This window comes from Pan paniscus, chromosome 14 (assembly GCF_029289425.2).
Source record: "Pan paniscus chromosome 14, NHGRI_mPanPan1-v2.0_pri, whole genome shotgun sequence".
Taxonomy (NCBI): Eukaryota; Metazoa; Chordata; class Mammalia; order Primates; family Hominidae; genus Pan; species Pan paniscus.
In genome coordinates this window covers 105,193,770-105,265,858 of record NC_073263.2, presented here as the reverse complement: position 1 = coordinate 105,265,858, position 72,089 = coordinate 105,193,770, and positions in this window count along the sequence as shown.

Sequence of the window (72,089 nt, the reverse complement as noted above, 5' to 3'; positions counted from 1 at the left end):
CTAAGGAATAGCAGGATACTTGTTTTACCTTGCAAGATTTACTTACAGTTGTATGTCTTACAATGGCAATTATAACAAAAAGGTGGACTCGATGGGATAATATCCAGGAAGAGTTTGCTCTTCAGTCATTGCTATGGTTTGAAAATGTCTCTCAAACTTAATCCCCTATGTGACAGTGTTGGGAGGTGAGGCCTACAGAGATGATTAGGTCATCAGGCAAAGCCCCAGTGATGGATTAATGTCCTTACCGTGAATGAGTTAGTTATCAGCAGTGGGCTTGTTATAAAAGCTAGCTGGATTCCCTCTTCCCTTTGCAAACATGAACTCCTGCCCTTCCGCCTTCCACTGTGGAATGATGAAGCAAGGAGCCCTTCACGTGATGTCGGAACCCCCACCTTGGACTTCCCAGCCTCTAGAACTATAGGAAAAAAAAAGAAAGAAATGTATATTCTTTAAAAATTACCCTGTCTCTGGTGTTCTGTTATAGGAACACACGGCAGCCAACTCAGATAATTTTTAATATGAATGTCACATATTTTATTTTATTGAAACTATTTTCAGAATGTCTCCCTTAGATAAAAGTTAAAATAATCTAATGACAAGGCTCTTCAGTGATAGTTAGTCTGGTATCAGTGAATTTGCAAGTTGATATTCAAATCAAAGTGAAAAGTGCTGATGACTGTCACTGCTGCTGCTGTTACTGTATGTGTTGAAACTTGAGGGATGCAAGGTGAATATTTGTAGAAACAGGCAAATGTGACTCAGTTTTTTGATCCCATTCTGTCCTCCTGTATACAGGACATTTTAGGCATCAATTGTTTCTGCCATTGTTGTAGTTGCGTGAAAAAATGCAATTTTTTTCATACTCTGTGTATAATTGTAAGAAATGACACATAGTAGGTATTTGGTAATACCTCATATAAACTTCCTGCCTTCAATTTATTGTGGATCCTTCAGAAAATTAGGTTAACAATCTAGATTTGAGAAGGATGCAGATAAAAGCAAAGGTGGTACACAGACACATGATACCAGGACTTCTTGTTAATCTGTCTGTGTTGGTTAAATTAAGCTTGAAAATGCTATAAGCCTTGGAAATTGAGCTGCTCACTGGTTTGAAATCATTGCATATAAAATACTATAGAGGGTAATTTTAAAGAAGCATTTGCTTTGAAAAGAGAAGGAAAACCCTGGCTATGTAAAGTCGGAGTAGCAGGACAAATATTTTATAATAATTAGAGAAAATTGATGGAGGTAAAATGAATTGTTGCAAACTCAAGGTATAACCATCAGGATGGGAGACTACACAGAGAAAAGGAGTAGCCAATAAATAAATCCTCACTTCAGTGTGTTAGGCCAGAGAGATGTTGGCTAAGTTAGAAACACTAATGTTTATAGAAAAACTTTTGAATATCCTCATTTCTCATATCTTCTACTTGCTTTTCCTCCAGTTGTATGCAAGAATTGGAGAACTACACTGGAGTTCAGGAAGCTAAGATTATGGATTTTTTTGAGAAATCTGTCATCACACAGAAGAATAAGGAGAATTGTTATTTTAAAAGACTAAATCTAAAAATATAGAATGTAGGAATAAAATGACCAGAGAATGAAAACAGAAAGCTCATAGACAGTAACATTTGATGCTTTCAATTGTGAATATGTATTTGAATAATAAGAAATTATGCATCTGTCACTCATCTAAATTGAATAATTCTTTCACTCAGACACTTTATTTTTAAAAAATCCTGTTAAGAAAGACAATTATGTTCAAAATAATAGTTTGTTGTACATTGTTATGCAAACAGACAAGGTAGAGAAAGGCATGGAGTAGCATGAAAAGGTTGCTAGAAGCAGATTCACAACCTAAAATAAAAGGAAAGTTTCTGGAAATATATATTGAAGAAACTATTATTTAAATATAAATCTGTATATTTTAATGAAAGGGGTTGGACAACACATGACATTTTCAATGTAATTTCTTTTTACACAGTATTGTAGATATTTTTATATTTCAATGATTAAGTCATAATTTTGATAGCTCTGTAGTGTGTCATTGTATCCCATAATGAATTTAATCTCACTTTTTTTTTTTTTTTTGAGACAGAATCTCACTCTGTTGCCCAAGCTGGAGTGCAGTGGCAAGATCTCAGCTCACTGCAACCTCCACCTTCCAGGTTCAAACGATTCTCCTGCCTCAGCCTCCAGCGTAGTTGGGACTACAGGTGCCCACCACCACACCTGGCTAATTTTTGTATTTTTAGTAGAAACAGGGTTTCACTATATTGGCCAGGCTGGTCTCGAACTGCTGACATAAATTGTCCCCTTAATAATTACCTAGTGACTATTTTTGACTCTTATAAGAATTTTGGACTGAAAGATTATTTGGTTGGATATTAGGATAGCCATTCAGGCCCTCATCTGATGCCTATTTGCACAGAATATCTTCTTCTTTCATTTTCCACCTATTTTTGTCTTTGGATCTAAAGTGAATTTCTCGTTCACAGCATATAGATGGATCATGAATTTTTAGTTCATTCTGCCAATCTCTGCCTTTTGATTGCAGTTTAATCCATTTACATTTAAAGTAATTACAATTAAGATAGGACCTAATTCTACTATTCTTCTCTTTGTTTTCTGTATATCTCATACCTTTTCTCACTCCTCATATCCTCCATTACTGTTATGTATTACATTAAATTGACTTTTATAATTTACCATTGCAATTCCTCTTTCAATAGTTTTTGTGTATGTTTTTAATATTTTCAATTATTACCATGATTAAAATTAACATCTTAAATTTATAATTATCTAATTTGAATTGATACCAACTGAACTTCAATAGCATACAAAATTTAGTCTCCAATTTTTGTTCAAAACTGTCCCCCATCCCCCACATTCTTATGGTCACTATTATATCTTCAAACATTTTGTGATTTTTAATATAGATTTATAATTATTTTAAGCATTTTAAAAAATAATGTAGCAAATTAAAGTGGAGCATAAACTAAATATATATTAATGCTGGTTTTTATATTTGCATATGTATTTTTCCACACCAGACTTCTTTTTTTCTTTATAATGCTTTGGGAAACTGTCTAGTAGCCCTTAATTTCATCCTGAAAAACTGCCTTTAACATTTCTTTCAAGGAAGATCTACTGGCAATAATCTCCCTCAGCTTTGTATATCTAAAAATGTCTCCACTTCTCTTTCCTATTTGAAGAATAAGTTAGTTGGATATAAAATTTTCTGTTAACATTATTTTTCCTTTTATCACTTTAAAAATGTCATTCCACTGTTTTCTAGCCTCCTACTTTCGGATGACAAGCTGGCTATTAATCTAATGCAGGACTGCTTTTACATTATTTGTCTCTTCTCTATTGGCACTTTAAAGCATCTTTCCATTTTTGTCTTTCAAAAATTTAATTATGATATGTCTCAGAGTAAGTCTTTTTGTGTTTTTCCTTTTCAGAGTTTGTTGATATTTTTGGATTACAGATTCATGCTTGTTTTCACATTGTTGAAATTTTCAACTATTTATATTCTAATATTGGTCTGCCCTTTGCTTTTTTCACTCTTCTAGGACTCCTATTATATGTATTTAGTACACTTAATGTTCACAGGTCTCTTAAACCTTGCTTTTTTTTTTTCTTGAATCTTCCTTTTTGCTCCTCAGTCTCAGTAATTCCAACTGAACTTTCTTCTAATTCACTTATTCTTTCCTCTGCATGCTCAAAACTGGTATTGAAATCCTGGGGTACATTCTTCATTTCCATTATTGTACTATTTAGTTCCAAAATATCTGGTTCATTTTTCTGTATCTTTATTCATGTTCACTATTTGTTCATACCTCATTCTCCTAGTTCATTTAGCTATTTGTCCACAATTCCTTTTTGAACTTTATAAGAATATTTCAGAGTTGATTTAGTAAGTCCAAAATCTATGCTTCTTCAGGGCAGGGTTTGTTAATTTCTTCTGTGAGTAGGACACCGTGCAATGTTTCCTGCCTTGCTCCATAATATTTTGTTGATAATTGAACATTATGAATTTTATATTGTGGCCATTTTCTTCAGGGTTCATTTTTGCTGTTTGCTGTGGGTTGTCACTATTTAGTGACTTTTAAAATTTATTTCTGTTAAGTCTATATTTTTGGTATTATGTGGTCTCTGTAGTCTCTATTTCTTGAGATTTTGTTCAGTTGATATTTAGAAAGAGGTTTCTTTTTTTTTAAAAAAAGTGGGGAGCTAAAGAAGGAAACAAGGGAAAGGAGAAAAAAGAGAGAGAAATGAGAAATAAAAACAAAAATAAACTTCTATTCATTGCCTCTTGGCTTTTTTTCTGGGTCATTCCTTCAACACTTATCCAGGCCCCTTAAAACTCTAACTCAGCCTTCGTTTTCTATCTATGCTAAGCCTAGAGATCAGATAGAGGTGAAAGCTTTAGGTTCTCTCAGATCTTTTTGAGCCTACATTGTTCCCTGGGCATGTGTGTGGCTTTCTAAATTTCCCAGTGTATTTGGGCTGCTTTTGAATATCCTCATTTCTCATATCTTCTACTTGCTTTTCCTCTCAGGCCTTTAGTGCTTTATCATTACCTCACCTAAAATGTTTGACCTCAGGTAGCAGTGGGTTGTTCCTTTACCTTAAAATATGTTTAAAGAATACTGTTTTTATGCCCTGAGTTCCAAATGAGGCAAAACAAAGACAGGCTGCTTGTGCCAGTCATTCAGGCAACACTCAGAATGATCAGAGAGTGGAAGCACAATTTTTTCAGAGGAAGATCTGCTTTGCTCCCTGCTGACTCGGGGATTAAGGTCCGACACTGCAAATGTGGGATCCTGTCTTCAAAATTAATATGGAACTGGATGTGATGTGGTGAGGCAAAGGCATGGAAAATGTCATGATTTTCAATCAATTTTTGAGTTGTCTTTATTTGGATTCAGTGGTTTCCATGGTTGTTGAAAACTTTAGACTGTTTTCCAGAGTTCTGACCACTGAATTCTGACAGTTTTTGCTTCATTTTTAAAGTTCTTAAAGAGGGATGGGTTTTTGGAGCTACCTACTACACCATTTTCACTGCCATCACTCTTGTTATCCATTATTGGTTACAAAAATAATGTGTAAGTATAGATACATATATATAAAACATGTATTGGTATATTATATATGGCAGTAATGGATATAATCTATATTATATAGTACTAATACATATACTATAAAATATACACACATCTATATATTAAGTATATTTAATATATACATATATAAAATATATTAGTATATGATATATAGTAGTAATATATAATTATATAGCAGTAATAAATATACTACATAATATATATACCTACATCGATATATTAAGTATATTTAATGTATATATGTTATTGTGTATAGTCAACATGATATATTTGACAAAATTTTATACAGTACGTAATAAAATAATTTGAGATTTTGGAGACATACTTTCAATTGTGGATCTACAATTGCCATGACATTTATGGTAAAGTGACTTCCTATTGAAAGCAGAATTTTAGTCCATTCGTTCTTTAAAACGACAGTTATTTACTTTACCTCTACATTCTGCACGGCAAACATGATGTATGTCAGAGCACTTGCGTGATCAAATTTCAGTTTGTCACTGCAGGTTTATACCAGCCATTTTCAGCACCACTTACCCTGGGTTCCCAGCGAACAGTGTGCTTTTGCATGGCACCATTTTAAAAGTCCATTAATTATATTACCAAATATGGAAGACAGTTTCTTCCACAGATTGGCAAAACAGAGAAGTGTTACAGTTGCCTTTGAATTGCATGAGTCATGAAAATATGAAAACTAAGTAATTCATTCTGAATAAGCTAGTCTTAGTAGTAATGACTATTCATTTATAAAAAGTGGTGTGAAAAGCCTATGCAATTCATTTAAATCCTAAGTAAACTTAAAATAAAACTTCAGTTTATGTGAAACATTTTGAAATAAACTACGAAGTAATTTTCTACTTGAATCATCCCAGTGGTTTACTCTTCCATCTTATTGTTTTAAATTTTTACTGTATATATAAGCAGAGCAGTACCTAGCATGAAGAAATTACACAAGGAAAGCATATCTTGTGAAGTCATCTTTAAATCATGCCTTATTCAGAATTATGTTCCAAGAAACTAACACCGCAAAAATAAATATTAAATGCAGTTGCTTTAATATGACAACAAATTATGATAGTCTATTTAAATTCCATTATTAGAGCATTTTCAAAATGTGTCATAAATAATTGACCATTGTAAGAAGCAGCCAGTTGAAATTTTGCTCTATCAACAAAAGCATGTAGTATTTATATTAGTAGTATGATATCCACACATTTAATTATGAATAGGGCATATATGGAAGCCTTGGCCCATTGTACATATCAACAAATGAATCAATGAATTAAAAATATTTAAACAGAAAAAGAAAACACATAATCCTTATCAAATTACTTCATACTCATAAATAAAATGTTTCCTTTATGCTTTCTTTTTTCAAAATGTTGATTTTATAACACTATAAATTTTAAATTATTTAACATTGAATAATATATTAGATATTGCAAATCTCAAGTAGAATTAGACACATTTTATCTCAATTATATATACAGATGAAATTCAGTTGAGAAGTTAAATTCTCCAAAATAAAATATTGAGTATATAAGAACATAGATTTTCTGTTACATGACTATTCTATTGTATTCAGATAGAAGAAACAAAATATTGATGGAATAGCTATTCCATGCTAGTGTTAACTGTGTTCAATGACTTCCTTTAATTTAAAATACAGAAATTGTAAGGCATCATTGCCCTCATGTTGTTATTTTGTATGCCAACATTTATTAAGAGAATTTTCTGTGTCATCTAGTTAGTGATGAATATCTAAATATCTTCTATTTTATTAAGATGGACATCACACTCTTAAAGGAAAAAACCCCTGTTCTTTCCATTTTAACAAGATAGATGCCATGTATGAGCAAGTGGCATATTAATAAAATTTTAATGTCAGGAATTAAAGAAGCAAATGAGAATATAATAGATCAAAGTCCAATTTAACTAAGGAACAGTGAGTTGATAAATGGCTAGTTTACACTAGGTTCTCTAGATTTAATATATGTCACAAAATGTAATGTCATCAAAACTTACTAGTACTAAAGTTAAGGAAAATAAATAATGAGATACTATTGAAATATGTAAGAGTACTACTTTTTAGCTAACATACATTGAAGTATATAAAACAGAAGAGAGATGAAAAATGTCTCCCATAGTTTTGTATATCAGGAGGAAGAATTCATCACTGAAAACAGAATAAAATTTTACATTTCATTGTCTAAAATTTTGTCTATAAAACTCTTTTGTGTACTGCTTTTTGCTTTTGATTATATTATGCTTTTGTACTTACTAGGAGTTCATTCATTCACTCATTGCATAATATGCACATTTAATACTTGCTTTGGAAAGAACCATAGATGACTAGATAGTGTTCAATTTAACCAATGACAAAAATAAAAATAAAAAATATATAAATATTCATAGTAAAGACCAAAAATGAGATAGAATCTTTGAGCTCAAAGTTTTAAGAATCTTCAATACTTGCATCTCACATACTTTTCCCAGAACTTAAAGTATAATAACAAAAATTTCTTTTTCTCTTACCAACCTGTCAAAATTAGCCAAGCCCCATTCACACCGTAACTTCAAATGCAGTCCTTCAGATCATTTGGTTTATGATCCTCTTAGCACCTACCATTATCTTAGATAATCTTATGTATTTCTTCATTTACTTCTGCATTTTCCCTCTGGTCGCATTTGGAATATAAACTCTGTATAGTAGATAATCTTATTTTTCTCTTTTCTGTGTGTTTAACTCCAATAAAACTTCCCAAAGCAGCCAGGCACGTTGGCTCATGCCTATAATCCCAGCACTTTAGGAGGTTGAGGTAGGAGGATTGCTTGAGCCCAGGAATTTGAGACCAGCCTGGAGGACACAGTGAAACCTCATCTCACGACATAGATAGATGATAGATAGATAGATAGATAGATAGATAGATAGATAGATAGATAGATATGATATATATATCTGTATATATACATATATGATTATAGATATTTATTAAATAAGTAAATATGTATTTAATATTGAAAATTAGGAAGTTGTTTTATATATGCATGATATCACATATATATGACAGCAGATCTGCTGTATCTGCGGGCATCTGCTGTCTTTTATATATATATATAAAAAAAACTATCATATATATAACATGCATATGTTATATATATATGCTATCATATATATACAACAACTTCCTAATTTTCAACATTAAATGCATATTTACTTATTTAATAAATCTAATGAAAATATAAGATATGCTCACATACTATCACAATACAAGAGCTTATGTATTAGGTGCTACAAAGAAACGAGAAAGTGACAGCATCTTGCAATTTCAGAGCAAGGTTTGAAACATTTTCGCTTTACTAATACTATTCATGAATCCAGGGAGAGTTTAAATGCAGATGACTTTGACCTACAGCAGAGCAGAAGACAGTCTGCAGAAGCAAAGAAATGAAATAGGTTTGAGTGTACTGCTTTAAAAAGTGGGGAAGTATTTCAGGGTAACTTTTGTGAAGAAAGCAATATTAAGATAATAAAGATATGCCTACTAGGAGAGCTAAACAAAAGTGAGGGTTTAGCTGACACTGTATAGCGAGAGTTGCTGGTAAGCACGCTTTTGTTCATTTATTCAAAATGCATTGAACATCTCCTTTATTATGAACTGTCCTGTCCAATTGCTTCTTTCTTTTCCAGAGTTTTAAATCTATACCCAAATGGTCCTCATTATTTGCTAGACAGACACTCAAAAACTAAGAATATTAGACTTTATATTTGAACATAAATATGTAACAGGTGCTACATCATATCTTTGGAAAGGGTTCTGAAGCAATGAATGATTACTAAATAACTTTATATAGTGTATTTTTATAAGCATATCAAATTTTAGTGAGTTTATTCTTTAAAATGCTTTAGAGACTCTAAAGTAGAAACCCTTGTTAGAATAATTTAGCTTTACAGTTGTTTCTTTGAACATAAATGTATCTATCTGAAGGTTCCCATAAAACAAATTCATCAGTATTCTATCTTGCGATGTATATTTACCATTTTATGCACGAGATAAAGGAAAGCTTGCTCAGTCTGTCTTTGTTTCTTTCTCTCTGTGTGTCTTGGCGAGAGTCACATGCTGTAATAAATGGGTGGGGGGATGTTGTACATATCACTGGATTTGTATGCTACAAATAAGAGAAATGGGAAGACTTTTTTGCAGGAGAAATAGATAAAAGCATAAACATAATTTGGAAAGAAGAAATGACAAGACAGGAAGGCACAGGAGTACACTCTTTCGAAATGACTGAAAAAGGAAACGGTGGAAGGTGGCAATGTTTTTTCTGATGGGCTTAGATAATACTCAGGTATGAATATAGGTAGAGTTGGATTTCCTCTCTGAACCCAGATATACTGATGCCATGCCTTCTTTTCCTGGGACACGATTTACTAGCAAGTGAATGTTTTACAGTATTTTCCGTTACTAATTACACTGAGCTTGTTTTTGCAGACCTGGGGATTCTCTGAAAGTAATGCAGCAGCTGTCTTATACAACGTGGACCTTATTACCTCTGAGCACTTCCCATTACTCCTTCCCTTGTTCATATACCTTTCCAGAACACTGGCCTCCTTCTGTACCTAGCATATAAGAGGCGGCTTTCTATGGCCTCCTCCTCCCGCTGTCTTGAATACTCCCCTGCCAGATAGCCACAAGACTTACCTTCTTATCTGCGGCTTCCTGAAAAAGAAACAAATGAGGGAGTGGAAGTTTAAACAGAGGAAAATCCTAAACAATGGTATATTGCCAGGGTTGCCGCTAGGCCTTGCCTAGAGGTGTTCAGAAGGGGTCCAAGAACTGTCCGCCTAAGTCATTCACTGGAGGCTTCTGTCTCTGAGTGGATGAAGGCTTCTGCTATGATGGAGAAGGCCCTGGCACAGAAAGTCTGACTCACAGCTAGTGCTGCAGGTGAGACGCCATTAGCCAAGGTGCAATACCATCCTTGCAGACAAGTATCTGCTACAAAGGGGCTGAGGGATGCCAGAGGACTCTCTTCTCCTCCTGCACCCCTTCAGTTACGTGCTCACATCTAACTGCCCTGGATAAAATCCCCATAATCTCTGTATTCCCAGCTTCTTGCCCTGTGCCACCTCCCCCTGCTCTGTTTATCTTCCATAGTACTTATCACCATTTGCTACCTGTCAGCAGCCTACCACATTAGGGAGGCGGGGTGAGCCTTCCTGGGTACAGGCAATGAAGGATGCAACTATAGAAAAATTAAAGACACAATAAACTTGCTAAAATCTTCAACTTTTCATTTTCACCATGCACTCCCAATTCTAAACAAAGTCAATGACAAAACCTACATTTTCTCTGGGAGATTGACCACCTCCCCACCGCCTAGCCTCCTTGAGACTCTTATTTATTCAGTTAAATACTGTCTCACTCACTAAAATGTGCTTTCTATGAACGGATCATTTTTGCCTATTTTTCCAGTGATGTAACTTTAGGGCTTGAAAGGCACCTGATGTATACACATTTGTTGGCTGAGTGCATGAATATCCTGCCTCCCCTCCCCAGTCCCTGCCATCATCAGAGTTAGGCCTTGTGCTTCAGGACTGGGGCTCTCCCTTCCCTTCCGCTGGAGAGGAGCAAGTGGATGGGAGATTGGAAGTGTTTTATTGTATTTCAAATTTTAAAAAGAACAAAAAAGAAAGAAAGAGAAATTCTAGAGTTGCTAGGAAGAATTCCTAAAAAGAGAAAAACTCCTTGTTGGAAAGTCTAGGCCCAACTAATAATCTAGCCACATGTGTTAGCAACGAACAAGGGATAAAATAAGCTGCAGTGCACCCGATGGATAGGGGAGCAAAGGGATCCAGGTTCTTCAGAGAAGCAAAGAACTGAGCCCTCCTCAAAGTCACCCTTTGGACGGAGGTGTCCTGAGGACTCTCTCCTAATGCCCTCATCCTGGAGAGGTTTTATGAAGTTCTTCTATGGCCAGCATGACTCAGCAAGAAAGAGTCCAGTGGAGCCCAGCTTTGAATGCACTTGTGAGTCTTCACCAGACCCAGTGCCTGCTGTTACCTTCAGAAACCAGAAACCAGAAAACAGGTTCCTCCTTCTGTCTAGAACCTGTTAAGCCTAATACTCTTCTAGGATAAAATGAAGTTCAAGACCCACACAGGAAACTGATATTGAACCTCAAGCCAGCTTCAAAGTCAAACAGAATTAAACATTCAATTTTATGCTTAAAATAAAGGTGACAATTCTTGCTTGCCAAAATACTAGTACAGTTAGTAAAATTTACATTCTCATCCCTTCTTTTTGTCCTCCTATATTCTCTCCTGTCCCCCTCTTTTCTTCCTTCCTTCTATCCTTTCTCTCTCTTTTGCTTTCTCAAGAAATATTTTCAGAATACCTTCAATTTACTCTTTTCTCATTATTTTATTTATCCATTCATCTCACAGGCTGTGGAGAAAGAAAAAAGAAAACATAAATCACCTGACCAAGTCCACGCAATGATTAAATGTTAGAAGTTGAACTCAAACCCACGTTGCCTGCATTCAATTTCTCCAGTCTTTCTCCTGCAGTACTTTACTTCTGCTTTGTTCTTCCAACCCTTAAATCCTGTTAGTACACAGAATATTCTTATACTACTTACAAAAAGGTCTTTCTCCGGGGGAAAGCCATTTCAAAAAATGCTGTGGCCTGGGGAAGGACTCTAGATCCCAGCCCCCATCTGTGCCATCCACCTGGAACTCTGCAGAGAGTGACTGCCCACCTGAGCTCTATCTCTGCTCTTTTCTAGTGCCTCTCCCTTTCCTTCTTCTTCAAAGGTCCGTTGTGCTTATTCAAGGTGCAAGTTTCTCTAACCAAGGAAGACGTTTATACAGGTATTATTTTTAGCTAAATTGCCAAAGCAAACTCTAGGACTTCAAAAATCCTACTGATAAAGACAAACCAGTGCATCATCATTGCACAGGGATGTAGATAATCCTAAAAGGCCTCCGTTTTATGGAATGTGTGTAAGTGATTGGGCAGAATGCAGTGGTGCTTGGGTTTACCCAGGTAAACAGTGTGATCATGCTGAGCTTGTCTTTACCATCTTTCTCCTCCCAACTCTAGAGAAAAGTGATGCATTTGAATATTATGTGTATATAGAAAGTCACTTTGGTGAAAGAGAAGAAATAATAGGAAAGGGACAGTGCCAAGAGATATTCAGAGGCACTAGGAGCTGCCCATGGCTGCCATTTTATCATTCACCTCTGCTGTAAAGGAGCGACTCCAAATGATAATGTATTACAGGAAAAAAAAATCATTAAATTGCATTATTCAAAGAAATATATACTTACAGTACAGTTATAACCTTTTCTGAAATTATACTAGATTCAATTAAAACTTGATTGATCAGGTCTTAACATTTCTATTAAATAACCGAAGATTGTAAGAGGAACTAAAAAATTGTTTGGCCTAAATTTAGCTTATTAACCATCCCTCTAATCCACCCTCCCCCTACCCACAAGCCCTGCATTACCCTTCCCAGCCTCTGGAAACCTTCGTTCTACTTTCTATGTCCATGAGTTCAGTTGTTTTGATTTTATATTCCACAAATAAGTGAGGACATGCAATGTTTGTCTCTCTGTGCCTGGCTTATTTCACTTAACATAATGATCTCCAGTTCCATCCATGTTGTTGCAGATGACTGGATCCCATATTTTTTGATGGCTGAATATTACTCCATTGTGTATATGTGCACATTTTCTTTATAATAAATTGAAGAGTCTAATTGGATTGTTTGTAACTCAAAGGAAAAATGCTTGAGGGGACGGATATCCCATTCTCTATTATGTACTTATTTCACATTGCATGCCTGTATCAAAATATCTCTTGTACCCCATAAATATATACACTTATTATGTACCCACAAAAATTAAATAATAATAGTAAATAAAATAACATAAATAAATAAATTTAGCCTAACTCTTCCTTGCGTTGGTGGCCCAATCAAACTAACTGATTTTAAAACACAGTAAATAAACCACATATCCCTGGTGAGATAGTTTCAAAAACAATGAATGCAAAGAAATTATCAGCTCTTTCATTATTAATATTTTATCTTGAAATTATGAGATCATATATACATAAGTAAATAGATGAATATAAATAAATTGATATATATATATGATAGAGCAAATTAAAATTGTATTGTTAAGATTTTCAGTAGAGGCCGGGCGCAGTGGCTCACGCCTGTAATCCCAGCACTTTGGGAGGCCAAGGCAGGTGGATCATGAGGTCAGGAGATGGAGACCATCATGGCTAACACAGTGAAACCCCATCTCCACTAAAAATACAAAAATAAAATTAGCCAGGCATGGTGGCAGGTGGCTGTAGTCCCTGCTACTCAAGAGGCTGAGGCAGAAGAGTGGCATGAACCCGGGAGGTGGAGCTTGCAGTGAGCTGAGATCATGCCACTGCACTCCAGCCTGGGCGACAGAGTGAGACCCCAGTCTCAAAAAAAAAAAAAAAAAAGATTTTCAGCACAAGAAAAAGATAAAATATAAACTCACAAAACTCAAGTAAAAATTCAACACTTTAAGTTTGAATTAGAAATATCTAAAAATATTACATATATTAAAAATAAAATTACTAGCTCTGCCCACTGGAAAAGGCCAGTAGCAATAGCAATCCTAGTCAGCTATCAAAAAACCACATTGGCACTTTGGGAAGCCAAGTCAGGCGGACCACTTGAGGTCAGGAGTTTGAGACCAGCCTGGCCAACAGGGGAAACCCTGTCTCTACTAAAAATATACACACAAAAATTAGCTGGGCATGGTGGCTCACGCCTGTGATCCCAGCTACTCAGGAGCCTGAGGCATGTGAATCACTTGAACCTGCGAGGCGGAGGTTGCAGTGAGCCAAGACTGCGCCACTGAACTCCAGCCTGGGTGACATAGTGAAATGGTATCTCAAACAAACAAAATAAAACAAACAAAAAACCCACAATGATAAGCATATGTGATCAACCTATTATATTTGGCTTCAGCCAACTAAGCTAATTTTCAATCTCAAAGTTAACTTTTAATTTTAAAATCTAAAAATGATGACTTCACTTTATAAATGTTATGTTCCGAACTTATTCTGCATATCCTATTATGATTTTCAACCATCTTCAAAACCTTCCATGTTTTATACAAATATTGACAGTTAATTTCATTGAGGTTAATATGTACGTTTCTTGGGTTAAAAAAGTGCCAATGACATTTGTTGCTCCTTTGGATTTCACCTATTAACTCACATTTGCCCCTATTTCATCAATTAAATACAGTGGCACTGTCTAGTAGTAGACATTATCTCCACAATCAATATTTCTACATGTATAGGACTTATCTTTGGCTTTTTAAAAGAACATACACAAGCTAATGAGTGAAAAAAGCACTTTGTCTGTGATCTAAATAATGAATTTAATATTGGGACAAGTCTAATGCCAATTTGCTTTTTAAATAAGCATTGTCATGCTAGGAAGTTAATTAAAGGTTTTGTTCTGCTTTGCAATAAGAAGAAAAACAAAACAAAACTTCGTAAAGCAGGAAGAGATAAAGGATTGATTATTTTGTCTGTTAACAGTGTTTCCTAGTTCTCAATTTGTTTAATAACTTATTAAGACACATTGTATTTCCAGCCTTCCATGTTTCTCTAAGTGAAACTGCAGATAGCTTGAAAAAAGTTTGCTGTGAGTATCGAGGAGAAAGACTATGTATAAAAACAATGTTATCTCAGAAAATATGCAACACTGAAATCATGCAGCTATCAGATTTTCAGTATTATTTTATAGCGAGAATTGGCCACTGAACTTGAGACAGGCTGCCTGGATACCCAACCCCCAGCTTTTACTAGCTGTGTGACCCTGGACAAGTAAGTTAACCCCTCTGAGTTTTTGTTTCTTCATTTCTGAAGTGAAACCTACCTGATGGGAATGTTGAAGATGAAATGGATTGACAAAGATTGATAGAACACATTTAGACGGGTGTCTTCCATATGGAAAATATTAGATAGGTCAGTATCTTCATGTTGTCTGTGCCTTTCTTTACTTACCATGCCTTCTTTTGCTTTGCCATTGTTTGTATTTTCAGCGTTATTGAAATGCCAGACTTACTTATTTTTTAATTAGAATCCCCTTCTAACAAAGGGTGCAAATCACATGTCTAAAAGCTTATGTTTGACTTTTAAGTCTTATTCCAGAAGAGTGCCCATATTTAACAATTCAATTTGTTATTAGATTCACTTGACTTTTGGAGACTAGCAAATATTCCTAGAATCAATCGCTCAAACAGTCTCTTCTACTGCCGCCTTACACATACATCAAGCATTGCTGCAAATGTTGATGGCACCTTCAGCGACCACATTCCTGACCTGTTCACAGCCACTCTTGCACAGCTGTTATCAATCATCAGAGATGGCCTGCAGGGCAACTGGGGTGCGGAGCCACCTTTCTCAGGGCCAGTGTGGCATCTTGCCACTCGTTCTTGCTGACCTATTTCTGAATATATCCTTGACCTTTAAAAATATTGCAGACAACGGCTTCTTCTTTTACAGGTATAATAGCATCTGAAAGTTATGCTCTTGAGTTCAACTTTAAGGTCCCCTTTTCACTTTTAAGGACAGTTGATATTTTAATAGATTGCTTTTACTGTACCACTTTGTTTTAAACCTGCTCATCCACCTCAACCCATTCTTGTTTCCACTGCAATTTTTCTTAAAATTTTTCCAGTTTTTATTATGAATTAAAGCATTTTTTATGGTTAAATAAATCTAGGATAGGTTTGAGAATTAACATTCATTTACTATCAACTTCATATATTTGAAACCATAAATTGTATGCACATTATATTGTACCTAATGGGTAATAGTACTTTTTTAATTTTATGTACTTGATTCTATACATATTTATTCATCTCTCTGTACTTAATGTATTACTGCCAATACATACCTAAGCTTTTAAACTGTACGAATCAGCATATGCTCTTTGAATATGATTTCATATTTGAATGTTATTTTGATAAGTGCATTAACTCAAATCCTGTAAAATAACAATATTTTCTTATTTTCTTTAGAATAGCTTGAACAATAAATCAGTGGAGAGAAACTGCAGTTGGCACGAAAAACTTGGCAATTAGACAGTTCTTTAAAAGTGTGTTACCATTCTTCCAGGAAATAACTAATGATGTTCAGAAAAAAAGAATTCAAGTAGCAAACAGCATGAGACACATTGAGACTTAGAAATTGTTAATTGTGAGTACCATGTGTCTCTGTCTTGTGTAGGGAAAGATGACTCTATTGTTCCAGACTATGAGACAAGCCTATTATGCACCTGGTATTTTCCTCTCTGGGTCTGAGGAAGTTTGTTTGACTTTTGGTGCTGGACCATTAGGTGGTTGGACTTCATCTTCTTTTCAGGCACAGAATCTGAACCACTGGGCTACAGCCCGCACCCAACGGCTGAATGCCTGAGTTTTTTTTGTCTGTTGCCCAGGCTTTACTGAAGTTCCACTCGGAACTTACCATTCCAATTTTTTTTCAGATTTCCTTGAAGTGTAGGTTTCCTAGGGCTATCTTAGCAAAATATAACAAACTGAGTAGCTTAAAACAACAAAAATATATTCCCTTATGATCTTAGAGACCCAGAAATCCAAAATAAAGGTGTTGGCAGCACCATGCTCCCTCAGAGGCTTCTCAGGAGAATCTTCTTGCTTGGTAGAGTTACTGGTAGCCCTCAGTGTTCCTTGGCTGGTGGCAGCATAATTCTGATCTCTGCCTCTGACTTTTCATGGCTCTCTTCCTTCTGTTCCTCTCCCTTCTCTCTTACAAAACCAGATATATTGGATTAGAGCCCACCTTAATAACCTCATCTTATCTTAACAATATCTGCAAAGATTCTATTTCCAAATAAGGTCACCTCCCATGTATTGAAGGTTAAGAGTTCAGCATATTATTTCAGCGGAAACAATTCAACTTAAAATACAAGACTACTTCTGATTATTTTATATCTAGCAGGATTTGAGCCTTTGATAAATTAAGAATAAGATGACTGTATTGGATTACCACTAAGTTAATTTAGACTATAATGTCCTTTATATTACTTTGTTATATTTATGATGATGGGTGCATTCATTGAGTAAGAAAATATTTATTGATCACTTACAGGCAAGCTGAGCTGAGCAGTGAACCCTATACATGTGATTTAGACACAGAGCTTCTTTTAAAGGAAATTACATTTTAGAGACAGAAATAAAACACACATAAAATACCACCAACTTAAAATAAAACATACCTGGGTGCAATGGTTCATTCCTGCAATCCCAGCACTTTGGGAGCTTAAGGCAGGCAGTTCACTTGAGCTCAGGAGTTTGAGACCAGCCTGGGCAACATAGAGAAACCCCATCTCTACACAAAATACAAAAATTAGCCGGGTGTGCTGGCATGTGCCTGTGGTCCCAGCTACTTGAGGGGCTGAAGTGGGAGAATCGTTTGAGCCCGGGAGGCAGGGGTTGCAGTGAGCTGAGATCGTGCCAATGCACTCTAGCCTGGGCAACAGAGGGAGACCCAGTCTCTAAATAAATTAATAAATAATAAATACCCTAAGAGATTCAGGGTAAGATTCTAAGAGGAAGGAGAGCATTGCCAACTAATAGGCATGGTCAAGAGAGGGTGTTTTCTCTTCCCCATCTAATTCTGAGCTTTGTGAAAAGCTTCTTCACACTCCTTAAATACATCAGCCTGTAAGTCTTCAATCTGACCATAACTTAAAGCAGCGCTACCCAAGGTGCGGCCCAAGGACCAGCACTATTCTGTGAACTGTTTAGGTCTATGGCAAGATACACACAGAAACTGAGAGTCTGTATTTTGAAACTTGTAAAGAAATTTCAATAAATTTAAGTATGTTGAATGTCATAACAATAAAGAAATGTTGGTTTGGGTTTTTTTATGTACTTTTTTCACTTTCTTTTTCTAGTGGTTATTTTTATTGTGTGTTATAGAGGTATACCATGATATACTGAAAAATTTTAATTAATTATTTGCCTCATTTGAAATGCTCTGAAGCAAGGACTTTCTTCTGGAGAAGGCCCACATTTAAAAACACAACCCTTAAGGGCCCTTAAGGGCCTCAGGCCAAATCCTTTTTTCACCCTCCCATCCCACAAGGCTGTAACTGACAACAGCTTTGGTGACTAGCAAGAAATTTAATTATTTTTCTTCATATCCAGACTTGCTCAGAGTGTCTAGGAAGGCATCCCAGGTATAAAAATAATTACTTTTTTAAACAGACAAAATGTTTGACCTCATTATGTGCAGGTCTTGAAGTCATATTCCTATATTCAAAGCAGAATGGCAGAGTTAAAAAAAAAAAACAAAACACTAAACTAATTGTTGAAGGACTGGTTCCACTTTCAAATCTCTCATGTCCTAGTTGAATGACCTTGAACACTTCTGCACTCAATCTTTAGAATTTGCTACCCATCTACCACACAGAGGTTTGTATAAAGCCAAGTCTTTATAAAGAGATTTTTTCATATACCAAATCTTTGAGGTTTTGATGACAGTTTTCTGTGGTATCCAAAATTTCTTTAGACATGCAAAGAATTAATATTTTATGGCAGGCATATTGCTGATTCTTCAGGAATATGCCAATGAGAAAAATGTTCCTTAAGTTAAATCTTAGACAAAGCAAACACATGAACTTTTCTTGAGCCTTTCTATAATGACTTTTGGGCTAAGATATAATGAGGAATCTTATTAAGGTAATAATTTTCACTTTGTAAATAGCCTGAATTTAAGATAGACCTAGATATATTTTTCTACCACTCTTCAAAGATGGGCTGTTAAAAGCATCCTAATAACCTGATATTTCTGGACCTCTTCATTTTGTTAAAACTGAAAATATATTGAATGTAGTTAAAATTTTTCCCAGAAAGGTTTTCAGAGTAAACACAGTACAGCTTGTGGGAGTCACACTATTATCTAACCAACGTGCTCCAGAAACTACTGGGAAAGCCAAGCTCCAATGAGATACCAGAGTCCAATCATGATTCTTCTTACACTAGGAGCTCTATAGTAAATATTGACTATGGTAGAATCTTGCATCTGTGAATTTGTGTTTTGGTGAAAATTTGTGTTTTGGAAATGGTAGATAGATGAGAAAAAAATCCTTAGTTTTTTATATAGCTCTCTAAAAACCGGGATGGTATAATAGGTCATTTTAAGACCAAGAACTTAAACTAGCATAGTTCCTGTCCTGTGTTAAACCATACTAGGACCAAGCATACTTATACCAAGATCAAGTAAAAATAGCTTGTATTATTGTTCCAGGAATTACTTGTTCCTGGAAAATAAGAATATGAACCAACTAAACCACTTGTCTATTAAACCAAGTTTGCTAATTAGGGCTTACTTCAAGATTCTCACTTCTTTGCTGTGCCTGCAAAACCAAAGGTATTTTATTATATAAAATTTTCCCAATTCCAACTAGCTCCACACCTTGAAATATTTATCCTTAAATCACATATCCCAGGCTCTAAAGCATCTATATACTTCTATAGTATCACTACTTAGAGACTCCAATGAGACTCTGTCAAGGTTGTCTTTTTTTTCCTACTGCTACAGTCTAACAAACTTGATTTGCTTAATCAATAGGTTTTTATGCTGGTCATTTGGAAAAAGATAGAGACAAAAGTGTATCAAAAGACTTTAGTTAATATAAAATTTTAGGTCAACCTACGTGATAGCATTTTTCCACAAACAATTCCCATTTTCTTCTTATTATTCCCTATGAACCAATATTGTTAGAGATATTGTTTCAACTGTTTACTTTTTACTTATTAGCTCTCTCCCACATTGTATGAAAATTGAAAGCCTCTTCCTTAGATAACATCCAGTATAAATGTATTCAATCTAGTCATTATCACCCCCTAAGTGTTTTGGTACCCTTCTCCTCTTATAAAACATAAAGGATAAAAGGAATATACATTATATCAATACCTGCATGTGGACACTACCTAGACATAGAGAAGTTGAGTTCAGGCATCAGTCTCCCATAGAAAATGAAGTCTGTTAAAACTGTTGTTGGAGGCACCAACTAGGAGCAGCTGTAGCTTGAGATAACCAAGGAGGAAGACCATAGCCTGGAGACCTCTAACCAGGATATAGGAAGCACAGTTTCTACAAGCAATGAGACTGAGGAAGTAAGGAGCCAGTGAATGGCTCTTCTGGACAATATTTGGTACATATGTGGCCTTAGAATAATTATTAGGATTCAGAGGTCAGAAGCCAGTAGTCCCAAAGAGCGATGGTTTTACAAATGTGTCAAATTCAAGCATGTTTTCCTAAAGAGAATTTGCCATGAATCCAGTCTCCAAGGAAAGTTTTATTATTCACAGAAGAAAATTTAAGGCCAAACTGATTTCCCAACATAGCAACAAAAGTTTATAGTCAAGGAGGTAGCTCTGTGTTAAATCTAAGAAACAACTACAACTTCAGTCTTACAGCACACATTCACACAATTTAAAGGATCCATATTAGTTAACTTGTCATTGTTTCTCATTGTTTTAGGGGTAACATTATAGGTTGTTTGAGCATAGACATTACCTTTTAAGTAATTAATTATTAACATTACAGATCTAAGTCTTATAGCACAGGAAAAACCGGATGGATGAGACAACATTGAACAAAAGTCAAAGATTAAGAATCCTCTTAATTTTACAATTATTCTTTTGCCAGACACTGAAAAAGAAAAGGCATCCTCTTTATCTGCATGCCTTTTCACCTTGTGGGGCTTATGTCTGGGGAAAAAAAAGAGAAAAGGAAAATACTTACACAAAATTAATTCTGAAAGTTATTAAAAGACAAATCAGCAGATATTAAAACCACTAAAATTCTTATAAATTCAGATTTTTAATATTTGAATTAGACACATTTTTAATGGAGGTATATAAATGTTCATAGTTTCATTTCTCTTAGAGGGATTTTCCAAATATGTCCGGACACTTTGTTACTTGAGTTATGGTTGAATAACTTCATTATTTTAGAGATTAACGACTAACTGAAATAAAGGAGCCAGACAAAGTATATATTTTTAAGAAATCTGATTAATTAATTAAAAACATCATCTAGGCCGGGCGTGGTGGCTCACGCCTGTAATCCCAGCACTTTAAGAGGCTGAGGTGGGCAGATCACCAGGTCAGGAGATTGAGACCATCCTGGCTAACATAGTGAAAGCCCGTCTCTGCTAAAAATACAAAAACAAAATTAGCCGGGCATGGTGGTGGGCGCCCCTAGTCCCAGCTACTCGGGAGGCTGAGGCAGGAGAATGGCGTGAACCTGGGAGGCAGAGCTTGCAGTGAGCCCAGATCGCGCCACCGCATTCCAGTCTGGGTGACAGAGCAAGACTCCTCCATCTCAAAAATAAATAAATAAATAAAATAAAATAAAATAAAATAAATAAAACATAATCTAATATATTTTTACTTAGGATAATTCTTTAAAATTTTCTATTAAAAGAAATACACATTTTTATCAAGATGTTTATTATCATTAACTTGTCAAATATAGTTTTTTCAATGTTAATGCATAGTTTATTCTGCATTCCTTAATGCTCATTATAGACCAAACACAGTGCTTCCCACTAAGAACACATAGACCCAAAGTCTTCGTCTTTGCCATTATGGAGTTCTAGGTGTTCTAGATGCAAACTGAAATTCCCTATTGAAAGTTGTCATGACTAATTTTATGTGTCAACTTGCCTGAACCAAAAGGTGTCCACATATTTGGTCAAACATTATTACTGGTGTGTTTATGAGGATGTTTCTTGATGAGATAACATTTCAATCAGCAGAGTGAGTAAAGCAACTTGCTCTTTTTCGTGTGGGCGGGCCTCATTCAATCAGTTAGACGTTTGAATAGAACAAAAAGCTGACTATCTCCCATATAAGAGGAAATTCTTCTTGACCAACTGCTCTTGAACTAGATTGGCTTTTTTCCAGTATTTGGGCTCAAACTGAAACATTGACTCTTCCTGGATCTCAAGCCCACTGGCCTTTGAAATGTAACAGCATCAACAGCTTTCCTGGGTCTCCAGCTTGCTGGCTTACTCTGAATATCTTGGGATTTACCAGCCTCCGTAATCACTTTAGCTATTTCTTTATATTAAATCTCCCTGGAAAGATAGGTAGATAAATGGATATATAGATAGATAGACAGACATCTTATTGGTTCTGTTCATCTCGTGAACCCTCACTAATACAGAGGTTTACACAGAACATTATGAGATGTGTAGAAAAGATCATATAATTAATCATGGGGTAATCATAAATGACTTCTCAATGGAGTGAAAATGTAATAAAAATCTTAATTTAAGTACTTTGAAGATATATCAGAATTCTAGCCTTCATCAGAGAAATAATACAGTTCACTTTATTTAGTATCTTTTTTTTTTTTTTTTTTGAGACGGATTCTCGCCCTGTCGCCCAGGCTGGAGTGCAGTGGCGCGATCTCAGCTCACTGCAAGCTCCGCCTCCGGGGTTCATGCCATTCTCCTGCCTCAGCCTCCCGATAATTTTTTTCTTTTTTTCTTTTCTTTTTTTTTTTTTAGTAGAGACGGGGTTTCGCCGTGTTAGCCAGGAAGGTCTCAATCTCCTGACTTCGTGATCCACCCACCTCAGCCTCCCAAAGTGCTGGGATTACAGGCGTGTGCCACCGCGCCCGGCCTATTTAGTATCTTTTAATGTATTTTAGCAGTAGAAAGTTCTTTCAAATACCATTTTATATATTTTTTAAAAACTTCAATGAATAAAATAGATGTATCTCTAGCTGATCTAATTGATGTAGAAATGCCTATTAGATACTGTATTAGGCAGTTCTTTTGTGGCTATAAAGGAATACCTGACACTTGGTAATTTATAAAGAAAAGAGGCTTAAGTGGCTCATGTTTCTACAGGCTGTACAGGAAGCATGGTGCTGGCATCTTCTCAGCTTCTGGGGTGACCCCAGGAACCCCTTTCACTCACGGCAGAAGTTGAAGTGGGAGCCGGCAATTACATGGCAGAGTGAGAACAAAGAGGAGGAGAAGTCCCACACACTTTTAAGTGACCAGATCTCCAGAAAACACACTCACTATGGTGAGAACAGTACTAAGTCATGAGGGGTGTGTCCCCATGACTCAAACACCTCTCACCAGGCCCCACCTGTAACATTGGGTATTTGGAGATTTGGGTGGGGACAAACAAACATCCAAACTAAATTAGGCACCTACTCATCTACCAATTCCACTGAATTTTCTTTATAGACCTCTTAAGTCTCATACAGCAGTTCACAGGATTAAAATTACAGCTCAATTTAATCAGAGAGTACCGGGGATCACACAATTATATTTGATTAAACATCGTTATACAATTTCAACTACCTTACTTTACAACAAATTCCAACTCCTGTGATTTACAAGATAACATTTTTCACAAGGAACAAGTATTTTCAAGTATGACTATTAGACTTGTGTTTGTTGTTATGTCTACTCCATCTGTGACAGAACAATTAGATAAAGTAATTAATCATGTCTTATTTTTCTGTAGATTGATGAGAAAAGAATAAAATGTATTTGCCCATAACACAAGAGATAAGAAGGGATTTATGTCTAGAGGCCTGGGATATTTTTTGTCTTGTAAGAGATTCAAGAGATGCTAGTTTTAAAAAACTAGGATTATGGAAGCAAGAGGCACAATTGTGTATTAGGTAGAGGGTTTGAAGAGTTGAAAGAGAGAGGAATGTGCAGAATGTAAAAAAGATGACATAAAATCAATGGAAAACATGTATTATTCAACAAATCAGAAAAGTGGATAGTCATCTGAAGGAAAAATAATAATTTGATATTTTATTTTATATCTTTTGTTAAAATACATTTGGATGGATAACTGAACCTTGAAACAATTGGAAAATTGTAAGAAAACAGAGGTGGATTTAGTTTTGTAGGTTTATAGTGGGCATGGCATTTCTAAGTAACAAACAAAGTACAGAAGACAAAATAAAGCACTGAGAAATTTAAATACACATACATTTTAAGATTCTTTTTTTTGTTTGTTTGAGACAGAGTCTCACTCTGTTGGCCAGGCTGGAGTGCAGTGGCACGATCTCGGCTCACTGCAACCTCTGCTTCCTGGGCTCAAGCAATTCTCCTGCCTCAGCCTCCCAAGTAGCTGGGATTACAGGTGTGTGCCATCATGCCTGGTTAATATTCTTTATATAAAATTTTTACACAAAGACTCATTAAATTGGCAAAATGTTTGCAATTCACGCTACAGAAAATAGAAAAATTTTCTTAATCCATAAATACTCTTGTAAATTAAAAGGAAAAAATTCACCACCAAAAAAAAGCAAAGTGCATTTTATAGAGTAGAAAATACAAAATGTTTTTAAAAGTATACATTGCTGGTGAGAATATGCCATTTTAAAACTGCTATGAAAAGCAATTTGTCAAAAACTACCAATATGTAAGTGGACATACTTTGTGACTCTGCAATTCACTTTCCCAGGAATTTATCCTACATATTTGTAAAATATTGTATACCTAAGGCCATTCATTACAGCCATCGTGTGCTATAGTAAAACTGCATATGTGCTTAAAATATTGAGCAAATTAAATAAATTATGCTATGTCCATACAATGAAATTCTTTAAAATTTTATATAGAATATAACATTTCCAGATGTAATGTTAAATTGAAAATTAAATGATCTATTATGTCTCTTTGTATGAAAAAAATACATACATGGTGCTTGGAGTGCATAGGAAACATCTGGAAAGACACCCAAGAATGGCTGCATCTAGAGATGCTAGTTGGGCAGCAGGAAGGGAGACAAATTTTTATAGTATTTCTTTTTGTACTTGTAAAACATTTATGTAGTCCATGTATAACCTCTTAGATAATAAATAAATTAAACATTCAAAGTCACCAAATATTTTGAAACAACACCAAAATATTAATATTGTATGGGTCAAAGAATAATAGAATAATAAAAACTATAAAATTCTTCGAATCAAATGTTAATAGAACAATATCTTATTTATTTATTTATTTAAAGTTTATGGGGTACAAGAGTAGTTTTGTTACATGGATATATTGTGTAGTGGAGAAATCTGGGTTTTTAGTATTCCCATCACCCAAATAGCGAACACTGTATCCAATAGGTGTTAATAATTTCTCATTCTTCACCCCCTCTCCTACCCTATCACTGTTTGGAGCCTCCAATGTTTATGAATCCACTCTGAATGTCCGTGGGTACACATTGCTTAGCGGCCATTTATAAGTGAGAACATGAAGTATTTGACTTTCTGAATTATTCACTTAAGATAATGACCTCCAGTCCCACCCATGTTAGCAGAGCAACTTTATATAAAATGTGGTTACGTTCAGCTAAAACTGGAAATAAATGAAAATTATGGCCTTAAATTGTATTATAAAACAAGAGACATAAAGGTAATTAAGCTATATTTAGCTTCAAGAGGAAGAGAAAAATATAGTAAACTCAAATAAAATGAGTGAGAACATGAAATTAAAAAATAAATATAAGTAAAACAAATAATCAAAAAAAAAAAAAACCTAAATCATCAGCAAAACAAAAAGCGGTTACAAATTCAAAAAGCCTAGTAATACAATGAAGGGAAAATATGGTAAGAACACACATGAAAAGGATTTTATCTTCTGAGGAAAAAAAGTGAGTAAAATTACATGATCTTTTATCCCTGTGCCTTCTAATTTTTAAAAAGAAAAAATAACAATCTTAAGCCAACACCTCTTGAAAATGAAAACCGTAGGAAGATTACCTAACTTATTTCACAAGTCTTGCAACATTAAAGAGAGCAAAAGTTCTGCCTAAAAATATTAGCTACATTTAATTCAGAGGTATATTTTTAAAAAACATACCCTGGTCAGAAGCAGTGGCTCATGCCTGTAATCCCAGCACTTTGGGAGGCTGAGGCGTGTGGATCACCTGAGGTCAGGAGTTTGAGACTAGTTTGGCCAACATGTGCAACCCCGTCTCTACTAAAACTACAAAAAAATTACCTGGGCGTGGTGGCAGATGCCTGTAATCCATGCCTGTAATCCCAGCTACTCGGGAGGCTGAGGCAGAAGAATCGCCTGAACCTGGGAGGTGGAGGTTACAGTGAGCCAAGATTGCACCATTGCACTCCAGCCTGGGTGACAGAGTGAGACATCGTCTCAAAAAAAAAAAAAAAAACAACACCCTAACCGGGTAGTGATAACCTGGATGTACTAGATGGACAAGGTTATTTCAGTCTAGAAAATTGAATAATATGAAATATACTCTCAATACCTTTAAAAGGTGACCATCTTAATATATGCAAATATGTTTTATAAAATTTAAATATTCACTATAAAGCATTTGACTAGAACTGGACATGATAGTCATTAACCTGACAATAGTGTTGGCCAAAAAAAAAAAAAAAAAAGAAGAAAATTAAAAAGTAATTTCTGTTGCATTCTTTGACAGTCAGGAAAAAAAAAAGAATGTCTAAAAATAATACCACCATTCAACATTACACCAGACAACTTAGCCAACTGAAAAATACATTAAAAAGAATACAAAAAGTTTGAGATAAAATGAGAAAAATCACCATTAAATGATATGATTGTCTACATTAAAAACTCAAGAGAGTTAGTTAATTAAAACTGGTTAGGTTTAATAGACCAACTATATTTTAAAATGGTGGAAACTTTCAGCAACAATAATCAAATTAAAAATATGGTAGAAAAATAATTCCATTCAAAAAGAAAAAAAAACAGAAACAATAAAAGTACTGGGAAAGTAAACCTCTTCAAATATATAATAAAATACCATTGGTAAAAATTCACAAACTTTTACTAAAGGGCATTGATAAGAAAGATGCAAATATAGATACACTCTGAAATATGTGACAATTTCTTGAGAAAATATACAAATCCTCAAATACATATATAAAATGCAAATTTTTCACAAATAATGGTGGCAGAGAAGTTCATTTGATATTTCTGGTGGTCTGATTATAGCTACAATCTAAATGTTTATAATTTGGTTTTATGTTAAACGTCCAAAGTCGGTGAAATTTTCCTCTCTTCTTCCATCAAAAGAAGGCATTATCATAGTGTGTGCCAGGAAGATCAACAAAACCAACACCAAGCAAGTTTGCACCGAAGGCCACTACCACTTATTCTCATCCTTACTGGCCCCCAAAAGTCACGAGCCCTATGCAAGAACTTCCATTTCCTAAATGTAGTTCTGCTTCTTGATACCAGAGCCTCCTCAAGAACAAGAAAGGGCACATTGCTGATGCAGAATAAAGCCAACTAAAAAATATTGTAGTGTAGGAAAAGTCAAAGTGGGACTCACTGTGTGTGTAAGTTCTTGGATGTACTGTTGGTGAAAAGGGGACCCATGCTACTGGGCACTGATGAGCATCTGCAAACTATAAGAACAGCTTTTGTTGCCCTTGTCACCTCAAACCTTTTTGGGGGAAACTAGGGCTATAAGTAAATAGTTGATTTAGCACAATAAATAACTCAAATTCTGCCTCTCAAATGTATTCTATTCCTCGGAATGTAGAGCATAGCTCATAACATGGGAGCATATTCAGGAGTTTTGTTAGGGGCTGCCATGACAAAATTCCATAGACTGGGTGGTTTAAACATTGGACATTTATTTCTTGCAGTGTGGGGGCTGGAAATCAGGGTGCCAGGTTTTGGTTAGGTCTCTCTTCCTAGCTAATAGACAGCCCCTCTTGCTTCCCCCTCAGGTAACTTTTTTTTCAGTGTGTGTGCACTGAGAAGACGGTGAGCTCTGTGCTGGCTCTTACTATCAACACACTAATCCCATCATGAGGTGCTCATCCTCATGACCTCATCTAGCCCCAATTACCTTCCAAAGACCCATCTCCAACTGCAATCACACTGGCAGTTTACAGCTTCAGCATATGAATTTGGGGGTAACACAAACATTCAGTTGATAGCATGGAGCATGTTGCTTTAAACATCAAATTGGCAGATCCCTGTGCACAAAAGCTAATCAATCTATTGGACCCTTCAATTAAAATTTCTGTTCTAGGGATTTCTCAAAAGCACACAACTTTACTACAATAAACGTGTCTCAAAACTTAGACTCATTTAGATCCTTCAAACGTTGTTTATTAAAGACAAAAACCACTAACCTTCTTCATGATCAATAGCAGGCAATTCCCAGTCATCACTGCTCATATTATTGTATGTTCTTCTTTAGCTAAAGCATGACACAATAGTAAGTTTTATACTTTATTCCAGAACTATCCTGGTGTTTTTATTTCTATGGCCTTACTGTTCAGAAAACACAAATGTTTAAAGAAAATTCACAAATAAATAAAACTGCATACCAAGTAAAGGATTTTTTAGGTCAATATATTACGCTTCTGAGACATATCTAGGTAACCTTCTAATGTAGATCCATTCCATAACATCATGACCACAAGTTGTCCAAAAGCTGCCATTTGTTCATGCCATCTCCTATCTCAATTTAAAGACAAAAATTAAATGAGTATGATACATTTCAATAGGTAAGAAGTCTCTACCTCCTTTACAACGGTATTCTTCTTCCTTTTTTATGAGCAGCCAAAAGGTTGAGAACTCCCTATTCATTCAGTCTTATTTACTTAGCCTGACACGGTTTGGCTCTGTGTCCCAAACCAAACCTCATCTTGAATAGTAATAATCCCCACATGCCAAGGGTGGGACCAAGTGGAGATAATTGAATCATGGGGACAGTTTCCCCATACTGTTCTCGTGATAGTGAGTTCTCACAAGATCTGAGAGCCCTGTGCTCAGCACTCATTCTCTCTCCTGTCGCCATGTGAAGAGGTACCTTCTGCCATAATTGTAAGTTAACTGAGGTCTTCCCAGCCATGCAGAATCTTGAGTCAATTGAACTTCTTTTCTTTCAGGGTATTTATTCATAACAGCATGAGAACAGACTAATATATGGCCTTTCTGTGCTGTGCTGGATGTTTGTGTTGACAGCTTCAACAGAGAGGCTTGTTTTACAGTAATTCTCCAACAGTCATATTTTCTCCAGGCTGAGTCATCTCCACTCTTTATTTATTCCCTGGCTGCATTTGAAATTTGAATTTTGTCATTCTGCTTTCCAAAGGCAACAGATTGGGAGAACTCCAGAGTGTTAGATAATGGAACACAGGCTGCTAATCTTTGAAAAAAGACTATAATCCTAGAGAACATGGTGCCAGACTTTTTTTATTCTTTCATTTTCAATCTAAGGAAGAATGGCTGAACACACTTAACTGATCAAAGCATATAAACATACTTTTGGAATCATATTGCTTGAGTGATAAATACGATAATTTAACCTTTATTTTGGAACATGTGGCAATGAAGTCCATTTCCTTCTTTCCTATAATTTTATTCACTCTGATAGTCACACGATCTCCATGCTGCCATCTATCCTTTTCTGTTGTTGACAGGAAGAATAGTGATTATTCAGGTGGGTATGTGATTAAGGTGGCGTGACACTGAAAACTGAATGTTCACCCTAGCAGTTAGCCCTCCACCTTCCTTCAAAATTCAGTGTTTGCATCCAAGTGTTATGAACATATAGTCCAATTTTAAAAGAGAAAAGAAATGGAAACACCCCAAAGTCATGATTCCACATAAAACCGAGATTCTAAAATCACTAACCTGAATATCACAGAGAAGTTACTTAGCCCAAAGACTATCTGTTGAATCCTGGTTTATAGACCTGAATTATATATAATCTTGAAGAGCTTTCTTCCAGTGGACACAGAAATAAAACAGACTAGGGAAAATCTTAGGCTAAGGCCATTTTTGCACTGTTTCTGGTCTTACCCCATTTCCACTCTGCTCTTTGCAAAGCACCTCAAAATCTGAAATAAATTCCCGTTCCATATTATATACCAACTACACGAACTTGAAGAAAATAGCACACAAAGAAAGCAATTCGGTATCTATTATGTTCCAGGTATATAACTTATCTCCTCCAAAAAAGGACCAAATTCTTTCTTCTGTTGCCTGTCTGTGGATTAGAGAACTCTATTTTGTCCTTTGACCTCTGTCAGAGCATTTCTTCCCTTGAGGCCGAGAACACAATGGCTACGGTGTGGCATTTTAGCAACATATAAAGCAGGGATTCTCAAGGGTGGCTTCTGGCCCTGCAGAAAGTAGCAGATTCAATCTTTGGATTTAATTCATTTAGTCTCCCACTGTAAAGTGAGGGTAGAGGATAGGTGAGCTGTGAGACTTCTGCTGTGCTTGTGTTGATCACATTACACAGGCACAGAGGCTGCTATCCTGTGGTTAGGGTGTGATGTGTGATAAACACATCTTTTCATCCAACAGCCTTTAAAGCTTAAACCCAATTAACTTCTCCATATAGGAGAAACGTCATTCCAGAAGAGTTCTGCCTGCTCCTTAGGGAAGCGCTCTCCTAATAACCTGTGTCACTCCAATGGATCAATAGTCTAAATAGTAAGTGAGTCAGGTCCCATGGCCTTTTCTCGACTGATCAAAGCTATGCATAATTCTGATGGCTGTCTGGAGAATGGGATGTTATGTAATAAAACACAAGCAAAGAGACTAGGCTGAGTATGATGCAGTAAACCAGGTGAGGTTCTTTGGTTGGATGGTGATGCTTTGGAGTAAGGTAATAACAGGGGAAATGCAAGAAGTAAGTGAATTTCTGCTACATTGTGAAGGTGACATTGATCGCATTGGCTAGTCAGTGACACATTATTAATATGTCATTCCCCTTCCTCACCAAATCAGTCCTTTTGTCACAGATAAATTGGAAGCACTACAAAAAGTAAAAGTTCACCCAACAGTACCATAGCATTACCCTCACATCCCCACAACGTGGAAACAATGTTAATGTTAAGAAAAGGAAGCCTGATGGATGCTACATGTGATGTGAGTTTGGCTTGAGCGTCGCAGTGAATTGTGACATCATTTGCTGAAACACACACGACTGGGGAAGGAAAAGTTTGTACAACTGTTGGGAAAAATCAGTTGTTCTTTGTACAAGTGAACTCAGAGGCTTCTACGTGACGTCCAAGTGAAGTCATTGAGTAGGCAGTCAGACATGTGGACTCAGGGCAGAGACACAGGGTGGAAATGTAACACTAGGCATCACTAGAAAAGAGACTGAACCGAGGGAGGGTCCTGGGACAGAGCTATGCTCACGTAGGAAAATTGTGCCCATAAGCAATATGCAACACTATAAACGCCCTCTCATCACCAGGTCAGTCCTTATTCTCACAGAGAAATTGGAAGCACTAAAGTCAATCAATCAATCAATCATAGCCCACTTTCATGCCCCCTTAGATCACTTGGAGCAATTTGGGTGCTAACATACATACAAAAATCAAACGCACCAGGTGGCTTCTTATTTCAGCTGATGTTTAGTGTGGGGAGGAGCAGTCAAGGGAATGAATGGCAATTCCAGGTATTTCTTCAACATCTGAGGCCTGGACCATTTTCCCATTGAAATTATTTCAGCACCTCCAAAAATAGCTTTCACTAGCCCCATTTTTGTATAGCTTTTGGTAACACTCAAAATACCCAAGAGTACCATAACATCACCCTCACATCCCCACAATGTGGAAACAACCAAAATACCCATTAAATGTGACAAACAGCAGTTTAAAATCTAAATTCCAATTACTCTATTGTAAAATTTTGTTACAAAACAAGACACGTGTGCCTAAAATTAAAGATACATTGTAAATGCTAGAACTGAATTTTCATGATCAGCTGCAGAGAATTATTGTTACTTAGCAGGAGGTAGGGGGAAGATGTGAGGAGAGTAAAAGGAATAGATTTCCAGATTTCTGAGTCCTGAGGGAATTATTTCATCTGTGCCAACAAGTTTTTCATTGACAACTTGTGTAGATAAAACCAATTGCTTGAGACGTTGCTACAAGAATAAACTAAAAATGTAATGATTAGTAAAGTTAATTTCAGAGCAAGGAATACCTATGCTCAGATCTCAGTTTTGTCAAATATTTGAAGTTTATCCTCAGACAGATAACCCAGCTTCTCTCTTTTTCAACGTGCTCACCTTGGAAATAGTTATGATAATACTGCCTAATTCATATTCCTACACAGGACCTGCCCATGGACTAAAGCTGTTCAAGCCCCACCCATGAGTGCATATTCACTCTCATCTGTCCCCAAAATGCTGTAGTCCCATCATTTCTCTAAGACATAACTAGAATTTATTTTTTCTTTCCCCTTCAAATTTACATTTTTCTCACTTGGTGTGGAATACAATGTGCAATTCCAAAACTCAGTAAAGATTCAAATGTCTAACCAGCACAAATAAAGGGAAATACTGCACTTCATTTGTATTTTACACAAATATTGTTCTCTATGTAGTTGTTTTCATCTATCAACTATAGCTTACTTATCATTTATTATGTGTCAGGCTCTTCTAACTGCTTTGTGAACTTCATTTTGTTTAGTTTTCACAGTGACACCATGAAGTTGGTAGTATTTTCATCCCCATTTTATCAATAAGAAAATTGAGGGAGAATTGAAAGTGTGTGTGAGTGTGTGGGGAGAAAGGAGAGAGAGTAAGTGATTGCTCAAGATAGCACAGCTAGAGAGTGGTAGAGCTGGAGTTTGAACTTAGACACCCTGGATGCAGGATTTGTGTCTTCTTAATCACCCTGCTGTGTTGCCTCTAGTTGAAGACAAAAGACATCGCACAGTTACTTAAAATGCTTGGTGAAAAAATAAAATGGCCTGAGCTAGTCTTCTCCTGTTCACTTTTGTGAAATGATACAACATCCCTCACAACACAATTTATCCTATTAGTGATTTCAGGGTGTCATGATGTGAAGAAGCTTGCCTAATTTTCAAAGCTAGCATTTCACAAAATAGCTATAGTTTAATTTTTAGTATGAATATTTATTAAGCTCACATACCTACTAGTGTTCTCAGAAACTGAGTTTAGGAAATGCTGATCCAAGTTCCCAACTCTCTTGTTTTGCAGAAATATTGTGAAAGGGAACAACTAAATCTTATTATCATTAAGAAATATATTTATGAAAAAATAGGAAGGGTGATTTTTTAGGGGGTCCATTTCATTTGTAAAAGGGAACTTAAATATTCCTGAACAGTGGAGGTTATAAAACCAGTCCTATATATTAAGTTGAATTTGGTTAACTAGGTATTGGCAGGTTTCTGATCATATTTATGGGGTTGGGAATTTGGAAGGTATGGTGTCTGATATGGTTTGGCTCTATGTTCCCTCCCAAATCTCATGTTGAATTGTAATCCTCAATATTAGAGAAGGGGCCTTGAGGGAAACTTTTGGGAAGGCATAATTGTGTTCTGAAATGTGACAAGGACATGAGATTTGGGAGGAGGGCAGCAATGGAATGATAGAGGTTGGCTCTGTGTCCTCACCCAAATCTCATGTCTAATTGTAAACCTTAATGTTGAAGGAGGGACCTGGTGGGAGGTGATTGGATCATGGGGACAGATTTCGCCCTTGCTGTTGCTGGGATAGTGAGTGAGTTCTCATGAGGTCTGGTTATTTGAAAGTGTGCAGCATTTCCCACTCCTCTTCCTCCCTCTCTGTTGCTCTGGCCATGTGAAGACTGTGCCTGCTTCCCCTTTGCCTTCCGCCATGATTGTAAGTTTCCTGAGGCCTCCCCAGAAGCAGAAGCCTGTGTAGTCTGTAGAACCATGAGCCAATTAAACTCAGGTACGTCTTTATAACAGTGTGAGAATGGACTAATACAGTGTCTGATGAGACAAGATGACTATCTTTAAACACCTTGTGTCATCTATGTTTATTTTACACATTTTGTCTGTTCTCCTGTTCCTTTTCAGGATGAATCTTGTAGTAAATCAATCTCTCTCTCTCTCCCTCCCTCTCTCTCTCTATCTCTCTCTCTCTCTCACACACACACACACAAATTAATGTTTACCTCTGACTCTCCTCCCCAAACCACTACCTTGGTATCACAAGGTGTGCATGTGAGTCCAAACCCTATCACAGAACCAACCCTACAAACTGTCCACTAGCCCGGCCCTTCCCAATTTGAGTCCTGGCTTTCTCTGCATCCCTCTCTCAGTGTGGCTGAGTTCTTGCCTGCCTCAAGTTTAAATCCTCTTTAGACACAATAGAGTTATGATAAAAAGATAGTTTCTCTCTCTCTCTTTTTTTTTTTTTGAATTATGAGGCAGACCTTCTGTCTTGTCACCCAGGCTGGAGTGCAATGGCATGATCTTGGCTCACTGCAACCTCCGCCTCCTGGGTTCAAGGGATTTTCCTGCCTCAGCCTCCTGAGTACCTGAGATTACACGTGCATGCCACCATGCCTGGCTAATTTTTGCATGTTTTAGTAGAGACAGGGTTTCACCGTCATGGCCAGGCTAGTCTCGAACTCCTGACCTCAGGTGATCCCCCCCCCCCATCTTCCCAAAGTTCTGAGTTTACAGGCATGAGCCACTGCGCCTGGCCAACAGTTTATCTTTTAAAATGAGATGCTATTCTACTATATAAGAAGTTAACATTCTGTTCAAATGAAAGAGAACATTTTAACACCAGTGCTTACCAAACCAGAATATTTAAAACATTTAAAATAAAAATATTACTAATATTAAACATTTATTGTTTACTCTGTGAGGCACCAGATTCGGCATTTTATAGATAGCATCTCATTTAATTCTCACAACTTTCTGAAATAGACATATATGTTTTTATTACTGCTTAAGAAGTGAGGAAAGTAAGGATTCATGAAGTTAAGTAGAAGGAACAGTAAGCAGTAAAAACAAGGTTTGAAGCCAGGCAATTTAAATCCAAAGACCATGTTCTTAAACACCAATCCCTGAACAGTTATGTATTTACTGTACAAGTTTGCCTTTCTACCAATTACCTTTATGCCTACAAAGCCTTTTAAACAAACACAGGTGTATTACTTCATTTTCACACTGTTATAAGAAAATACCCAAGACTGGGTAATTTATAAAGGAAAGAGGTGTAATTGACTCACAGTTCCACATGGCTGGGGAGACTTCGGGAAACTTACGATCATGATGGAAGGCGAGGGGGAAGCAAGCATCTTCTTCACAAGGCAGCAGGAGAGAGAAAAATGAAGGAGGAACTTCCCAACACTTATAAAACCACCAGATCTCTGAGAATTCACTCACTATCTTGAGAACAGCATGAGGGAAGCTGCCCCCCATGATCCAATCACCTCCTTCCTTTGACAGGTGGGGATTACAGGTCCCTCCCTCCACAGGTGAAGATTACAATTCAAGATGAGATTTACTTGGAGGCACAGAGCCAAACCATATCAACAGAATTATATACATGATATTCACTCATTAATAAAATCAAAATACATCTATTCATCTTAAATTAATTTTAATCAGAGTAAAGAAAGCACTTTTAAAAAACACCAAACAGGAAAACCATTATTCTTATTCTAGCTAGCAGAATATAATTTCCCTTAAGTATTTATCAGTTTTATTTGTGTCTATATTGAGTATATGCCCATAATTATGCTTTGCTTTGAGGTCACTTCAAATGCTATAAGGATAAAAGATTAAAGAAGTGAATTGTTTTTCACCTTAGCTTATTTAAATTTGTTTTATGTTTCTTTATGGGTAGAGACATTGCATTTCACACACTCACATACCTGTTGGCGCTTGGGAAAAGAACACATTTTGGAGTCTGAGGGCCTTCATGTATTGTAAGTGTATATATCTGGTTTTTTACAGTGATTGTGTCATAAGCATTTGTTGATGCATATAGAGTGTGAGCATGGGATGTGTGCGCTCTCACACATGAATTCATCCAGTCATGGAGTGCCTCTGGTATACTAGCCACATTGTTTTGTTTAGTAATTGCAATAACTCCATGGGCTAAGAATGATTATCTTCATATTATATATGAGAAGAAAAAGGCCCGGAAAGCAACTTACAAAGAACCCAAATTATAAATAACAGAGCCAGTCAATGCTTGGTTTTCCACATAATTGTGCCCTCCACTACAGCCCAGTAACAGAGATCTCTCTGTGTAGCATTTTTTTTCCTTAACTTCAGGATTCTGTACCATTCAGACAGAATTGAGGTTCCATGTCCTAGGCCTGTCTCCAATAGAAATTCCATATGTTCCTTTACGTTTGCTAAAAGATTATTGGCTAAAGGAGAAAACAACAAACTCCATGATACAATTCTAATTATATATTTCATTGAAATAATGGTTTTTGTGGAACACCATCAACTCTGTCTAGCTAGACAGAGTCTGAGGATAAATTGCTGTGTGAATTGAAACTGAGGAGACAACCTGGAGCACAGAGCTGATAGATCCTATTGTTAGTGGTACATTCTAACTACTAGGGCAAATCTCTCAACTAGAGGTCTGTGAGAGAGCGTCTCAGATTTATAGACTATAAAATAAAATATAAAGTTGCTGCTTAAATGCAGAAAGGCATTTTGGGGGGACCAAATCCAAAGCTATATTCCATGTTTAAGGAGTTCCATGACCAAAAAGATATCCACCCACTGATGGAAAAGAAGCACATTACCCACCCTTCTGCCTCAACACAACATCTGTGCTAGTCCTGAGCACTGGGAGTGGCATGTGTATATCAAATTCAAGGGCACACAGTTAGTATTGAACCAAAGGGCCAAGGGAAAGGAACTTTCTTATCAGATTGAGACTTTCTTATGATCTTATGAGATTTCTTGCTATCTCTTTTTTAGTTTTCTTCCTGTGTAGCTGGCGTGGAGAGAGAGCCTTGTGTAGGCTACCATTTGAGGGAAGACTTCTGCTATAGAAAATCCTAGGAAAGGCATCCTAGAAATGTTCCACCTTACACAATATGGAAATGTTCCTGTACTTTTGTGAGGAGTTGTTTCTGGATTCATCTTTCTCTCTCTTTCTTGGATTTGGACATAAGACAGTAATTGCTATTATTAGAATGTAAAATGAAGAAAAAGGGGGCAAGTTAAGGGCAAATAAATTCGTGGTTTTCTGTATTGTTACAGCCCCATGTGCTAAGGTCAGATGCCCAATAGAGAGATTTGGAAACAAGCCCCCCATGTTTAACGGGTATGTGAATTTAATTGAAAGTACCTCTCCTGCGCACCTCCCTTTGAACCTGTGGCCGCATTAACACCTGGAAATGAATTCAGCCTCTCAGGGTTCTAGCGGCTCTTCCACCTTTCCATCACAGAGACAAGAAGAACCAGGATGGCTCTTAAATTGCTTCTTTGTAGAGAAGGCTGAGTAGCTGGGTGTGTTGTGTAACAGGGGTTGAGTTTCTGCCCAGCATCTGGGAAGAAGGTTTGGTCTGCATTAAAGACAGGCAGGGTCATTCAGGAAGTAAAGAACTCGTGTGAGGAAAAGACTGTTGTAAGACACAGCCACTATCTGCCATCTATCTGGAGGTTGATTAGGTGAAGCCTCAGAAGCCACTGGGAAAAACCAACGGGGAACTAATTTTATGTCCTTTGGACACAGTTGACACAATTGACTTTCAGGAGGCCGTAGCATAGATGGCATTCACTTTCCAATCTGCTGTGATTGGCATTCACTTTCCAATCTGGTGGCATTGGCTGGTGGGCCTTGTGGCAGCAAAGTGGCAAAGTTAAATAAAGATTAGTAGCACTAATGGGAGATGAATCAAGGCCAGAGGCTTCAATGTCATTTCCATAGAAAAACAAAATCTGCAACAAGATTAATTAAAATAGTGCAATCTGCTACCCGTGTTAAAAGATACAACTGCAGGTGAGTGGTCTTCTGGGCTAGATATAGGAACTCCACTGTGGGCTCTCGGGACCAACTTGTTGAAGCATACTCCTAGGGCAATTGTGACTTTCCTGTTGTCACAAGACAAAAACCAGCCCAGATTTGCATCAAGGACACTGTAAGGGGGACAAAAGGATTGGCTGAGCTGAAGATAGAAGCCTAACAATGTAGTAATTATTGAATAAGTACAGCGCGGTTACTATAATAAATAATAACAACATATTGTATACTTGAAACTTGCGAAGGAAGCAGATCTTAAGTATTCTCACCACGAAATTTAAAAAGTAACTATGTGAGATGATTGATATGTTAATTTGATTGTGGTAATTATTTCATAATGTATACATATATCAAAATATATTGTGCAACTTGAATATATATAATTTTTATTTGCTAATTATACCTCGATAAAGCTAGAAAGAAAACCTCAGAGCCATTGATTTTCTCAGTGGCTTGAATCACTTGGGAAAAAATGGCTTAGACACGCAAATACAAAATGAGTACTTGTTTACATAACAGAAGAAGACCAAGCAGGTGGATTCCATGCATGAAAACTATTTAAAACAACAATGTGTTTGATATTTTTAAATATTGCAGAAATAACATGTGGGTCATTTTTCATTCAATGGAAATAATTTGAGATAAGAAATAGAAGAAATTGGCCTGGCACGGTGGCTCATGCCTGTAATCCCAGCACTTTGGGAGGTCGAGGCGGGAGGATCACGAGATCACGAGTTCGAGACTAGCCTGGCCAACCTAGTGAAAACCCATCCTACTAAAAATACAAAAATTAGCCAGGCATGGTGGTGGCTGCCTGTAATCTCAGCTACTCAGGAGGATGGGGCAGGAGAAACACTTGAACCCGGGAGGCGGAGGTTGCAGTGAGCCAAGATCGCACCATTGCACTCTGGCCCAGGTGACAGTGAGAGACTCCATCTCAAAAAAAAAAAAAAAAAGAAACAGAAGAAATTTGATTTTATACCCTTAAGGTAAGTGAATAGATATATATATATTTAAATTATACTTTAAGTTTTAGAGTACATGTGCAAAACGTGCAGGTTTGTTACATATGTATACGTGTGCCATGTTGGTGTGCTGCACCCAGTAACTCGTCATTTACATTAGGTATATCTCCTAATGCTATCCCTCCCCCCTCCCCCCACCCCACAACAGGCCCCAGTGTGTGATGTTCCCCTTCCTGTGTCCATGTGTTCTCATTTTTCAGTTCCCACCTATGAGTGAGAACATGCAGTGTTTGGTTTTTTGTCCTTGCAATAGTTTACTGAGAACGATGGTTTCCAGCTTCATCCATGTCCCTACAAAGGACATGAACTCATCATTTTTTATGGCTGCATAGTATTCCATGGTGTATATGTGCCACATTTTCTTAATCCAGTCTATCATTGTTGGACATTTCGGTTGGTTCCAAGTCTTTGCTATTGTGAATAGTGCCGCAGGAACTCAAACAAATTTACAAGAAAAGGTAAGTGAATATTTGATGCACAATTGCTCAGGTTCATATTTTATATGCAGTTGGAAGTTGCAGAAGGGTTTTCTCAAGCCTGTGGTTTGGAGTTTGAGGACAGCAGAGGGCGTGTGTCTGTAAGCACTCAAAACTACAGAGCTGAAGAGCCATCATTAACTGTCTGAAAAGAAATGGCAGAAATAACGCAAAGCAGAGATGTCAGAAGTCCTAAGGTCAGTTCCAGGCGTGCCTCTTTAATATGTTTCGCTTGGACCAAGTTGTTGAAGTTTTCAAGCCTAAGCTTTTCTAACTCTAAGTGAGGATGATAATAGTTGTTTCTATTTCATAGAGGTGTTGTGAAGAGTACTGGAGATAATATATGCAAAATGCTCAACACAGTGCCTGGCACAAAATTAGTGCTCATTATAAATCAGCTGCTGTGGTATAGGTTGCTAGTTCCCTAATACACATGCTACTCTTCCTTTGTTCTAACAAAATCACAGTTTTGTTGGGAGTGCATTATGCCTACTAAAATCTGTTTTCCAGGCCGTTTCGCAGGTAGAGGCGACCATGTAAAATAGATATCATCAACGAGATGCCAGGTAACTTATAGCCTCAAGGAATGCTCAAAAGGAGCAGAGGCAGTTTTTACTGGCAGCATTCATTTTGCTTTTACCTTTCTCCCTGGCTGGAATCATAGCTATGTTGCATGAGTGTTAGAAGTCACTTTGTGACCATGAGGCAACCTAGAAGATAAAAGGCATGTATTAAAAATGATGAAATACAAATATTGAAAGGGCCAGGTATGGTGGTTCACACCTGACATCTCAACAATTTGGAAGGATGAGGTGGAAGATCACTTGAGCTCAGGAGTTTGAGACCAGCCTGGGAAACATAGCAAGACCCCATCTCAAAAAAATAAAAATAAAAAGATACTGAAAGATCTTAGGTCCCTGCTGATGGTGCACAGCTGCCATGACAACTCTCAATTGACCACCCATGATGACTAATTTTATGTGTGAACTTGGCTAGATCATGGTACCCAGATATTTGGTCAAACATGTTTCTGTGAAGAAATTCTTATAGATGAGATTAACATTGAAACCCGTAGGCTTTGAATAAAAACAGATTACCCTCCATAATGTGGAGGGCCTTATCCAATCAGTTGAAGGCTTTTATAATTAAGACCAATTTTCCCTGAAGATGAGGAAATTCTGTCAGCAGACCGCCGACTGCCTCTGGACTTTAGATTTCAACTCAAACTGCAACTCTTCCCTGGACTTCCAGCCTGCCAGCCTCCCTGAAGATTTGTATCTTGCTGAGTCACCATCACCATATTGGCCAATTCCAGTTAAATCTCTCTCTAGATAATTATATAAAGATATAAAAGCAGATACATATATAGATGTGTGTAAATATGTATATATACCATATATAATCTTTTTGGTTCTGTTTCTCTAGAGAATTCTGACTGGTAAACCACCATAAAATGTTTCGTTTCTCATTTAGTAAAATAAAACCCAATCTATTTACACCTCATTTCCATGTTTTTAGGCTTCTGCTACTCACTGCGGAGCACACTCCTTACCTGTACATTAACTATTAAGAATTGGTCCAATGTTATGATCATCATCATGTGTCAAAAAGGCACAATTTATTCCATCCTTAAATCCTATTGGTGATAAATTGTCTCCAGACTTCAAACATCATAGAAGAAAGCAGTAGAAACAATAAAAAATAAATAAAAAGATGGAGCCTCACTGAACTTTCTTTTGATTCTGCTGTTATTCTCAAGTCATGGTTTTAAGACACCAGGGTAACACTTGTGTGTCAAAAAGTGTCAGGCAATGAGGAAGACAGATGGGTTCTCACTTTAAGAAACCCAGTACCCTCTCTACATGTGCAGGCTGCATGAACAACCCTGAAATGAAACTAAGATGTTCACGAAGTTCTTTGAACTTGTTGTTTACCTGATATGGCTTAAGAGTAATGCTGCTGAGCACACTGAATATTCTGGTAATCTAATTAGTGTAATACCAAAGGGTATTATTCAAATATTTTTAAGCTTCAGGCTTGGTTTTTAAGTGTAATTTTACACATTTGGTCGGTAGAGATTATGTTAAAATGATAGCCCTGCTCTTGAGCATCTCTGACCCTGTCATCTCCTTCTCAAGTCCTAAAGAATTCTTGTGGGACCCCTAGGGCTCTGTAAAGTCAAGATCGAAAAAGAAAAAAGCCTGACCCACAGTTTCCACTGAGGATATGTGTCCTTGTTCAGTATCTGAGCTTAGCAAAGACTAGAGTCAGGCTTATTTATCTTGATCCCAATTCAGTTTCATCTGTCTCATTCTCTGTATTTATGACCATCTCTATATTCCATACACAAGTTGTACTGCAGGTGTCTTTTTCCCTTTTTTGCCACTTTTGGCAAATATTCACTCATTCATGGTTTTACTAATAGCAAAAATGTTTTGCACATGAAATGATTCTCATCATACAAATAATTTCAAACAATATTGTTTACAAAGAATGCTCATTGCTATGTAGAAACAATTTAGCATATCAGAAATCTGGGAATCTATTGTGAGCTACGTTCGTGCAAGGACAAGTAGATCAGACATTTGAAAATCATAGGTAGCAGTGACCTATTTTGATCCTAACAGATAATTCTACCCTTTGTTTTTGAAAGATGATGTGAAAGGTGACTCATTGGAAACCTTGTAATTTATTTATGTATTTAATCATGTGTTGAAGAATGCTTTAAGGGTTTGGATTTATGTTTGAATATTTTAATGACCATATCAAAATACTTAGTCTGTTACCATTCAGCACGGCAAAGGTGCTCTCCTTGAGGGGAACAGGCTCATTCATGTCATAACGTTACTTTGAGATAACATATGGAACAAACATATGAGAATATTAAAATGTTACTCATGTAGTTTCATCCATCCAGACAGATTTATTATACAAAATACTCTACACAATTAATTTTAAGTCATATTGCTAAATATTGGTAGAATTTTCTAAAACACAGGGAAATATTACCTGGTAAATTTAATTAAGAAGTTATGAGGAGATTCTTTCAGTTTGAACATGGAGGCAAAAATTTAGTTTTCTATTATCTCATCTCAGAGGTCAAAAAAAAAAAACACCCATCAAAAAGAAAAAAATCCATTTTCAGTGAAATAAGGAGACAGCTGGGAAGCCAGACACCAAAACAGATGGAATAGCTACCAGGGAAAACACAGATGAAGCTGGGATACAGGAAAAAGTGAAGCTAACTGACCAGCAGAGAAGAGTCAGATACAATGGATCCCCAGCAAAGACAAAGGAAGCACAACTCTCTGAAGGTGAGAAGTACATGCTTACTTAAAAAAACACTAGGTTACTGTTTAGATGGCCGGTCCTAAGAAACAAGGGAGGCAGAAGCAGTGAGGACTGATTTAAGAAAGAAAGAAAGAAAGAGAAGGAAAGAAAGAGAGAGAGAGAAAGAAAGAAAAAGAAAGCTGCCATTTATATAGAATGTATACTTTCTCTAAAATAGTAAAAGAGAATCTTTGTATTCTGGGTTTCCTAATGAGCTGTTTATCTTGTTTAAGTAGGAAGAAGGAATGCATGATCAAACTCAGACAAAAAATAAGTGGATCTATGAAAACAAACAAACAATAACAATCAAAACTCCAATTAGCTTGGAATATGTCCAGACAACTCCCAAAAAAAATCACTTGCAAATAGTTGCTGCAGGGAAAGAGCATTTATCTCCTTCCATGATGTATAATGAAAGAGGAACAGCACAGACTTTGCAAGTACACTACATGAGAAGAAGCGAACGGAATGAAAAATAACAGATTAAATATTCTCAATACAAAGTCTTGCCATAGAGAAGATGAGAATGGTAATAAAAAATATGGTCAGAAATAATGTTTTCAATTGGAAAAACAGCAAAAAGAAGAAACACGGAGAGATAGCAAGATAACTAGAGGAATTGAAAGTGATGCCAACAAAACACATTTTTTAAAGAAAGAAAAAAATTAATCACAGAAATAAAGTGAAAACTTGAGGGGAAAGGAAAGGACACCACTTCTGTAAAAGCTGTCAGGAACACAGGAGACAAAAGTGAGAAATCTTCAAGGATCTAGAACTAGAAATACCATTTGACCCAGCAATCCCATTACTGGGTATATACCCAAAGGATTATAAATCATTCTACTATAAAGACACATGTACATGTATGTTTATTGCGGCACTGTTCACAATGACAAAGATTTGGAACCAACCCAAATGCCCATCAATGATAGACTGGATAAAGAAAATGTGGCACATATACACCATGGAATACTACGCATAAAGAAGGATGATTTTATGTCCTTTGCAGGGACATGGATGAAGCTGGAAACCATCATTCTCAGCAAACTATCACAAGAACAGAAAAAGCAAACACCGCATGTTCTCACTTATAAATGGGAGTTGAACAATGAGAACACATGGACACAGGGAGGGGAACATCACACACCAGGGCCTGTTGCGGGGTGGGGAGCTAGGAGAGGGATAGCATTAGGAGAAATACCTAATGTAGATGACAGGTTGATGGGTCCAGCAAACCACCATGGCACGTGTATACCTATATAACAAACCTGCATGTTCTGCACATGTACCCCAGAACTTGAAGTATAATAATAAAAAAAAAAAAGCAAAGCAAAGCAGAGGTAAAGAAAAAGATAAATTAAAAAAAAAAAAAACGTACTACATCTCATACTACTCACTGGAATGAATCCCTAATGGATGGATGGCTATATATAAAAAGGAAAACATAAAATATTCAATCAAAGTATGGATTAGTTTATAAGAAGGACATGAAAAGTTTATAAGAAGGACATGAAATTATGTTAATAAAAATTAACCTCCTGCATGGTAAAACCATTGTAAGTAGCACATCACTTGGATATAATATTTGCCACTTATAGAGAGCCAAAGGGCTAGCTGAAAGATGACGAGTATGATCCCACTATGCACAGCAAAGGAAATATTGAATGTTTGAAAATATGTTAGACTAAAACCACAATATGTTAAATATAAATTAAAAGTATATTGATATAACATTTTTCCTACCAATGGTCAAAAGATCTAAATTTGTGGCAGTACATATTTGGTAAAAATATCTATAAGTGGCAAATATTATATCCAAATGTTTGTGCTACAAAAATTAGACTACATAACAATTTAAAAAATGACTTCTTTAGATAATAATATGGAAGTATCACCAAGGGATATTAAGTAGGAAGCCATAAACGCACAGCAGTGTATATGGTTTGGAAAAAAGTGTGTGTGGTATGAGGAGTGGTGAAAAGAAAAGAGAAAAAGAGTTGATGAATGAATGGATGGCTGGATGCAAGGGCAGACAGGTGGATAAACGGAAGGACGATAGAATCACATGCTTGTATATGCATCAAATATCTGGAAATATATACAAAGAACTTGTAATGCTAATTATTTACTGCAGGTGAATCACGTGGCTGGCACAGGGTTTAGAGGGATACTAATCATACCTCGATATGTGCAATACTTACATGCTTGAACTGTGAACAATGTGAATATAATACCAAATCAAAACCTAAATAATTTTTTTAAAAATATTGTAAGCAGTTAGTAGGTAAGTAATGTATAGGAAATTCCTGGATGATTTCAAGACAAATAACTTTTACTTTGCTTGCAAATTTTAGCAGCTCCTTCTTTTGTCCAAGTTGATATGTGAACTCTTGAGATGCATGGAGTTTGGTATTAAACTTTCAAGAATTTATTCGGACTTAGCCGCCGATGCCTAGGCAAGGCCAACTCTCTCTGTCCTGATGTTCTCTCTCCAGTGCTGATGCTCCATTCCGATTTCCTATGCATCTGGTTGTTTCTTCAGTTGTTCTATTCCAAGGAGTCTCAGGCCACATAGAATCTCCACTTAATTTATTTTCTTACATTTTTCCTGTATCTCTTTTCTTGTTTTTTGCTCCAGAGTCACATCCAAAGGACCGAATCATAAGACCAGTCATGTGTTCTTTTGCATTTAAGAAAGCTGAACCTGAAAAGATTAAACACTTTGTCCCAGGTCCACACAGTGTAAAAGTGCAAAGTGCATGTCTTTTTTTTTTTTTTTTTTTGAGCCAGAGTTTTGCTCTTGTTGCCCAGGCTAGAGTGCAATGGAGCGATCTCAGCAGAACCTCCGCCTTCTGGGTTCAAGCAATTCTCCTGACTCAGCCTCCCAAGTAGCTGGGAATGCAGGGGCCCACCACCATGCCTGGCTAATTTTTGTATTTTTAGTAGAGGCGGGGTTTCACCATGTTGTCCAGGCTGGTCTCAAACTCCTGACCTCAGGGGATCCACCTGCCTCGGCCTCCCAAAGTGCCAGGAATACAGGCATGAGCCACCACGCCCAGCTGCAAACTGCTTGTCTTGAATCTCACCTTCAATATCCTTTATTTTACCTCCTATGTTCTTTTAAATATGCGTTAGTTTTCATCTTGGAGGAACTGTCATTGTAAACAAATCTTTCATTTCATTGACATAAATAGCAATAAAATCAACTTCAAAATATAAACAAAACACGCTTCTTATCTTCTCATTTAGGAGACATACCTTCTATGTTATGAATTAAACATTATTTTAAAGTTTTAACAGTTTCAAATATTATATTTGGGTGGGGGAAAATAAAAAAATATATATCTTTTGCTCATATTTTACTCAGATTTTTTATACCTCAGTCAGCAGTTTGATAAAAACCACATGCTTACTTTGGTTTTAATGCCTTAAAAAAAAAAATCTAGTTATTCCCCAAGGATGTCACAGTTTGCTCACTCCCAAATCTGACATCATAATCCTTTACTCCCACAATTTGAATTAATAAGTATATAACTTACAGACCCATCTTGAATGTATTTATTATTTATAATCTACCACATATCCTGACTGTGTAATTATAGTCTCCTCCCTGATTTTTGCAGGGGATAAGTTATCTTTCCTTTATTCTATCCACAAGTAATTTCACCTCTGCATATATTTTCAATCAGTCAGGATTTCACCTTCTATCTATAGCCTACCTAGAGCCTGATGAAGGACTAAGCAAGAAATCATCTGCATCTGTCTTAAGTCAGTTTGCTGCTTTAACAAAATCCCATGAAATGGATGAATTATAAACAATGAACATTTATTTCTCACAGTTCTGGAGACTGAGAAGTCAAAGACCAGAGTACTGGCAGATTCAACGTCTGGTGAGAGCACACTTCCTGGTTTATAGATGAGTCTCTCTTGCTAAGTCCACACATCTACACATGGTGGAAGCAGTGAACCAACTCTCTGAGGTCTCTTTTATAAGGGTACTAATTCCCTTATAAAATTCATTCACGAGGGCTCTGTCCACTTCTCAGAAGGCCTCACTTCCTAATATCATCACCTTAGGGGGAAGGATTTTAACATAGGAATTTTGGGGGGACATGAAAATTCAGATTCTAGAACCATCTGATGCTTTAATGTTTCTCTTGTTATCACTTTCTTTTCCCTTCGCTTTCAATCAGAAATTCATCGAATGAGTCATGCAATTACAATTTCTTTATCTTTTTTTTCTTTTGAGACGGAGTCTTGCTCTGTCGCCAGGCTGGAGGGCAATGGCGCAATCTCAGCTCACTGCAACCTCTGCTTCCTGGGTTCAAGCGACTCTCCTGCCTCAGCCTCCCGAGTAGCTGGGACTACAGGCATGCGCCACCCCCCCAGCCCCCCAAGCTAACTTTGTATTTTTAGTAGAGACTGGGTTTCACCATGTTGGCCAGTATAGTTTTAATCTCGACCTCGTGATCCGCCCGCCTCGGCTTCCCAACGTGCTGGGATTACAGGCGCGAGCCACCTCGCCCAGCCGCAGTAACAATTTCTTAAATCTCCCTTTCCCCTCCTTTTCTCAGATCTAATATTGACCAACGTCATGCATCAGAAAAAGAATCCCTTGGAGTATGTGAGCATACACTTTTATTCTTTACTCAATCCAGTTCCTCCTCCTTCATGCTCAATTCCATGTCTTCCAAAAACTTAAGTTTGGAATAGAAATTTATCTATTTTCTGTGTATAGATGATCTATAGCTGTAATAATGTTTATATTGTATGTCTTCTGTAATCTTTTTAAATAGAAGCAATGTTATTCATTTGTGACAAGTTTCATTTTTTTAAAGCCAGTATAAAAAAAATCATTTCCACTCCACTACAAAATATACATGCTACATATTGTGGGTGATTGAAAACATTAATATGTCATATCTCTAGTTGTAAAAGCTCACAATCTAGTTGTAGAATATCCAGATATAAAAATAGCTCCATGACAAAGCAATTGCTCTTCAGAGATGTACTATAATTACAAACAACGCCCAAGGGATGACACAGCTCATTGCATTCAGGGGAATATAAGACTGTTAGACACAGTGTGGAATTTCAATTGTCTTATAATTTTTGCAGAATTTTATCTGAAGGCAAAAGAGGGCTGAAGAACAGAAAGTATAGGACAAGCCCATTCCAACCTTGAATGCTAACTTCAAGGTTGGAGAAATCATGACAAACCAGTATGACAAGAAAATAAAGCAGGGTAAATAAATGTCTGCAGTGAGATATTAGTCTCTAGCATAAAGACTTGGAATTTGGAGCTTAACAAAAAATGTAAGATATTTTAGTTCATGCAATGGATGAAGAATACAAGATTGTAAAAGTGCATTGTTGGCATAAGGTCACAAACACGAACAGGGTCAAATTCAATATTTGAATTTATATTATCCACATCCCAGACAAGGGGTCTTTCTTCATGATCACCTGCAGGCCGAATGCACATGCCCATGAATATCAAGAGGAGTCATTTTGCCCTTGCTCTGTAATATTCTTTGAAGTCAGTGGAGATGTAAAAGAAGCTGTGGAAACCACATGAAATTTCCTTCACAGAGTTTTAAAGATTCCACTTTTTATGTGACACATTTTGATAAAATCAAGAAAAGAGACTTGATGTGAAGTGTGGCAGAAGCTGAGAATGTCATTCCAAGCTTGTAGAATGGCCGAGCATGCCATTGCATGAGGGAGTCTCAGCAGCAGAGGAGCAGGTCAGAGCAGGCCAGAGACAGAGTCCAAAGGAAGAGTGAAGGGCTCCAATTCCTAATGGAAGCATCATCCACTGTGAATCATTAAATCTAATGAGAGATTTAAGCAACTTCCAAGCCATGATGACCTCCTAGAGTCAGACATTTGTTATTATTATTAGCGTTGTTGTTGTTACTTATCTATAGTTATCATCACTACAGAGGGACCTTGACTATATCCACTCATTATTTCTGAATGCCCTTAAGCCCCAAAATTGCATGTTTTCAAAAAGGGTTCAGAATTCATGTGTGGTTGTATGTTTATTTTGAGGTATGATAGCAAATAAAGATTTTACATGGATTTTTAGCTACGTACATAGTCACTGAAGTTTTAAAATAACTTCATGAGAAAGCATGTCTTCAGCTGTGTTTCTATACTACTTCAAGGCATTATGAAATAGCGTTGAAGATCAATCGATTTTAGAACCTTGTTCCCTGGGCTGAAATTCTAGCTCTGCCATAACTTGTGTGACTTCTGACCCTTAATTTTCTCACTTGAAAAATGGGGATAATTATATTAGCCCCCATCATACAGCTGTTGTAAGGATTGCCTATTAATATATAAAGCACCTATAATGCTGCCTATTACATACTAATTTTTCTAGTGTTACCTATTATTATTGTCAATGGTAAGATAATCTGCAGTCTTTTTATAGTAGTTGAGTAAATTAGAGCTATAGTGTATAATTCCTATGATTTTGTACCATTGTAAATAATTCAAACAGAAAAGCATAAAGATGATTATTTCAGCTGGGCACGGTGGCTCATGCCTAAAATCCCAACATTTTAGGAGGCTGAGGTGGGAGGATCACTTGAGCCCAGGAGTTTGCGACCAGCCTGGGCAACATAGGGAGACCCTCATCTTTACAAAAAATGTAAAAAAAAAAATTATTTATTTATTTTGAGATGGAGTCTCGCTCTGTCACCCAGGCTGGAGTGCAGTGGTGTGATTTTGGCTCACTGCAACTTCTGCCTCCCGGGTTCAAGTGATTCTCCTGCCTCAGCCTCCTGAGTTGCTGGGACTACAGGAACATGCCGCCACGCCCAGATAATTTTTGTATTTTTAGTAGAGATGGGGTTTTGCCATGTTGGCCAGGCTGGTCTTGAACTCCTGACCTCAGGTGATCTGCCTGCCTCAGCCTCCCAAAGTGCTGGGATTAAAGGCGTGAGCCACCGTGCATGGCCAAAAAATTTTTTTCAAAATAGCCAGGCATGGTGATGTGCACCTGTAGCCCCAGCTACTCAGGAGGCTGAGGCAGGAGGATTGCTCGAACCTGGGAGGTCCGAGGCTGCAGTAAACTATGATGGCCCCACTGACTCTGGCATGCGTCATAGAGTGAGACCCCCCTCTCAACCATAAAAAGATAATTAATTCATAAAATTTTCAATGCAAGCACTGAATTGAAATTCTGCACATTTTACAACTTCATTTTGTTTGGACACATGTGAGTAACACAAAAGCATTCATACATGATTTCTTTTGTCAAATCAATTTGCAAAAAAATAAAATATCGAACTTAGTAAGAAATTTTACTTGCATATGGAAAAAAGTTAAAGCTAAACTTCTCAATATCACAGTGAATAGCATAGTTCCCTCCATGGTTCTAGAAGAGAGAATGAACATGAATACATTAATTAAACTCTAGAGTAAGCAATTGCACATTTACTTTCATTGACCAATATGTAGTAGTTTTTTATTTGGTTTACTCTGAGACTAACTACCATTTATATTGCAAATTTCTGCACATAAAGAATTAGATATTTACACACATAAAGAGATAGAAATTTACATCTCTCTTTAGCTTGAAGTATCCCAAATTAAGTAAGCCCCTAGCTATCCTCTTTTTCTTGACATGTATATTTTTAACCCTCTCTCCAATTCTACCACTCATCAGCTGCTCTGCCTGCGTTGCGGCCAACTACTCAAGCAGGCCCATCATTCAGCCATGGAACTGGCTGTACCCTGTAGCTTAGGCACCTCTCCACAGGTAACTGCAAAAACTTGCAAAGGAAGAGAAAACCATTTTAGTGAAATTTTTCAGAGCCACTATAATTTCGAAGGATTTTTTTTTTTCTTTTTTGTCAAATGCCTCACTCCCAACAAACACATTTCTTTGAAGAAATACCAATATTTTGGCCCCCAGTCTCTATCTGCTAGACTTCTTCTTCCTACCTGGAAATAACATAGAAACTCTATCACTTAGATAAAGATGTGCTTGGTGTATCCACAATTAAACTCTGCTTTCGCTGTGTCTCCTGATATAAGGGTTTGTATGGGAGCCTCTACCCTCTCCTCCCATGGTAAGACCATAGGTTACTTTTTAAAAAATTCTATTCACTTAATAGTATATCATTTTAAAACAATTAATCTTTAAGGTAAAAAAACTTTGTAATTTCTGCCTTATTGTTACAAACAAAATTAAAGATGTTAATTGTTAATGTTACAGAAAACAATTGACGTTATTAATTTTATTAACCTTATACAATTATTATAATAAACTATCTTCTGCTTCACATCAGATAATTGTCAATTTGCCTTCTTAAAAACATTCCATTAAAAATTTGTCTATTGCTTAATTCAATGGATATACACTCATTTTATGACCCTCGTGTTCATCTCAATCAACAAGTAAAAGCATAGGAGACGTGATGTGTAAATAGCAAGAAAGGGGACTGAGAGAAAAATGGATGAAATGCAGAGCTAGGGTCTGTGACATGTCAGTCTCTAGCAGGAATGAATAGAGAGCCTGAGTCTGGCCTCGCGCCAAAAGCAGGTGGATGCAGTGGCTAAGGAATGAATGTTTTCATCACCCTCGAATTTCCTCCTCTCCCTGTGCCATGGACCATCTCTCCCCACTCCTAGCCCAGGTGACCACTGATCTGTTTTCCATCACTATAGCCGTGTCTGTCCTAGAATTTCATTTACATGAACCATATAGTATTGTATAATTTATGGTGCCTGGCTTCTGTCTTTTTCCATAATGTTTTTGAGATTGTAGTTGCATGCATCAATGACTTTTTTTCTCTCTTTAACTATTTATCTACATGTCAGGGTTTTTCTTTATTTGTTTATTGCTGAATATTCTATTTATAGATATACCACAATTGCTTTGTCTGTGAATTCTTGATAGCAGTGGAGGTTGTTTCCGGTTTGAAGCCATCACGAGGGAAGCTGTCTTGAGCATCTGGTTACAAGCCCATAGGCATGTTTCTATTTCCCCTGATTACATAACAAGAAGTGGCCATGCTGAGTTTGGTGACAAGTGCCTGCTGAGCTGTTTTCCAATGAGGCTCTGCCGTTTTGAATTTCCACCAACTGTAGGAGCTTTCCAGTTGCTCACATTCCCAACTACATTTGAAAATAAATAAATAAAGCAGCTATTTTGGGGTTGTAGGGACATCTGAGTTTTAATTTTCATTTCACTGCAGATGTTGAGAATCTTCACAAGTGCTTAGCTGACATTATGCATCTTTTGGCAAAGTGTATTTTTAAATAATCTGACCATTTACTTATTGAATAGTTTATTGATGAGTTAAGGAGTTTCTCCAAAGGTATATGTCTTTGTGAATATTTTCTTAATAGTTAAGAAGCCAGTATATCTGTGCATAGTAGATATGCAATAAATATTGGAAGAATCTGATTCCGAAGATATCTGAATCTGGAAGATTGTAATTTGATTGTAATTTGATTACAAAAGAATACTAAAACACTTTATAATACATATAGATACTTCAAAGTTGTTTGATGTACCTAGATAAAAAGTAACTCCACTGCTGCTCAGTCAAATCTAGAATTAGGATATCTCTACTTTCACCAAGTTTTAATAAGAAGCTGTACAGGAAAACTGGTAGTATTGCTCATTATCATTGTGGATGCAACAGTACCAGATGTGACACTCTAAAACTTGCTTTGTGTCCCTTATTTAAACCTTCGTGTGCCTTATTTAAATTATTATTATATGAAAACATAAGCCAAATAATGTAGCATTTAATAGCCCACACCTGGGAGTCAGATGGTCATGTGTTTCTGACTTTGGCAATTGACTTAACCTCTCAAAGCCTCAGCTTCTTCATCTTCAAAATGAAGAAAAACTTCTTAACTCATAGGGTTGTTGTACAGATAAAAGAGAAAACAACTATAAAACACTCAGGATGATGCTTGACGCATAGCCAATGCCTAAAACACCTTAGTTTATTATTTTGATAATTATTATCAGCTTCAATGAAAATGTGAAATTTAAATACTAGCATAAATTCGTTGGAAATCTATAGAGGGAAGTAATGAGATACAAATGTAGGCCTTCATTTATATGGTAATTTTAATATTACAAATGTGTCTGAGATTTTACTGTTTCATGACACTTAAACTAACTTATTTTCATCATCTTCCCTGTCATATCCCAAATAAGCTGTGTTGCCACATCTTAGGGTATTAGGTCAGCGGCCTTAATTTCTCCCCCTCCCCCACCTTTTTTTTTGGACAGTATGCATTCACACCATTTGTTTTCTATTCCAAAAAGGAAAAGAAAAAAAAAAGGCTAGAGCTAATGACATTTTCTAACGCCTTTCCAATTCCTCTATATTTTGTCTAATTTAAAGGGAATCACTCCTTGGAGGTTATTCCTGGCACATTCACAGAGCTTAGAGCAAAGGAGTCGGGTAGGCTCCCGTGATCAGTGCGGACTGCAGATGTCATGCAGAAACTCAAAGAACTGTGTCTGCAGACAGTTGGAGACAAAACTTCAGTGCTAGGGTCAAGAGCAGTAACTGTGGGCAACACTTTCTAATGAGCAAGGTTCACATGGGTTATGGACTTTTGGCCTGCAGACTGTGATTACAGATATGGTTCAGGAGACATTCTGTACAAAAATCTGGACAAGTTATTTAATGTGGATTTGTTTAAATGAAAGAAAATAATTCATGGAGAAGAGCAAAACCTTAAACTAAAAATACATTTAAAGGTACATATGTAGAAATACATCACATACAAACTACTAAGATAAGCATATAAACTACTAAGATATGCATATAACACACATGAATTTTTAAAATGCATATTATACTTATATTGCTACTTTATGTTTCTTATAGTAAATATCAATCTCATCATTCTAGCTTATTGGTACAATCAGTAGCTAAATGAGATGAAGGATTTAGGAACAGGCCATTTATCTTCTGTTTTCATCTTCTGGTTCCTGGTCACTCCAGTCTGCTTATGTTAATATATCCCTCTTTGATTTAATTTCCTACCTTTCTGTCCAAACTTCTCAGCCCATAGCTAATATATTTTTGCAAGTGTTCTAGAGCTTGATAGCTAAAACACTATAAGTTAAATTTTGAAAGCACATGCTCTTCATTAGCAATATTTGCAATGTGTAGTGATATTTAATTTTCTCTCCTTTTGCACGAGTATCTTTAAATGTGGCCACTTCAAGGGATGTTTTGTAAATGCACTCAGGAAAAATGTCTGGTTCAAAATTTCCGTGAATTTCTGTCTGCAGCTGAAATTGCGGAATTGTTAGAGCGGCACAGCATTAGACAAGCAAAGAAAAACTTTCCAACTAGTTTTATTTTTGAACACTCTATTAGAATAAACATTAGCATTTTTTTGATCGTGCCCTGTTAGTCCTTCCTCTTCCACTCATCCAAAGTACCCTCACCACTTAAGGGTGTCTGCACCATTGCTCAGGCCCCATCCAAACACTGGTGCTGTTCCCTACATTCAGAATTGTCAGGGAACTTGGCCTCTTTTCTTTTCCCAGTTTTTGTGGTTGTGTGGTTTTTGTTTTTTGTTTTTGTTTTTGTTTTCGAATATATAGAAGGAGAAGAAATATCTGTAGGTTTTTGTTCTAACGATCTGCTAACAAATAACCTTACTGAACAATTTCTTTGTCCCATACTTTTGCAGGCCTCCTGCTGGGCACCTCCTTGAGTCTAATGCCCACCTATTCCTCCCTAAACTATTTAGAAAGACTGAATTAATGCTTGGGGTAAACTGCTAAAATGGAAAATGTTAAATATCAATGAACAAATCTGGATTTGACCCAGTGGACATAACAACCTGAGCTAAATCAAAAACCAAGGATAATTCAAATTTAAATAAAACTTTTTTTTTTTTCTGATAGGCAAGGAAACTAACATGAGAAATAACTGGGGTTCAGCTAAAATGTCATTGAATTTCCATTAGTAAAACCAGAGCATTTTATGCATACATTAAAAAAACTCTAGTAAATTTTGAAAACAAATAGTTGAAAATCCTGATTAAGCACAACCTCCACCAAGACAACAGCCCATGATTGGTGTTTACTGTGTTGGTTCAGCCCCCACCATGGGGTCTACCAAGAAAAACAGTACTATTGATTTAATCCCTTTCTGGCAGACCTTTAACTGAAACTTAATTATGTTGCTTTTTGTCTGGAACCTTCCCCCAAGGTTTCTGTGATATTAGAATACCTCCTTTAAGTGTTATGAAAAGAGCATTAGAGAATTTTTCCTCTGATTATTTCATAACATAACATAGCAGTTCCTTCTGCCAGCAAGCCCACACAACTGTTTTCAATAAAACAGCTTTTATTTTTTTTTCCATTTTATAAAATATAGATTAAACATCAATTAGTCATAGCTAAGTTTTCGCATTTTCCTTTTACAATAATCTTTTTATGGCTAGCTCTCAAACAATACAAATAAGGTCCTCTAATATGTGGACAATGGCACAGTCTTCTGTTTAAAAAAAGGGTGAGGACACTTGGTTTTGTCAATCTTGAAATGTTTTGCAATAATTTCATGCTGAGCAATTATTTCTATATTTCTCAAAAGGTGGAAATTTTGAAAGCATGGGGTAGTACATATTTTTATAGCTAGAAAAATCTTATTAAATGGGTATGGCATTCTGGATTTCTTTCCTTCCTCCTCTTTAAACTCATAAAATGGAAAGTGGTCAAACCAAATGTGTACTAACCATAGCAGCTTCCACGTCTTATGGTCACCAGTATCGATTCTTGTCATTTTTGTTTACTATTATTGGCTTGTCACAGTCTCCATATATCCAAAAATAATTGAAAATGAAAACAAACTTTTGTATGTGTCCTTTTTCTCCCCAGCAATGCGTCAGCTGGGAAAATGCTCTCTTTGAAAAGAAAGCAGAGCTGACATATAATTGTTGCCTTTACCCCAGCTGTTACTGACATTACACGCTGAACCTTCCTTGGAGACACAAAACCAATTTTGATGTGACACTCTGAAAAGTCACCACTGGTACTTTACAAATAGTTCAAGGTCACAGAAATCTTGTCCTGGACACTTTCGTGTAAACCTCTGGAGGACTTTTCTTTCTTAGGAAAAGCTGTGTTTTTATTGATTTTGCAAATTGTAGACTTAAGGTCTAACAAAGGAAAAGCTATCAAGAGAAAAAAAAGCTAAGTACAAAATCAATGCTTTTGCATTGAGATTTTACAAAAGCAATCCCATACAAATATTATTGTGAAAGAAAAGTTGAAAATACGTTTAACTTTCAAAACTTGTGTACAGGAATAGACAAACTCAGTATGCATTTGATTAATGGGACATTTGGTAAAATATTTAACTTCTATTACATCTAATTCAAGTTTTTTATTAAATATTATTGTCAGAGTATTCTATTCATTATATTGATATTTTGTTAGTAGTATTTTTTCTTTATTGTAACTTTTCTTATTCAATCATCAATTTGTTACTCAACAATATTCTCATCAAAACTATTTTTGTAGTGTCATCTGATGAGTAACTAGTGCTGTGTGAGTTTCCTTTCTTGTCAGTAATTTCTAAGATAAAAGAATATGCCTTTATTTCATTCTTTCCTTTGACTCTTCTTAGCAAGGCTGAAATACCTTGTAGCCCCTGAAGAATTAAGTTGGTCAGTCCTCTAAGAAAAAGAGAATTGGCCAACATCATTCACATAGCAAAGGATCAAGACCTCAGCGGTCTCACTCTATTTCTGAGGTTGCTGACCATCTAAACTACACTGGCCAATAACCAAAATAGTTCATCTGACTCAAAAGTAAACTGGCCTAATGCTCATGCTGTAAATTATGTCGCTGTAATTACTAGCTCTTTTTTCTCTCATTTCAATGCATGAGGAAATTTACACTTACCTACATGGATTAAGTTGCTAAAGATCAATTTCCTAACAAAATGTCAGTATGAAAAAACATCCTTTTGAGAAATAATGAACTCTTATCTATGCTCTTTTCTTGTCATCAACTTTTAATGATATTCTCATTATATGAGATCCTTAGGGTGAGAAGAAATACATTTAATTTATAAAGTTTATGATTTACCTTCACATTACTGCTATTTCAAAGACAGCCATTTTTATACTTCACGAAAATTTGCTTTGTCCTAAACCAATATAGATAGATTGATGTGTAGCTGGATAGATAGCTAATAGATCGATAGATCAATAAACAGATGACTGATAGATTCTTTTGCTTTTTTTTTTTTTTTCCCTTGAGACGGAGTCTCGCTCTATCGCCCAGGCTGGAGTGCAGTGGCGCGATCTCGGCTCACGGCAAGCTCCGCCTCCCGGGTTCACGCCATTCTCCTGCCTCAGCCTCCCGAGTAGCTGGGACTACAGGCGCCCGCCACCACGCCCGGCTAATGTTTTGCATTATTTAGTAGAGACGGGGTTTCACGATGGTCTCAATCTACTGACCTCGAGATCCGCCCGCCTCGGCCTCCCAAAGTGCTGGGATTGCAAGCGTGAGCCACCACACCTGGCCAACTGATAGATTCTTTCACATTCACTACAAGAAACAAGTTCCCTAACAAATTTTGATATACTTAGACCCATAAAGACACAATGACAAATCCCATTACATTTAACAAATGCTTATTTGATGCAGGATCGAGCAAAACATTATATTTGCATTGTAATAAATAAGGAAATGATTATGATCTGCTATCTAACTTACACACTTTTAGTAATAATTCAAATTACAGTAATTGAGTTTTTTCTAAGTGCTGTGCATTGTCCTAGGTTGCCCAAGGACATGTGGGTTGTACGTGAAATAACCATAATTTGAACCCTTGTCTGTTGGACCTAAAAAAATCCATATTTGGTATATTTGACCATACCAATCCAGGAAGGAGCTTGACAATTATACAAATCGCTCGATAATTGAGCAAAATGTGATCATTGTCGTTTGACATATAAATATTTTTACTGAAATTCACATAGATTAGTGGTCACCCGTGGCTGGGAAGGCTAGAGGGAAGGAGGGGATAGAGAGAAGTTGGTTAACAGGTATACAATTGTAGTTAGATAGGAAGAATAAGTTCTAGTGTTCTATAAAAAAGTAGGGTGACTATAGTTAACAATAATTTACAGTGTATTTTCTAATAGATAGATGAGAGCATTTTGGATGTTCCTAACACAAAGAAATAATAAATGCTTGAGGTGATACGTATACCAATTGCCCTGATTTGATCATTACACAACATATACATGTATCAAAACGACACATGTACCTTATAAATATGTACAATTATGATGAGTCAATTAAATAATTAAAAAAGAAACTGATCTTACTAAGGTTGCCAATGGCCTCCACATTTCTGAATCAAAATTTTAGTTCTGACTCATCATTTTACTCTCAGAATTATCCAGCGTCGTGCTACTTAACATTGTGAGCTGGATTTTTATTTATAATTTTAAAAATTGAGGTGAACAGAAGCATCTGCACAATGTAGGTGAGGTTTATTAGTTCACTACTTTGTGTCTAGCTCTGCCATCATTTCACGTAGTAGTGTGTGAGATGAACATGTCATGAACGTGTTCTCAATTTTAGATGCAGTTTAAATCAGAAAGAAGCACACCAAACATTCTTGACCCATTCTCTTTTCTCAACCCTGTCCAGCTATAACATAACTAACATCTTAATTAGTATCATTATTATTTTAGCTAACACCTTTTCAAGAGCAGAATGCAGAGTGCTAAGATAGATACTTCCTTTGATCTCGGGCGATTTTGAGAAATTTATGTAATGCTGCTGCTCCTTGCTGGTCACTATTAGTACCAGCCAGTTCAATAACCTGGGAGATGCATGAAGTCACTGGGCCTCTGTAAATGGTGTCAGTGAGGAAAACAATGGGAAATTACAGGTTACGTATCATGAACTAAAGAGTCTGGGTGGACACTGGTCTGAAAGCTCTGTACCAACAGTATAAATCCACAACTTTCAAAGTATATTTCATTGTGGGTAACACTTTGTAAATTATTTCAATAAACCTTTTAAGCAAAAATGAACACAAATAAAAAAACAGCATGTTTCAGGGAATTTTACTTATTTAAGTTGTGTTACTTGAGAAAGTTGATGAACTATAATTTTTATGAAATTATTGATCATTCATTTATCATTCCCCATGAGTGCCATCTTGATGTCACTAACCACATGAAAACCAAAAACCATGAATTCGCAGAAGAATTAGCATCTAATTCAAAGGGTCACATTTAGTTTAGGAGAACCATGCCTGAAGAAAACAATTTGGCACATGAAGCAGAGACGTGCTTATCCATCACTCTGAGAGTGCCTGGTTATTAAGATCAAATGACTGTTGTTCTGACTTAATTTTGTTCAAATTCAAACCCAAATCACATTAATTTTCTAAGGTTGTCATAAAAAAAAACAAGTGCACGCATGCACACACACACACACACACACATACATGCACACACACACAGACTGAGTGGATTCAACAACAGAATTTTATTTCCTTCCGGTTCTGGTGCTTGGAAGTTCAAACCAAGATGTTAACAGATTTGGTTCCTTCTGGGGCCTCTCTCCTTGGCTTGCAGACGGCAGCTTTTTTGCCGTGTCCTTACAGGCCCTTCCCTCTGTGAACACCCATCCCTGGTGTCTCCTTGTGCATCCAAATTTATTCTTTTTATAATGATGCCAGTTATGTTGAATTAAGCACCTCCCCACCGTGTCAGGTGATTTTGACTTAATCATAAAGGCCCCATCTCCAAATACAGTTACATGCTGAGGACCTGGGAGTGAAGGCTTCAAGATATTAATATATTTGGGGGGAATAATTCCACTCATAAATTTTCTTGTACCCACATATAAGTGACATGATTTCTACTTAACAGTTGGCTACATTAACAGAATAATTATTTTAAAAGTTCAATGATGCCCGTTTAAAATCTGGTAAGAATTTGCTTCAAATCGATTTCAGTTAACTTATTATCAAAAACGGTTTATTTTGCCAGGTACAGTGGCATGCACCTATAGTATCAGCTACATAGGCATCTGAGGCAGAAGAATTGCTTCAGCCTGGGTGTTTCATGCCAGCCTGGGCAACACAGCAAGATCCTGTCTCTAAAAAATTGTTTATTTTTATCAAATATATATATAAAAAAAATACCATATTGGAAAAAAAAAAGCCTCAGGAAAATTCCAGTGGCCTGTGGCTAAGAAACTGATTAAAGTACATAAAAATGTGTTAGGAATATTTATTCTGTTTATTTTTTTAATATTTGAATTATAAACAAAATAATTTTTCAAATGTACATGGCCATGTTATTTTTATTTTTGAAAATAATTTCATTTTGAAAATCATTTTGAGTGGATTGTTTCAACATTTCACCCAATATAATGAAATTAATTTGAATACTAATTAATAGAAATTTTCATAAAACAATATAATTTTAATATGTTTAGCACTCCCACTCTCAAAAATGTCCTGCTTTGGGACACTTATGTGGTCATTCAATAGCATTTGACATAGATAAACTTCCTTTCTCTAAATATACTCTCTTTACTTGATTTTCAAGTTAATGCACCCTCACTGGCCATTTTCCAGTCTCCTTTGCTTGTATCTCTCCTTCCTACCAAACTCCTAAAGTAGGCTGTCCTTAGGGTCCCTCTTGTCATCTTCCCATCTGTCTCACTCCCTCTTAGCCAATCCAGCCTTACCACATTAAACACTATCTGGAACCTTACGGTGCCAACATTTACATTTCCAAACAAGACGTTTCTCCAAAGCCCAGACTCATATGTCCAACTGCTCACTGAGCATATTCACTAGGATGTCTAGCTCTTATCTCAAGGTTACAATGACCAAATCTGAATTTTTTATATTCCTTCCTTTCAAGCCTTCAACACCCACAGTATTGCCTCAACACTGTCATTTCTATTCTTTGGGAAAACACTTTGGCAAAATCCTTGACTTCTCTCTTTCACACTTCACATCATGCCCATCAGGAAATGCTCTTAGTTCTACCTTCAAACTATATCCAGAATGGCCACAGCTCATGAACTCCACTGCTACCACCATGATCTGAGCCCCCATCATCTCTAACCTGGGTTTTTGCAATGATTGATCGACCGGTTTTTTTTCCCACTGATGCTGCTCTTAGTGGAGTAGCCAGAGAAGCCTCTCAGAAATATCAGTTAATTATGTTCATCTACTGAAAATTCCTGGAATGCTCCTTATTTCACTCAGATTAAAAACCACAAATCTTATAGGGACATACAGGTGTTACATGATCTGCCTCTGTCACTCCCTGTCCTCATGTATTAGTCTGTTCTCACACTGCTACATACCCAAGACATACCCAAGACTGGGTAATTAGTAAAGGAAAGAGATTTAATTGACTCATAGTTCCACATGGCTGGGGAGGCCTCACAATCATGGTGGAAGGCGAATGCAGAGAAAGACACATCTTACATGGTGGCAGGCAAGAGTTTGTGCAGAGGAACTCCCATTTATAAAACCATCAGATCTAGTGAGACTTTCTCACTATCACAAGAACAGTATAGGGAAAATCACCTCCATGATTCAGTCATCTCCACCTGGCTCCACTCTTGACAGCCTTGACACGTGGAGATTATTACAATTGAAGATGAGATTTGGGTGGGACACAGCCTAACCATATCACCACTTATCCCACTTTTTCCGTGCCTTCTCCCCACTGCCTACTGCAGCCACAAGTTTGAACTTGGAACCTTTGCCCTTGCTGGTCTCACTAACGAAATATTTTTTCTCAGATATCTCCAGGGCTCCTTCCCTTCCCTTCTTCTAGTCTTCCCTTAAATGTTGCCTTTTCAGAGGTCATGCTATTAAAATTGCAAGGTACCCCTCAAGCAACAGTTACTTTGGATCACTCTTGCCTGGTTCTACTTTTCTTTTCATTTTCATAGCATTAGAATCACTGAATATTTCAGTTTAAAGACAACGGATTGTAACTCTTGTCCTAACATAATTATAAGTAAGACAAACTTTCACTCTCCAAATGTGTCCTGTAGCAAAAAATAAGTAGTATGTTCACCCCATATATAAAACACTTATTTACTGTATCTATTGTTTTCACACTCTAACATGAAATCTAGGGGCTCAGGGAGTTTTATATGTTCCAGTCACAGTTATGTCTAAAGTGTGAAGAATATTCTCGGCACAGAATAGTCATAATAAATATTTGTAATAATTAAATTGACTTTAGGAAACTAAAATATAGATGAAAAAAGCTTACGATAATGAGGTATTTTAAAAGCACCATGGCCTCTCAGACTAAAGTGACCAAGTCTATTAGAGGGAGTGAAGAAAGATTCTCAGAAAAGTTAACACTTGACATATGTTTTAAAGACTGGTGGATTGTTTGTCACACAAGGAAATGACAAATGCTTGAGGATGGATACCCCATTTCCCTTTGATGTGATTATTACATATTGTATGCTTGTATCAAAATGTCTCATGCATGCCATAAATATACATTTATACACCAAATATGTATCCATAAACATTAAAAATGTAAATAAAGAATGATTCTGAGACAAATAAAAGAAGAGGAAGAAAAGGAAATACCAGACATTAAAAAAATCAGTACCACAGGTAAAACATCATGATGACATAAAATGCTGTGTTGTGTTCAGAAAACAATGGGAATTTTGACATGGATGAACACAAGGTGTAGGAGGCATCATGGAGAAGATACTGGAAGCATAGGTTGCAAATAGAAGATAAGCTTTTGGACAAGAAGAATTTTGTATATAATAGTGGGATTCAGCAAGGAAGAAGCGGAGCTGGGGTGGACTCCCGCACTGCTCCCCACAGACTTCGGCTTCTTCCTCGGGACAGAGGGTCACATTGCAAGGTCATACTCTTTTGAAGTTAGATGTGACCAAGTGACTTGCTTTGGCCAAACAATGAGAGCAGAAATGGTAGGTGCCACTTTCAGGCAGAAGCTTTAGGAGTCAAGGTTAACCTCGTGATCACTTTCTCCTTTCCTGGCAATCGTGGATTCATGAAGGAAGAGGGAGCCTCTCACAGCTTGGGTCCCTGAGTGTGGTTGGTGTAGAGAAGAGCGCCCCACCCAAGCCTGCCACAGTTGTCTGATGGGAGAGAGAAATGAAGCATTCCTGTTTTAGGACTGAGCTACCCTTTCATTTTTCTATTTTTTTTTAACCATAGCATAGCTTATTGCATTCTAATCTAAATATCTTTAAACGATGAAGTAAAATTATTACCCAAGTAAACATTTAATTACTCTGTAAATTGTGATGTAGAATTTCCGCATTAAAATATATATGATATAATTACTTAACAATTTAAAAATTATTTTTGTAGCAAAACTAACTAGAAAAAAGGAAAATACATGACTATTGGCAATTTGGAGTTCTTAATCCTAAGTAACACATCAAATATGCTAAATTTGCTCTAACTGAGGTAGTAAACTGTGGTGTTGCATGCTTATACATATTTAAATAAACAAATAATGTATTAGTGCTTTAATTTGTACTTCACAAAAGGTGAAAAATATTATCTATGTCTTTGTTCATTTCTTGAAATCCTTATGTTTCATTTATATTACATAACAAAAATATAAAGTGTTATTTTTGCAAGTATCTATTATTTTATGACAAAAAAGGCATATTTTTGTTGTAATCAACATCTTTGGTACAAAAAAACATGTTTAATTCCCGGTTTGCTGTGCCAAGGAAATCATCAAAGTAGACAAGGGGTTGTCTGGGTGTGTAATAGCTCAATGAGAGTTGGTAAAGAATGGCAGACATATAAAGGCTTGGCTGTTTTATTTTATTCCCATATAGTATGAAAAGCAATAGTGCATCAAGTATTTTATGCATTGGAAATCTAACTCTCTAGAGCTTATGTTTTTAAAGGTTCAGCAACTGAGCAGAAAGAGTCTAGATCAACAAATTAAGTTATGTTCACACTGATTGGCAGGGGCAGATGCAATTCCTTTCTTTCTTTCTACCAATGATACTGGAGGTCACATCTCAGAGGAAAATGAAAATCTCTGCATCTCAACCTGACACATTCCATTTGGTTCTCGAACATGATTCACCTAAGAAGTTATGAGTATGACACAGTTAATTTAGCAAGCACAATGGTTTGTTCAATAACATTAACCTTCTATAAAAACATCCCCATCTGTTTCCTAAAGTAAATATTATAAGATATAGGTACAATTAAAATTTTAGGCAGTATTCTACTCTATGGAATGTCAAAAAATCCAATAAAATGAAATTACATAAATATTTTTCATAAGATATAATGAATAAAAAGTTTAAATAAAGGTGTCTGCACTTTTCAGGATATGCTTTTTTATATTATGCAGAAATAGTCTTTGGTGGTCAAAGGCCATTGAGACATTATTCTTAGCTAAAGGAAGATATTATATCTTAATAAAATATTAGAACAAAATGGAAACTCTCTAACATGGCCTACAAGACTTTACATGATCTTATCCCTTTCCAATTTAATTTTATATCATTTTCCCCTTATTTATTTTTGTTAAACCACATTGGCTTTCTTTCTGTTTTCTTTAGAAGTCAACTCTCCTTCCCGCCTGAGGGCCTCTGCTCTTTCTATTGCTTATCTTCTCATGATGGACTCAGCCTTTCACTCTCCACTCCAGTGTTGCCTTAGAGAGGTTGTCTCTGACCTGCCAATTGGAGGTAACTCCCTTTTTGCTCCTTTTATTCACATATAAGACTGTTGCATTTTTCTCTTATCAGTTATCAGTATCTAATACCGTGGTTTTTATTTTAATAGGTTATTATGTGCCTTTCCTATGAAAATAATAAATATTATGAAAGCAGGAATCTCCTCCGTCTTATTAAAATTTTCCTGCATGAGAAATGAAAGCTTCTTTTTCCCTTTAATTTCCATGAATTCATTTTATGAGCAGTTCTTAGATATATTATACTTCCTTACCTTTTACATTAAAACTACTGAAATGAAATTTACATAATTTATTTTCTATAAAGGTGCTTATGTATATTTTCAAAAAGCTCATATGGCATATAATACAGGCAGGTATGTAACGTTGAGATCATTGAGATAATTTGCTATATAGATCTTTGAACTTCTGTAGTGACCAATTTTATATCTGTTTATTATCTTTATGCTGAATATTTCTATTTTAACATACTGGAAAAGAGATAGTAAGAAGGTGGGTATACCATCTAAATGTGTGATCTTAATAAATCATAAATAATAATCAAAGCTCAACCAATATCAATATATTATTTTTATTATCATGCCAACTGCTTAGATTATTCTGAAAGATGCTTAGCACCATTAAATTCTATTGTTTGCTCATTATGCTTAAATGACAAAAGCGGACATCTACTCAGAACAAATGTACAAATGTAATAATATTCTTTAATCACTTATGATCTGTGAAGCATAAGAAGTAGCAAACTTATATTAATTATTTTATTATTTTATGAGGTACTAAAGCAGTAAGATTAGAAAGCAGGTAAATAAAATCCTTGGAAAATGAGGGATTTTTCTTAGTCTCCTAGTCAAATATTTGGTAAAGTTACCTCTTTGCCTTTTTTTTTTTTTTTTTTGAGATTGAGTTTTGTTCTTGTTGCCCAGGCTGGAGTGTAATGGCACGATCTCATCTCACCGCAACCTCCGCCTCCCGGTTCAAGTGATTCTCCTGCCTCAGCCTCCCGAGTAGCTGGGATTACAGGCATGTGTTGCCACTCCCAGCTAATTTTGCATTTTTAGTAGAGATGGGTTTTCTCCATATTGGTCAGGCTGGTCTCGAACTCCCGACCTCAAGTGATCCGCCCACCTCAGCCTCCCAAAGTGCTGGAATTACAGGCGTGAGCCACCACGCCTGGCCAAAGTTGCCTCTTAAGATTTGACCTGGAAAATACAGGATGAGATTTTGATAGATGCGAGGATGGGAATTCTACCCCTGTGGAAGAAATGTCATAAGTAAAATTATGGTAGAAAGATGAGAAATCTAGTTTATCTAAAAGACAGGTGGCATATAAAGATAAAAATACAGTGAAGGTAGTTTGAAACAAGGTCCCGGATAAAACAAAACATTAAGCAAATGGGTTTTGAATTTTATTTTTCAGGAAAATGAGGTACTATTGAAGACCTTTGAGAGAGAGAATATTGGATCAGTTTAGTGTTTTAAAATTAATAAATATGTGTGAATCAATATGTATTGAGTAGATAAACTAATAAATGAAATAATAGTTCATACAAATGAATATTTCTCAATAGATTAGGAAGATTAGGAAATCCAATGTAAGAATGATATACAGGGAGAATTAGAAGAGTAATTCTAAGTAATAAATATTTTTAACCAACTATTACTGTTGGAAAGAGAGTAAAGTGGTATCAAGACTTGAATTAGGACATTGGTATTATTTATGTTTGGACTATGGGACCACCACAGTTGGGACAATGGGAAAGGAAAGTATCTGAAAGCTACATTGGATTAGATACCACAAAGGTATGGTAGAAGCAAAGGGAAATGAACCAGCTGTCAAGCCTGGTCTCAGAGAAAAGAAGTATGAATAGTATCTAAAAATACAGCAATTTCAGGCGTGACTTTGGGACTCCATGGTTCTTGAATGATACAATCCCAGTGAACACAGCATCGCACTAGGAAATCCATGCTGCAGATGAAAATCAGAAGCCTATTGAGTGACAGTCCATTCAGGGGCATTTATCCAACTGCAGCAGAACTTTGGCCAGAGGATAGGGATAGGTAAAATGTAGATTACAAACCCGAGGAAACGCAACACAGAAATGCCCCCAAACACGAGCTGGTTTAGTGTGGGATCCCAAACCTAGCAAGAAAGCTCTATTCTTGACAGGCAAACTAGGGAGATATAGTTCAATTAGAAACCAGATTTAGAGAATTGATCCAGGTCCAGGAAGCAAAATACTGAATTTTGTAGCTTTGATGGGTGCTAGGGATGCGTCTGCTTGCTAGGGAAAAAAATACATATATACATATATTTATATTATATATATTTTTATATTTTTATCATAAATATATAAACATATATAAAACTATGTTATATATGTAACATATATAGCTATACATGTTATATATAGTTAGTAACTAACATATATAGCTAGTAACATATATAACTATATAGTTATATATATGATGTGTGTGTGTATGTGAGTACGTGTGTGTTAGTACAAAATAGAGCCCAGGAATCCAGGCTGGCTTCCAGATCCAGCATCCATCGTAAATAATGGACTTCATGACTTGATTGTGACTATGTAGCTATTGAAATATATCCTAACTCACTAGAGACTGTTTTGAGAACTAGAATTGAGTGATGAGTAAATATTTGTGAGTGATCAACGTGAAGGAAGAAAAATGTGGAAACTGAAAATAGAGGCAGAGGATAAATGGCGGAGGAACTGTGAACACACGAACAGCTGAAATAGTCAAGTGAAGGAAAGTTTTCAGTGAGGAGCGTCAAGAAGACAAGATCAGTTCCATAAGGTCTTACGTTTAGGTGATGGAAAGAGTAGACAGCAATATGTGGCCAAAAGGAGGAATTGGTTTGGTGGCCAAATGTAATGAGTTAAATAATAGATAAGATGAATGGCTTTGATTCAAATACAGCACTGTAACTATAACGACAGATCACAGCAAAAGATAAAGCTGTGTGGAATGCATGAAATTAGCAAAAGAGGGAACATATCAGAAAAATATGTTTTGGGGAAAAACTTGTAACATCATTTAGAGTGTGAAAAAAGTAAGAAGTGCAAACATGGTGATAGAGAAACTACGTTCAAAAAGGTAGAAATGTAAAGCAGTCCATACAATGTAAAAGGGGGATTTTACTCATGATTGAGTGGTCAAAACTGACAGAGTAAATGAGAACAGAACAGAAAAATTATTTTCATGTCATATTTAGAGGACAATTACTAACATGTGAAAAGTGGTTTTTCTAGACTAATAGACATAATGTCATATTTTAAAAGGATATCAAATGAGTTTAAGATTTACAAAAGTACAGGCAGTGAGTGCGTGATTCTCTCATTTCAAGTTTGGGTATAACAGTAACAAAGGAAGACACATAAACCATACGAAGAATATTAATCTGATAAACAACGCTGGAACACGTTAGTGCACAGGAAGGGAGACAAAGTAGGGGAAAATGGAAGACTAAATGGAAGTGATATGTTTAGAAGAAGGTAGGGTGGCTGAGACGGAACTAAGAATACTTAAATAAGAGTTTGCCTTAAAGAGGACAGACACATATCTACCAGAGCAGAGGAGAAAGAAGATATGAATGTAGATGAGCTGAATAAGTATTTTGAGGTGAGAAGAAGAAAACTTAAATAGGTTTTTCTTTCTGACATCTACTGCCTTATTTAAGTAAGAGACAAAAAGATATTTCTCCTAAGAGTTGAGAATCAAACTTTGGGAGACTGAGGTTAAATATTTGTTTGTTTGTTTGTTTGTTTGTTTTTAAGTTATACTTTAAGTTTTAGAGTACATGTGCACAACATGCGGTGTTTTTTGGAGAAGCTACTTTGGGAAATTTGATAGGAAATTAATAAATGATATGTGGAACTATAGAATAGCACGGATACATTTATTATATTTGCCATTCTTATGCAGTTATATTCAGTATATCACCCTTTACATAAAATTTTTGTTTTAAATTGTTTTATAATTCAACTCAAATAATATATGCACACATGGCTTTTAAAAAATTCTAATAGCAAGGGAATTTTAATAAAGAGTATGAGGCCCAGTTAACACCAACTCCCAGTTCCAATCTTAAAAGGCAAATATTATTAAATAATTATGAAATGCTCAACCTATTTTAACATTCTGTTAACATATGTGGATTTATAACACTATATTTTCTCCTACCCCTGTCCTCCTTATTATATCAAAATTCATAGTTCACTTGCTGCTCAACTCAGGAAATTCAAAAATCATACTTCAGCTTCTCTTTTTTATTCCTTAAGAGGTAAAAATGTTTCCAAATTCCCACTTTAGAAGATTGATGCTCCCTCTGCTTTACCTCTCTTCCTTCACTTTTCCCTTCAGTTTCTGTAAAGTGTATGTGTAAATTTGTCTGTGATGTGTCCATTGTTGATACTACCAGGAAAAACAGTCAACATTTTTTTAGGAAGTTGAAATATATAAATGCTGGTAGATATAAATCCAAGCCTGACACTTAAATTAAGAACACCTCGATGTAAACTCTTCTATACAATAATCATAATTCTTTCAATGTCAGTTCTCCTATGCCATGCAAAAAATTTCGTTTTATGTATAGGTCAAGTGAAATTGTGTGTGATAATGACATTCAATGAGTTGCTTAAAATTAAGTCACATTTCTATTTGCTTTTTATTTTTTATCATGTCATTTTGAGAGCCATTGTTTGTTTATTCTGCAGTTCACAGTTGCCTATTTATTTAATAATACTTATGTTTAATTTATTAATTTACTTTTTGATTTTCATGGGATTTCACTTATTTGAATTTTAAATTTATACTATTCTGTTTATGTCTTATCACCCCAGTTTGTCCCAGAATCTACTGTCCTGCTCCAAGCTGGACTGTGAGATGTTTGGGGACCTACCTTCAGCGCTCTCCTGAGTCAACTGATTTTTCTCATTTTGTTCCAGCATAATTTCAAGTAGCTTTCTAGGAAAAGATAAATTGGAAACAAATTTTCTATGTCTTTGAATATCTGAAAATATCCACACTCTCCTTTTCATTAATAAATTGAATCAGATAGACTTTTTGATGGGTCTTTTTTTCCCATGATTTGGAAAGCATTACCATTACATGCATTTTTTTGTTCCATTTAATGAAATTCTATTAATATTTTTAGCAAAAATAATGGAGATTCAAAAACACAACCTGCAATAAGAGATAGCCATATGTGGTTCCTAATAGAATATAAGTACCTCAAATGAAGAGCCTGATTTATTTATATTTTTAGCCACAATATACCAGTTGGTTGCTTCTGTTTTGGTCTTTCCTGAATACAGTTCCACTTCCTCTTGATGATTGGGTAGTGCCATGTTTTTTTTTGGTTTGCATTTTGTTTTTTTGTTTTTGATCTTATTTTTGGCAACTGGCATAGTCTTCACAGCCCTAAGACACTAGTTATGCATCCATTAAGAAGCCCAAGTCCACTTCCTCACATAATGTGAATTTTGGTTATTATAGTACATGAATACAAAAAAATTACTATATGAAAAAATTCTATTCTGTGTCAAACTAATATACAATATATTTCTAGTTTGTCTGATTTGACTTGGGGCACATTTTAAAACTGTAGTATAAAACTATGAATTATCAGACATTAATTAGACTCCAATTAATGAGTTTTTAAAAGGATTTACCCCAATATACCCTGATATAACTTGTATGTATATGGACTTTATTTAGTATACACCCTATGTTGTGGAATTTGTATATTTGCACCACATATTAGAAAAGAAAGAAGAAATAAACAGTGTTTATTCTTTGTAATAGTTTGTTTGGTTCCCTTTTTAATTTTTTTTCCATGACACATTTCTAGGCTGAAATCAATATGCATAAGAGCAGCCATTACTAGCTGCTGGCCTAATTATGGCTAATGGTATTTCTGTTATAAGTTAGGCAAATTTTTGAATGGAATGCAAAAGGAAGAATTTTTCCTACCAGTCACAAAATAAATTATGGTTGTAGCAATCTCCATATGAAGTGGGCCATGAGACTGGAGACATTTGACAAGACACTAAAGGGAAGGCACGGAGAGCAAAGGTTCAGGGATTTGTTTAAAAGTAATTTATTTTTGGCTTCATGCCATCTTTGAAAATCTATCTCCAGGCAATAAACATTAGAAATTTTATTACCAATGACCTAGTCTCTGGCTTCTCTGGGAATCAGATAACTTGTCTCCTTGTAGCCTAGGGCTACCTTGATGGTTTCCTTCAGGAAAAGTGGCCCTGGTTTGCAATAAAAGTCACAAGGTTAATCTGGTACTTGGAGTTGCTTTTCCCTATGGATAGTAATTCTTACACTAAATTACATTTTAGTCATTATCTATCTCCCTCATTAATATTATTTGCATTAAAACCTTTCAAATCATTGCATATTCAGCCCCATGTACTCTGAGAGATTCTGGCATTTATGTTGTGGTCATTCTCTGCTATAAATTATTTGGTAATTCAATCAACATAAGCTTCGTTTTTTATTTCATTAGCATCTCTTGGTGAAGAGATGTATAAGAGGTTAGTCAAATAGCCAGAGCTGTCTTATATGTACCCAATACTATTTTATGAATGAGGAAGTTCCATTTTTATTTTATTGACAGTTTTATGACAAGTGCTATCATTGCAGTGACATCTCTACTCTAAAAATACCCATCTCACTCAAGCATTATAAAAACCAAAAAGCATCCACAATAACAAAAAATGTACGAATTCATTATTTTACTCAAAGAAAAGAGTCTATCTGATGTACAAGTCTGTAATTATAAAAAGCTGATATAACTACACAACATAAATAATACAACCTTATACCCAAAATTATTTTTGTATGTTTTATTTTCCACATTGTTTTATTATGTTTTAGGAAAATAATAGGAAAGAGAATGCATAGTAATTCAGATGAGAAATGAGAATTTTTTCCCAGAAAGAAAAGAAAGTAGGAGGAGATTAAAAACGAAATCTAACACTCATATAATGTTGACCCTTGTCTAATGGAATCTTTACATGTGTTATGTCTTTCGAACATCTGTCAGTCAGGGTAAGATCAGAAAATTCAAAGTGACTCTAGTTGGTTCTGGTAGAGACAAACTTAATATAGGCAATCAAAGACTACATAACAATTGGAGGAGTTGGGCACCTGAAGGCCAGGAGACTGCTTTCGGGAAATCAGGATTTTTAATAATTGACAGGAGCTGCCTCTGATGACCATAAGGGTCTGCAGCACCAAAATGGATAAGAAGAAATTGAGAAGTCGAAAGTACTTATCACCAATGATCTAAGCTACCTGACCGGAGCTCTCCTCCTTCACTGCCTTTCATTCTTATTGTTTAAGTGTAAAGAGGTTTCAGGAGACTGTAATTTCAGGGTTCTTCCTGCTATGCAAAACTAAAAGCTAAAGTGAGTGGCAACGATGCTGAGTTGATGGGAGACAATTCTGCATACAGCCATCAAGATGAGCAGAGATGGAGGCTCAGCAATCATACGCAAACTTATTCTAA